General features: G+C 29.1%; 4 protein-coding genes and 1 pseudogene across 11 annotated transcripts; 2 read left to right on the forward strand and 3 right to left on the reverse strand.

Moving 5' to 3' along the window:
• Window positions 1-2,514: 2,514 nt before the first annotated feature.
• Window positions 2,515-6,097, reverse strand: LOC127241943 (formin-like protein 6). Its single transcript, XM_051261239.1, has 4 exons — window positions 4,666-6,097; window positions 4,384-4,583; window positions 4,077-4,318; window positions 2,515-3,489 (listed from the first exon to the last, which is right to left on the reverse strand). Exons 1-4 carry the CDS (start codon window positions 5,979-5,981, stop codon window positions 2,674-2,676), a joined length of 2,574 nt encoding a protein of 857 aa, XP_051117196.1. The 5' UTR covers window positions 5,982-6,097; the 3' UTR covers window positions 2,515-2,673.
• Window positions 6,098-21,122: 15,025 nt separating this feature from the next.
• LOC127242046 (chitinase 1-like) lies at window positions 21,123-21,984 on the forward strand (annotated as a pseudogene).
• A 9,373-nt stretch (window positions 21,985-31,357) lies between these two features.
• Window positions 31,358-35,519, forward strand: LOC127242001 (BTB/POZ domain-containing protein NPY5-like). 5 transcript variants are annotated; one of them, XM_051261327.1, is made up of 5 exons: window positions 31,358-31,779; window positions 32,498-32,657; window positions 33,224-33,293; window positions 33,367-34,512; window positions 34,595-35,519. In XM_051261327.1, the coding sequence occupies exons 2-5, from the start codon at window positions 32,596-32,598 to the stop codon at window positions 35,147-35,149; spliced, it is 1,833 nt and encodes a 610-aa protein (XP_051117284.1). In that variant the 5' UTR covers window positions 31,358-31,779; window positions 32,498-32,595; the 3' UTR covers window positions 35,150-35,519. The 5 variants fall into 5 exon arrangements, with proteins under 5 accessions (XP_051117284.1, XP_051117287.1, XP_051117283.1 ...); XM_051261330.1 differs by having other exon boundaries at window positions 31,358-31,764; window positions 32,493-32,657; XM_051261326.1 differs by having other exon boundaries at window positions 31,359-31,779; window positions 32,493-32,657.
• An 805-nt stretch (window positions 35,520-36,324) lies between these two features.
• Window positions 36,325-41,794, reverse strand: LOC127242002 (casein kinase II subunit alpha-2-like). The gene is made up of 10 exons (XM_051261331.1): window positions 41,355-41,794; window positions 41,134-41,263; window positions 40,096-40,290; window positions 39,406-39,563; window positions 38,301-38,391; window positions 37,421-37,486; window positions 37,157-37,239; window positions 37,009-37,072; window positions 36,855-36,923; window positions 36,325-36,666 (listed from the first exon to the last, which is right to left on the reverse strand). Exons 1-10 carry the CDS (start codon window positions 41,696-41,698, stop codon window positions 36,610-36,612), a joined length of 1,257 nt encoding a protein of 418 aa, XP_051117288.1. The 5' UTR covers window positions 41,699-41,794; the 3' UTR covers window positions 36,325-36,609.
• Window positions 41,795-52,891: 11,097 nt separating this feature from the next.
• LOC127241951 (BTB/POZ domain-containing protein SR1IP1-like) lies at window positions 52,892-55,543 on the reverse strand. 4 transcript variants are annotated; one of them, XM_051261251.1, is made up of 7 exons: window positions 55,388-55,543; window positions 55,196-55,273; window positions 55,032-55,119; window positions 54,862-54,931; window positions 54,170-54,745; window positions 53,580-54,107; window positions 52,892-53,511 (listed from the first exon to the last, which is right to left on the reverse strand). In XM_051261251.1, the coding sequence occupies exons 3-7, from the start codon at window positions 55,082-55,084 to the stop codon at window positions 53,101-53,103; spliced, it is 1,638 nt and encodes a 545-aa protein (XP_051117208.1). In that variant the 5' UTR covers window positions 55,085-55,119; window positions 55,196-55,273; window positions 55,388-55,543; the 3' UTR covers window positions 52,892-53,100. The 4 variants fall into 4 exon arrangements, with proteins under 4 accessions (XP_051117208.1, XP_051117206.1, XP_051117207.1 ...); XM_051261249.1 differs by having other exon boundaries at window positions 55,032-55,273; XM_051261250.1 differs by having other exon boundaries at window positions 55,032-55,268; window positions 55,388-55,537.
• Window positions 55,544-63,407: the final 7,864 nt, after the last annotated feature.

The raw sequence follows: 63,407 nt of genomic DNA on the forward strand, positions 1-63,407 counted from the left end.
AATAATTAATATCCAAAAATTAACATGCAAAAAGTAAACAGATAGATTGCTGGTGGACGGAGGTAGTATTATATTGGTATGTAGTACAAATCAATGAAAATATACCCCTATTAATATTGTGTAATATAAAAATAATATGATTTGTGTACTAAATTGTAAATTTAATAATATTTATTATATTAAATAAATAGTACAATTACGAAAATGACGTTCTTGTTTTTTGATGAGCATAAATAAAAAAATAGCACACTTTTTTTTTTTGGACGAAGATAGTATTATATATTTTTTTTAATATTTATTAAAAATCGTGATACTTAAAAAAAAAAATTGGATGAATAAACATATTTTAACATATTTTAAAAAAATAAAATTGGCGCTATTAATTAGTAATAGTATTACTTTTTTAAAAAAAAGTTCACATATAATATATATTATATATAAATTACATATTAAAAAGATATATTTTACAATATATCACATTTAATATCTGTCTATGTTAAATAATTTTTTTTTTATAATTGTTCATATTTTTTTATTTCTAAAACATTCCGGATGTGATTGTGATTTGAATGAATAATTATTTTATATAATGTAAATATATATCGGTGTAATTTTCTAAATATAAAATTATTTTTTGTATAATATAAAAATAAATATTTGATTTAATATTTTAAAATATAATTTATAAAATAGTGAAAATCCTAAAAGAAAAACACCTTAACCTTGTTTTCTATGATTTTTAATGTGCTTTTACTGTGCAAACTCCAATATGAAAAACCAACTATACTATTAAGATTTGTTAGAGAAAAAACAATTATAGTTTTCTATTTTGGCATATAAAATGAAATAAGTTGTAGCTGTTATCGGAGTTTGGCATCAAATCAAAATAAAAATTCTACACAAATAGTGAGAAAAAAAAGTGTATTCTTTTTTTATTCGAGTTCTTCCATCTCTTTCCATCTTGGAGAAGACATTGGAGTTTCCATGAAATTGTGAAACTGATCAAAAGAAAGAGGAACAAAATAGCCAATCCGATATAGTGATCAACTCGTAAGCAAATTTACTCTCAACTAAATAATTTGTCTGCTAGAATTATTACCGCGGTATAACGTCTAATTTTATATGTTTGGCTAAATAGGAAAAGTAAGAGGAGAGACTAGTTTCTTGCATAAATTATTTGGTGTCTTGAGTTATTGTAAATCGGGTGATAGAAACGTCTTTATGTCGTAGGAATCTAATTAAACAGTTAACTTTCTTATTCAATTGTTGTACTTTTTTTTTTTTTTTTTTTTTTTATGTAATAGGAACATGCTGCTACAACTTTCGAATATGTATTGGATAAACTTTCGAGCCAAGCATAATATCAAGCAAACCATTTTAAGTGAGTAAGCCACATTTAAAAATAATAATAATAATAATAATAATAATAATGTAGTAACTCGCAAGGCTACTTTTCGAATACTCTAATTGAACTTAATAGCCTGAAAACTACACTATCAAAATAAGTTATACTAATCGAACTATGTGTGACAGACAAAATTTAGAGACGTTAAAAGTTTAAACACATAATTTTACGATTATTAAGTTCACTCCACACCACTAGATTATTTTTATCTAACGAATGTCATACTCCATCCGTCTCATAACAAAGTTTCAATTTTTTTATTTTACTCCGTTCCATAACAAAGTATCTATTATTTTTTTAGTAAATGTACTATCTACTTAACATTACAAATACCCTTACAACTTACAATATATTACACAAATGTCACTACCTTTATATCACACGTACTAATAAGATTATTTTAGTTATTTCTACTTTATTCCTATTACATCCCAATAAATACTAATAATTTTAAAACTACGTGCAAAGTAAATAAATATCAAAGTTATGGGACATAGAAAGTATATCTTTTTTTTTTTTTAATTGAAAAACAAGTCGATGGATTTTTTTTATGACTTGCGAATCGCAACCGCTACTAAAATTAGTTGTGGGGGTCGGTTAGGTTTGTGTAAATGATCATAAGTTATTGATGAGAGATGAAATGAGATGAGTTGTATTTATGTTTTATTTCTTTTTCATTTATGTTATGATTTGCAAGTATGGATAATTAATTGAGTTTACATATTATGGTTACGCTTGCACATAATTTGATAATTATATTATCCTTATTCATGCAAATAAAGTTCGATTTTCTTTCTAATATGCACTAGTTGTACGGAAATAATTGTTGTATTGTGAAGCTCAAGTTAAAGCTTACTGTAAATTCTATTTTTCGAGCACAGTGCCGCTAATAATTTTATTCTATCAAAAGAAAACTTATTATAATTTAATAATTGTGTTATCATTAAAAATTATAGTGTTCCATTCGAAATTTAAAATTGCATCATTATTTCAAATTTTAGATGGATTATTTAAAATTTAAAATTTAAAATTTCACCAATACTCAAATAATAATTATTCAACCCAATTAAGGAAATGAGGGTGTAGTTTAAGGGCCCTTGACCTTTTGATCATAAAATAAAATAAGTATATATACACACATAAGAATTGTAAGGTAAATTTCGGATATTATTTTGAAAAATAATAATAATGATAATAATAATGATAATAATAAGAAAACAGCATTAAAAATTTATTCAAAATCTTGCAATTCCCTCTTCCCTCCCTAACTACGCACTATCATCGTCCTCATCATCATCACCGTCGTCGTCGTCGGAGCTCCGATCATTCCTCAGACTGTACCTACTGAGCACCGGCAGCGGCGCATTCGCCGATATCCTGAACGACCTCCCCGCCCCCACCGCCGCCCTGTCCTGCTCCATCTTCCCCACGTCCTTACACACCCCGTCCAGCACCCCCAGAAAATCCCTCACGATCACAAATATCCTCAGCGGCTGCGCCTCCTGCCGCGCCGCCGCCGCCGCCGCCGTGTCGCCGTGAAAGTAATGCGTCACTTCCTTCACCAACGACGCCGCCTTCCTCTCCTCCGCCTTCACCTTACAAATCTCATCCGCCGCCTCCTCCATAAACTCCCTCATCTCCCCAAAAAACCTCCCGCCGCCGCCGGCGACGGCGACGGCGCCGCCGTCGTGCTCCAGCACGCGCCGCACCTTCTGCAGCCCCGATTCGAGCTTCGACACGTATCCACTCAGCACGTCGGCGTCCATTCCGGCAGCCTTTTTAACGTTTCCGAGCTCGTTGCTCAGCCCCGCCACCACTTGCAGCCCCTGTTTCTTGAAATCGTCTTCGTCGATTCCGATTCCGATTTCGATTCCTTCCGACCGCACAATCTCCCGGACGACAAAATGGAGCAACGTCGTCTTCCCGTCGGTTCCTTTGATCTCCACGAGCTTAAGCAATGTATCCAATTTGAAAGCCTTGGCGTCGCCGCGATACGTTCCGTTGTTCATCCGATTGCCCGTCGTTAGCACCGCTTCGAGGAGTTTGAGGAAAAGTCGACTACTCTTCAATTCTTCGCTCGCCTCCTACGTCGATTTCGCATTTCGAATCGTTAAAAATAATCATTTTACCTAAAAACTTAAGTCAGTAGACAATGTATTTAAGGATTATATTACCTGAAAACGCCGTGGATCCTCTGTCCCAAAAATAAATCCTATCCCCTATCCCCACACACATAATATGTATACACAGTGTGTGTATGTATGTATACACATATGTGTATGAAGATAGAGGGATAGAGTATGTTAATGGGATAGAAAAATGCATCATTGATTACATATTATATAGTCTGCTGACAATGTTTGAAATAATCATTTTACTTAAAAACTTAAGTCAATAGACAATGTGTTTAATGACTATATTACCTGAAAACTTAAGTTAAAAAAAAAAAAAAAACATAATTAGTTACATATTATATAGTATGCTGCCGACGTTAAAAATAATCATTTCACCTAAAATGTTAAGTCGGTGAAGAATGTATTTTTAATGATTATAATATCTGAAAACTTAAGTTAGTAAAAACAAAATGCATCATTAATTACATATTATACAGTCTGCTGACAATGGTTGAGTAATAAGTCGAAGATTCGATGTTGTGGTAACTAAGAAGTACCTCTAATGTTTGAAAAGACTTCCTTAGGTATTTAACTTCCGCGTCGAAATTTGCTCGGTAAAGCATCGCTTCGACTCTTTGGAACGCGAAGGGGATGTCGAGTATGGCCTTGAGGAACCTCTCGGCCGGCCCTAATTTCGAGCCTTCATCGTTGTATTGCTTGAGTTTGTTCTCTTCCTCTTTCGTTGGTGCCATTTTCACTAGTGTCTCGAGCAACTCGGGGCCTAATCCGTCGGGATTTCCTGCAAATCATGTCGTTTATTACATTTGTGCTCGTAATAAGTTGTATTCGATTCCACATTGTTACCGTCTAAAAGCGCTTCGCAGACTTCCTCTCTTGTCACGTTGAGCGCGCGTAATAGTATCGCGATGTTTTGCGATTTCTTTGGATCGAGCACTCTGTTCTCGGCGTTGTAAGAAGGGAGGATGAACTTCCGGGATGGTTTCTTCGGCGCCGAATTCTCGGAATTGCATCCGAATAGAGACTCCATCGCATCCTCGTTCAATCTACGATGAAATTTATTCGAGGTTAGAACATGTTCTGGAGATCGATAGCGATTTCTCGGCCATGGAATCGATTAGTTATTACCGGAACGAGCTCGACTTGAATTGGTCCCATACCGTTCCCGTCTCCGACGGGGTTCGGACTTTGTCCCAATGTAGAGCCCGTAGTTTTGGCCTCGATTCGTCGATGGATTCCTCAACGTTATCGTTAAGTGATATCTTTTTCAACGCTACCGGAATCGGTGTTTTTCCTTTAGGTATCGAGATTTGTGGAGGCGGCGGCGGTGGCGGCGGCGGTGGTAGTGGAGGCAGAGGAAGTGGCGGCAGCGGTGGTGGATTATCATCGTTGCTTATCGATCGGAGCTTCTCCCGATCGAGCGGCGGTGGCGGCGACGAAAATTGGGGCGGTTTCGGAGTGTACATTAGTGTGTTGCCGGACTGCAACGACCTCCGGGACGGTTGCGGCGGCGACGGCGAGGGCAGCCATGGCTGCTTAACCGGTGGCATTACCGTCACCGACTTCGTTACGTCCGGCGACGACAGCAGCGATGACGAGGATGATGAAAAACGAGACCTCGGTGAAGTTCTCTTTGAATGAGGCACGGAATGAATCATCCGATTTTCCGACTTCGGAGGATCGATCTTTTCTCCGGCGGCATTGTCGCTCAAGTAGCTGCGCCGCGGGCTCGGCGACATATTCTGCTTTGGGTTGTACCCCGACGCGTCGTCATGGTTCTCGTCGTCAGACGAGGACATTGGTGGCGGCGGCGGCGGAAGCTTTGGGAACGGCGGCAGCGTCGGGAGGTGATTGACATTCGATTTGTTGTCCGAGGTAGTTGCAGCTGTGTCGTTGGATGGTATTACCGTTTCGACGCAGAGTAAACTCGAGGGCGGCATTCTCGATTCCTCGTTGATTTGCGAACTTCCGGCGATGTGTTTCCGGGAGTCGTCGATATGTTTCTTCCGATTCTTGTACAAGTAGAAGATCAGTATCGATAGCATTGCCAGTGTGAGCCCGGCCGATGCAACGGCGACTAGTACTTCCTTTCGGGATTTCGATTTCGGCGCAGTCGCCGGATTCTTCGCCGCCTCCGCCGCAGCGGCGGCGGTTTCCGGTAGCGGCGGTGGCTGAGGAGGGCTCTGCTCCGGCTGCGGGAACTCATGTGAGAATGGCTGATCTTGGTACGGAATATCGGAAAAATCCGGCGGAGGCGCCGAGTAGATTTCGAAATCCGGCGGCGGCGGCGGAGTCGTCGAAGTTACCGGAAACAATGGCTGATGTAGAACTCTTCGTTTTCTCTCCTCCGCGGCGGCGGATTCCGGCGAGAGGAACACCGCTAATACAACGACGGAGATGACAAGGCCATCGGCGAGGCGGCGGCGGCGCGCCGGAGCTCTCATTTTAATGAGAATGTTGATTCATAGAGGTTTTGGAGGTGGTCCTAAAATGGTGTGTGGTCCGGTCCGGTTCTTACGGGGAAGGAGACAAGCTCAGTTACACTTACAGTTAGAACAATATGGTGCTTTACATTTTTATCAAGTGATTAGATGAGGACAGCATATATGCTTTCATTTCTTACCTTTTCCTAAAGCTGATGGAAATAGGCTCAGCACATTTATTTATTTATTTAAATTTTCTGTTACTGGGTTGTTATTTATTTTATTTTATTTATATTTATATATTGGGTACGATAAGACGATAGTTTTTCACGTTAGGCATCGGAAGATTGCTTGGTGTTGATGGATTGGGACACATTCTTCAAATCTTCTTTAACTTAAGGGCCAAAATCAAATTGTGCCTTTCGTGTTGTTGGTATAAATTGAAAAGTTAAAGGCATGGGACAAGACAACTTAGGAAAGTACATTTTATTTTATTTTTTATTTTTTAATTAATTAAATTTTAACTTTGAATGGTATATAGTATTTCCCCTGCCCTATGAAAAAATACATTAAAATTTTTATAATAAATAAAAAAAATAATAGTATTTCATTAGTTAGTAAAAGTAAGATAATTTTGATATTTTTGTTTTGTACTATATATATATGTTAAAATTAAAATATATTTTGGTATTAAGCATGTTATTATTTTTTAATAGAACAAACAAAAATTATAAAAATAATAATTTTAATTAAAACGAATGAATATTATTTTAAATTAGTATGTACATATATATATATATGTTTATGATGCGAGAACTTTTAATTGTCACGCACTGTATAAATTTATTTAGTAGATTTTTGGTTACAAGTTAGCATTAAAATGTAAAATTAATGAATTGTGTGTAGCTTGTGTAAGTTTATAGGTTATGTTTGTTTGTATGTTTTTACCTTGTTTCTTATTGTTTATTTAAAAAATTATTTAGAAAACCTTAAATTAAATATATATTTTTATTTTTTTATATTTATTAAAAATTATATTATATGCAAAAATATCATATACTACATATTTATATCACATTAAAAAATTATTTTAATTAAAAATTTTACTATTTAATCCCATAAACAAACATAATCATCGTAATTTTATTTAAAATATAAATAAAAAATTCAACACACTCAAAGATGGCAATTTTTCACATTATAAAAATAATTCAATATAATAATTAAATATCTTCTATTAACTAGCTACTTGAGTTTAGATTTAAATTACAAATTTCTTTATAATTTTTTTTTTTAAAAAAAATATATATATATATCAATAAATGGAGCTTAAATAAGTTTTTAATTTATTCCATCCTAATTAACAACGAAAACTGTTTTTAAATCTTGTAACTTATTGATCAACATTTTAGTCATATAACTGACTTAGTTCCACAACTAAAGCTTGTATAAAAATTATTCTCTAAGTTACTTTTTTGTCACAATTGTTCCTTGAGCGCCGAGATGCGCACATAGTACCCACTGACATGCCGGGCACACTTGAACATTGGATAGACGTCATCCGACAGACAAGTGAATTTTTTTTTTTTTTTACTCCTATAACTGACCCTCGTTAGTAGTTTAGCTCCATAAGTGACTTTTGTTTTGCATCTATCTGGCATACGCGTGTCCTTCGATGTGCCAGACGAATGCCACGTGCACATCTCGGGCGGAATGACCAAGTGTGCCAAAATACACTTACAAGGTGATTTATAAATAAATTATTATATCTCTTTTTTTTTTTTTTGATAATATTGCAATTGAAAGAATATTATCATAATTATATATATAAATTCATCATTAATGGTAATAATTTTTATAATTAATTAAATAAATTAAAAAATTATGAATATGTCTCTTAAATATAATTTATTATTATTATTAATTAATAATATTAAAAAAATCTTATTATATTTTCTTTTTTTTTTTTTTTGGATAATATTGCAAATGAATGAACATTATCATAATTATATATTTAAATTCATCATTAATGGTAATAATATTTATAATTACTTAAATGAATTAAAAGTTCATAATGAATTATATTTCATAATTCTAATCTCTTATAAATTTACATACACATTTTTATCATTACTTACTCCATTGCACATTCCACTCAAATTCAAGTATTTTAGTATTTCACGACGTCATCATTCTCTCTTGCACATCCCACTTAAATTCAAGTATTTTAGTATTTTACGACGTCATCATTCTCTCTTGCACATCCTGTAAGAATCAAAGTATTTTAATATTGCACGGCGTAAACGACGAATTACACTAAAACAGGTTATGAATATTTGATTATATTTTTTAATATGTATTTTTTTCTAAATATATTAACGTGTTGTGTAAGATACCTTCACGATTTATACATATATATTTTTTATTACAACAAACTGATTATTACTTTTGAATCGATGTTCTATATCTAATCTAATATTCACTTTTTATATATATATATAGATGGATACCGAAAGAGCTATAAAAAAATTAGCTCGGTTAAGATGAATAAAATCAATTTGTCTTAAACAAAATACGCGACATCCAATTTTAAATTTGGATCAATTACTACAAAATATTGATAGACAATGTGAGGGAATATATCAATTTTGAATATGTCATATAACTAACATATTTCCTTTATTCATCTTAACTGAGCTAATTTTTTCATAGCTCTTTTGGTATCCATCTATGTGTATAATGGATATTAGATTAGATATAGAACATTGATTCAAAAGCAATAATAAATTTGCTAGAAGAAAAAATAATTATATCGTGAAGGTATCTTGCACAACACGTTAATATATTTAGGAAAAATACATATATTAGAAAATAGAAAAAAAAATCATAACCTGTTTTAGTGTAATTCATCGTTTATCACCGTACAATGTTCAAATACTTTGATTCTTACAGGATGGGCAAAGAGAGGATGATGACACCGTGAAATAATAAAATACTTGAATTCTAGTCGGAAAATACTTGAATTCTAGTTTGATGTGCAATGGAGTAAGTATGATAAAAATGTGTACATAAATTTATAAGAGATTAGAATTATAAAATATAATTTATTATGAACTTTAAATTTATTTAATTAATTATAAACATTATTGCCATTGATGAATTTAAATATATAATTATGATAATGTTCATTCATTTTCAATATTATCCAAAAAAAAAAAGGAAATATAATAATATACTTTTAATATTATTAATTAAAAATATAATAATAATAATAATAACAACAACAATAATAATAATAATAATAATAAAAGTTATATTTAAGAAACTTATTGATATGTTTTAATTTATTTAATTAATTATAAAAATTATTACCATTAATGATGAATTTAAATATATATAATTATGATAATGTTCATTCATTTGCAATATTATCTAAAAAAATATTAGGAAATGTAATAATATACTTTTAATATTATTAATTAATTAATTAATTAATTAATAATAATAATAATAATAATAATAATAAAAGTTATATTTAAGAAACTTATTGATATGTTTTAATTTATTTAATTAATTATAAAAATTATTACCATTAATGATGAATTTAAATATATAATTATGATAATGTTCATTTAGTTGCAATATTATCCAAAAAAATTAAGGAAATATAAAAAATTATTTTTAATATTATTAATTACAAATGTAATAATAATAAAAAATTATATTTAAGACACCTATTGATATGTTAAACTATATTTCAAAATTATTAAATTTTTGTTACCATTAATTATAATTTTATTAATTATGATATAAACTACTTAATAACATCTACTATATATTTATTTTATTAAAAAAATAAAAAAACTGATAAAAAAAAATATATGATCAAGTGGACCCACTAATATCTTTTTTTTATATATATATATACAGACTAGTGTAATAAAAATTCGATCTCAACAAACTTACCAAGTGTGTTTGTTTTGGGTCTGGATTTTGAGTTGAGATTTGAATAGTAAAAATTTTGAATTTGAATAGTTGTATGATGTGATATAAATAGATGTTGATGTGATATTTTGAATGTAAAATTGAATTTTAGTATAATATAAAAAGTGAAAAATAGGTATTTGATTTGATGTTTTTGGGCGGAAAAAATATGATAGAATAGTGTATTTAAAATCTAATCCCCAAACAAACACACCCGATTATTCCATGGTAAGCACAAATAATTTTTAAATTTATGCCTCTAAACTCCAAACAATACTATTAGTTATATTTTTACTAAATACTTAAACCAGCACATAAACTTAATATGATACAAGAACCAAAGAACATAAGGGTTCCAGTTTCTGATTAGATATTGAATCCGATAAAATTGATCTCATATATATCATTACCTCAAACATAACATAAATACTCACTCCGTCCCGGTGCAAGGTTGCCGTTTAGTTTTTGCACGTAGATTTTTTAATATTAATATTATAATGGGTTGTAGTGAAAGACGAAAATACCTCTATTAGTATCGTGTAATATAAAAGTAATGTCATTTATGTAATATAGTGTAAGTTGAAGGATATTTATTATGTTAGGTATGTAGTACATTTACTAAATTAGGAAATAGTAACCTTGTTTTGAAATTGACGAAAATGAAAAATGATACTGTTTCAATTAAACGGGTGTACAAGAATTAATCAATGCACCCAAACACAATAGTTATGAATAAACAACACCCAAATTTAGCAACAAAGCTGTAGATAAATTCCTTGAGATCACTACTTTAAATATAAACCATTAAAATGATTTCAAGTGATTATTATCAAATAATAGAAAACCTTTAAGATTACATGGGAACAAATTAGTATAATGATTTATAAGATAAACTCATTGTATATTTAAAATCTGACTAAAGATTAATATCACCGGTCTATTAATCCATTGATCTTACATTAACATTTCTACCAAAATAAATTGTCCACGTTCTCTATATCCACACCTGAATTTGGTAAAAAATTTACCGGGAATAAATAGCAAGCCAACAATATTAGCATTTAATCTCAATTCTCAAAGACTCGAAAGACAACAAATTGTAAATTGTAATAAGTTTTGAGCCTATGAACATTGAATAGTTTTAGAATTCACATACAAATTACTTTGATTAGAAACACAAATATTGTCGTTACACCTTACAAGAAACCGCAACCATGAACTGAACAACCAAAAAAATAAACACAAAAAATATATAGCCGAGACATTATAGAAATTGTAAAATTTAGGTATTCACATGCATATTACCCATACTAGCTCTATGTTTGCATTTCTTTATCCCTTCATGACACCTATTGTATTCTCCAACTTACCTTAAACTTAATCTTTGTTGGTCAATTAGTTGATCAAGATCTCACCGTGATATTTTCTCTTATGTTGTGCAGGTTTAAGATACACATACCAGTAGGATCCTCAGGAAGCTTATTTGAGTTTGAGTACTTCAACTACCTCGCTCCTCCATATTTGCCGCCACCACATCTACACCATCCTGTCATTAATGACATTTCTGTCTCAGACATGTGTTATTCAATAAACTCAAGTCTTTGATTAATAATGGTCTTTTAGGTTCTGTTAGTTTTTAGTCTTCTAATTGTATGGATTGTTTGTTGGGGAAATAACATGTTTTGTCGTGTCCTAATAGTTCTTCCATTGCAGATAAATCGTTTTTATTAATTCACTCTGATATTGAGGGACCTTCATATGTTGTCTCTATGAATAGTTTTCATTACTTTGTCATTTATATTGATGACTATTCACACTTTACATGGACTTTTTTATGCGACAATATTCCAAACTCTCCTCTATTTATATGGAATTTGCTCAAATGATATATAGACTCATTTTTCCTCCACCATCAAAACTCTTCGCACAAGGAACGCTCTTGAGTATACAAATTCGTTCTTTTTGTTTTCCTCTTTGCTCATGGTACCGTTGTCCAACGATCCTTTCTATACACTTCTCAAAAAAATGATCATGCTAAACATAAACATCGCCATATCCTAGATACAGTCCGCACTATTCTCTTATTTACCTCTTGTCGTGATCATTTTGGGGGAGGGAACCGCACTTACTGTTGTCTACACTATAAATCGTTTCGCTTCCTCTTTCATGGATAATGTCAGTCTTTTGAGAAATTAGTTAATCAACCTCTTGATTATAGTCTTTTTCTTCCTTTCGGTTGTGTCAGCTTTGTCCTTCTCCATCCTCATGAACACACCAAGTTAGAATCCGCACACGTCTGTGTTGTTTCTTGGGTTATGGGGTAGAGTCTAAGGGTTATCGTTATTGGGAACCTATTTCCAATAGGTTACATATTTTTTTTTATCATGTTACATTTTGGGAACATACTAAATTTGTTCCCTATCTCAAATTTGAGTTTCCTTTGTTGTACGTCTTTTCTTCACTTTGTCCTCACCCTCTCTATTTTCTTTTGATGACGTGGCTCCACTTCCCGCTCCATCATATTGCTTGCAACAACGTTTCTTTGTCCCCAATTTCTTCTGCTGATCAGACTGTCGATGGTTTTATCAAACCCCATCTTCCAAGTCATTTCCAATCGTTCTTGAACAAATACAAGCTAGTTTCCATAGTTTCACTTTGAGTTTGAGGATGAATGTTCATATATTATATTCGTGGATATAGGTTGGCCCATGATCCAACATGTATATATATGAAGATGTAACTCTAATTATTCTTCGAGAAATTCAGTTTATTTCGATTACTCTAACATTTAGTTTCTATGTTGAAAATTTTTAAGCAACAAAAGTTCGAAAGAAAGCGAATATTTTCAGGATATTGATCAAGGTGAGAATTTTTCAGATTCTGGAAGGGATAAATTTTAGATTGCTAGCGCGATCATTAGTTTCAAGTTTGTTGAGACGAATGATCCAAGGCTATAATTTAAGATTTTTTTTACGTGAATTATCCGACGTGATGATTTTAGATTATTTGTCTCTATTTCTTGAGCACGATGTTTTTTATAATTCCATCTTGATGCCATAAAATTTCAAGAGTTTTGATGCGACTCCTTCAATTATAGGTTTTTCATAATAATAATAATAATAATAAAGAATAATAAATAAATAAATAATACTCCTTTCGTTCCAAACAAGGTGCTACATTTAAGTTGGGCACAGGATTTTAGGTGAAAAGTATTGAGTAAGATAATTGAATAATTAGGTGATGTTTGGAGAAAGAAGTATATATTTTATTTTTTTTATTAGGGTGATGCGATGAGATAAAATGTTGAGATATAAATTAAATAATTAATTATTTCCTATTTTAAAAATATTGCAGAATATTTGAAACATATTAAAAAATATATTATAAAGTGTTTAGAACAAAGAGAGTACTATTCTTCCAAAACCGAAAGAGTAATAAAATGCATTAAAAAAAAATAAAAATCATACCTTAGCCTGGTTCTGAGAAAAGAACTTGAGACATTCTCCATGCCCAAGAGACCATCGTCAGACATGCGAGAGCCAATCTTATACAAGCTATTATGTACTATTTTTTGAATGTTTGTGTCAGAAATTGAATCACAAATTGAGACATGTTTTGCCATTACCTGTTCCTTGATAACTTATTCGATTAACTGATTTGACTAATTAAATTTATTACTTACTTTATATTAAAATATTTAATAAAATAGATATTTGATATTAATTGTTTATATATAAAATTATAATTAAAAATATTTTATTTTTAAAATATTTAATTGCATCGTTTTGGTTAGTTTTTTCGTCTTTATTTTACTATGATTTAAAATTTTACAAATAAAATAATTTACCTATGAAAAATAATAGGTCTGTTTACCCAATTTATTTTTTTTTTGATAACAAATTTTCTATAAATATTACAAAATATAATATTCCTTCCGTCCCATTAAAAGGTTGTCATTTTTCATTTTCGTATGTCATATTTCATAATTTAGTAATTGTACTATATATCTAACATAATAAATACTCTTCCAATTTACACTATATTACACAAATGTCATTACTTTTATATTACACAATACTAATAGGGGCATTTTCGTCTTTTTTCACTGCAACCCATTATAATACTAATATTAAAAAATCTACGTGCAAAAAGTAAACGACAATCTTACACCGGGACACAAAATATATATATTAACACAATATATAATATATATTATATTTATTCACAAAAACTCAATAATTCAATCCAAAATATTATTTTTTATATTACCGACGTAATTTCACATACCTAATATAAAAAAATGAACAACCCCAATAATTTCAATTACTTTAATCTTATAAAAGTAAATTTATAAGTTATTAGAAACAAATATTAAAATAATAAACAAATACCACAATAAAAAAATATATTAATACATGTCAAATGAATGTTTAATTTTTAAGGATAAAATAAAAATACAAAATTAAAGTAAAAAAAATTATTCTAAAATGTTGAAATATACTAATGTTTCAAAAATTAATTTTTTAGGACCAATAAATTATTTCAAAAATCTAGATTTTGAAATATTTAGATTAATATTTTGATTGATCAAACAACTCTAATCTATTTAAAAATATTAAAAGTTCTTAAAATAGTTTGTGCTTTATATTTTGGTGGAATAAATTATAGGATCCAAAATAAAAAATAAAAAAACCAACATCAAGCACATATTCTAAACAACCTCTAAAACCATTTTATATGCTCTCAAGTGGGTATTGGAACTATTCACATTCATTTATTTATATTTCTTTAAAAATATATTATGTTCAACATAATATTTAAATTTCATTCCGATTTTTTTTTTTTTTTTTTTTTTTTATCAAGGGTGTATTTCTTTTGATGAGTTTGGAAAAAAATTAGTCTGAATTTGGTATGAAAATAATATTTGATGAAATATTTTGTGAGATGAAAATATGTATTTTTTTCGAAAAATGCAGAGTTCAAATAGTAAAATCGGAGAAACTCGGCTAAAGAAATATACCCCAAATTTATTTTAGCTTTAAAGGAAAACATCAAAAATAAAATAAAATAAGTAAAAATAACCCATTGGGCTGTTGGGCTTTGAATTAAGACATATTGGATAAGTTATAAATGACACAATATATCAAATTGGGCTAATTTTTCAAAACTTACAACAATTTGATAAGATATAGTTTAGTGTTTTAAATTTTTACAACAAGAATGAGATTAAATGTATTTGATAATATAAAAATATTAATATTTTATGTTAATTGTTATTTTTTTGAAAATATAAGATATATTATATAAATTGGAAATTATATCAATAAAAAATTATTTAAATGAACAAAATCATTGAGATATACGGACAATTCACCATGAAAAGTAATAATTCATATATATTATGATACATTTTTAATATTTTATGTCTATTATATATATATATATATATGTACACATTAAAAAATAATAATAATAAAAATAAATCAAAAAAATTGTATATTTAACTTTTGAAATTGGAGCTAATCTGAATGGTTATGTGCTTATTGTTATTATTTATAATCGAAATTCAAAATATTTAAGACAAACTCAAATAAATAAATAGATAAACACGTATAGAAAATATTTATAATGGAGATGAATAAGAGCTTGTCAAATTATTCAATAATATATATATATATATAAATTATTGTGGAAATATATTCTAATGAATTGAATGATGAATTTATTAAAAACATACGCTACACGAAATTATTAATTATGTAACGAGATTTTTTTCGTTCCTAAATTCATTTTTTCTGTTACTAATGATATTAGAGACGGAATTAGAGATAGAATTATGGTAGTTACGTGAATTTTAGGAACGAAATTCCGTTGCAAATATACTATTTTATTTTATTTTTTTTTGTAGTGATATCAATTGTCGTTGTTAGTCAAATACGACTTTAAGCATTTCTTTTTTTTTTTTTTTTCGTTATTGCGTGAAATATCAAAACATGATTTTGATTTGATGGTCATATCATTTTCACTTTTATTGTCTTTCTAATTGGTCAAGAAAGGCAAGGAAATATATCATAGTCTATATAACAAATTGGTTGCTTGTTTTTGACCATTTTAAATTAAGATAAACTTGCCAATAATTCCACCGGATTTCGAAATTTAGCGTAAATCCTCATTTACTTTAAATATTGTATGAAGCTCTTTCATATTTTAAAAAATTTTGCATGAAACCCCCGTAGTTTCGAAACTTAGTGTAAATTTTTATTTTTCTTAAAAAAATTGCATAATGTCTTCTTATACTTTAAAAAATATTGTATGAAACCCTCCGTCATGAAAAAAAATATTGGTAGAAAATCACCTCCCCATCACACAACGGAGGTTTAATGGGAGTGGAGTTTCTTGCAACGTTTTTTAAAGTATAAGGGAGTGTCATGTCCCGTAGTTTCGAAACTTAGTGTAAACTTTTACTTTTTTAAAAAAAATTGCATAACGTCTTCTTATACTTTCAAAAATATTGTATGAAACCCTCCGCCATGAAAAAAATATTGGTAGAAAATCACCTCCCCATCACACAACGGAGGTTTAATGAGGGTGAAGTTTCTTGCACGTTTTTTTAAGTATAAGGAAGTGTCATGCAATTTTTAAATATAAAAAAATTTTACGCAAAATTTCTAAACCACATGAAGTTTTGAGCAATTTTACCTTAAATTAATAATAATTGGAATTAGCGTAGTAGTAGTAATAATAATAATAATAATAATAATATATTTGCATTCAACTAAATACGTCAAACTTTGGTATAAGCAATCATTTCTAATGAATATGTAAGTTTACATTACTTTAAATTAATGATAGCCTCTGTTCTTTTTTTCTTTTTATTTTTATTTTTTTATATTTTTTTAAAGTCTAATTTTAGTGTTTTTATTATATAATTAACCCGACTTTATATAAAAATATATTATTATTTTATTATGTCAAATGTATTAATTCAATAAAACATTAAAATTTCTAAAAGAGCATAGATCTACTCAGTTTGTTCATTTAGTATTTTTAAGTGAAACCATTTCATAAATATTATTTATCAATATACTACTTTCATTTGACTCTAAGGGTCTTATTTATTTTTTGCGTGTTGATATTTGAATATTAATTATTATATCAAAACGTAGTACAAATTAAGAAAAAAATTACAAAAATATCTCTATTAGTGTTTTATAATGCTAATAGAAGAACACTTATACAAAAAATTATACAAATATAAGAATATTTTTAATGTTAAGTGCAATAACGCAAAAATATAAATGTGACCCTTAGAATCGAACGGAAGGAGTATAATATATAAACATTAACATAATATATATTTTGTTTATTCATACAAAACAAATAATTCAACACAAAATACTCCCTCTCCCCCTCTCCCCCAAAAGTAAATTATCATTTGTTTTTTGTACGTAGTTTTAGAAATATTAGTATTATATTGGAATATAGTAGGGATAAAGTAGAAATGACTAAAATAATCTTATTAGTATGTGTGATATAAAGATAATGACATTTGTGTAATATATTGTAAGTTGTAAGAGTATTTGTAATGTTAGGTAGATATTACTAAAAAAAAAGAAATTGATACTTTGTTATGAGACGGACTAAAATAAAAAAATAAATATTTTATTATGGGACAAAGAGAGTATTATTTTTTATATTATCAATACAATTAATCATATTTAATATATAAAAAAAAATTATCTACGTTGTTTTGATTATTTATTTGTATAATTTAAAAATAAAAAATGAGTTGGAATAATCCATTGATGATACTATTATTCCACAAGAGATATTCATATCCTCTTGACAATAACCGCTGTCAATTTATGCATTAATTTTTTGTAATGTTAATGTTATTTGTTATCTGATTTTTATAAAAATTATAAAAATAAATGATTAATTAATTAATTATTTATTTATTTATTAAAAAAATTATTCAAGATATTTTTCAATTTTTATTTGTACAAAATTTTCCTAATTTAGGTCTTTATTTAGAACCTAACATTAGTTTTAGACAAAGAGAATGTTTTGTGCAAATTTTACATTAACACAACGAAGTTTCACGAAATAAATAAAAAATAGGGTGTTTTGTGCAATTTTTTTTTTTTTTGATCGGAATGTTTTGTGCATTTTTATTAAAACAATGGAGTGTTATATAATTTCTAATCGGTACTTAAGATTATATGTTTAAATCTCTTCAATGTCACTTTTGTCTGGATATTGAATTATTCACACAACACAAAAAAATAAAATAAAATAAAATAATAATAATAATAATAATAATAATAATTGAGTAATCATAAAATTAATAGTGAAGTTGAAATTTCAATACTCAATCTCCTCACCCCTTATATTTCCAAATATTATTCAATTTCGTTCTATAATGTCACATAATATATATCGTTGAATTTCAAATTCCAATAACCAGAAAAATAAATTCTTTTTATATTTAAATACTATACACTTGGAATAAATAAAAAGTAAATCATTGGTAAAAATAAATGAAAAGGTAATTAAATAATTAAATATAACCTTTGCATAAGTATCACAATGTCAGAAGACAAATCCTCCCCAACTATTATTTTTATTATTATTATTATTATTATTATTATTATTATTATATCTCCACTCAACACTTTTTATTTAAAATTCTTTGAGTTGTTTTATAAATCTGGTAAAAATAAATGAAAAGGTAACTTTACAATTGCAAAGAGTTTGGTTTAATACTTTAAGGGCACGTGAATTGGTATATTTGTTATTATTATTATTATTATTTTTTGGCTATTTGAGTGTGAGTGGGTTTGTTTAATATATATAGTTTTAAGTATTTTTATCGTAAATATAAATAAACCTGTGTGTTTTTGTTGACTTTGTATATATATATATATATATATATTTATATTTTTGGATTTTTATTATTATTGTTATATACTTCACTTGTCTGTGTTTAATGATCACATTTATCTTTTGTGTTATTGTAATTAATATTAAAAATATTTTTATAATTTTCTTTTTTACAAATTTCCTTCTATTAGTATTACATGACAAACACTAATGAAAATATTTTTAAATTTTTTTCTTAATTTGTACTACGTTTTGATATAATAATTTATATTCAAATATCAGCACAAAATAAATGAAAGTCTTAAAACCGGACATAGCTAGTATATTATATTTTTTCGGTAATATATTGGAGAATTCTTATACAATAAGTGAACACACTATTCTTTTTAAATTTATTATTTTTATTTGTTAGTATGCAATTTTAGTATTTCTAATAAGATAATATTCAATCTAAAAAAATTAAAAGATCATTTATACTTTGAGATTATTTTTTTTTAATTTATTATAAAACTTAATATAAATAATATTTTAAATAAAAGTAATTGATTGAAAAATAAAATAATAATAATAATAATAACGCTCTAATTTTGATGTGAATTAGTGGACTAATTAATAAGTATTATGCTAATAACCTTTTGCGTGCAAAGCCTGACAAAATGGTCCTTTTACTTTTGAGTTTGCTCCTTTTCATTCTCATAATTTATGGGTATCCCAACACTAATACTATATTATTGTAATCCCAACTTTAACTAATATTTTTGTATTTTAGTGGTTCGTGACACTTTATTTATTTTAATGTAAAATGAATTTAATAATTTTGATATAAATAGGCGAGATTCATACCTACTAGAAATAAAATTGAGTAATTTTGATTGGATTGGTTTTAGTTTGAATTTAAGATTTTTGTCTTTAACTTTTGTTTAAATCATAGAATGAATATACAACCGATTAACTTGATTTAAACAAGAAAATAACAATGAAAAATCAAAGAACTCTTAAGAAAAATCAAGTAGAACAAACCAAGCAAATGTTTATCTTATCACAAACATTTTGAGTTAACAAAGTTCAAACCCATAAATCAAATAAATCCAAATAACCCAAACGGCTCCTATCCCCTCACAAACGTCAATGTATAACTCATTTTCAAAGTAAACTTCAAGTTTAGTCGATTTACAATTGACGATATTATACACATCACTCACAAAATCGCTTACGGAAGGAAAAATACAACCACCGACGATGAAAAATACAATATAGTTTACACGGGCAATCGACAGGAAGTTCTCGAGCCTCACAAGATTGGGGGCCAAGAACCAACAAACCTAAACTATAGAGAGGAATCACAGAAGATAAGAAATGAGAAGAAAATGCTTATGAAAGAAAATAATAGAGATAAAAATAAAATTGATGAAACATATATCTACGCAAGAAAAAATCAATTTTGTAACAAAACCTTTTTGTCTTTAAATCTACTTTTTCCGTTACTAATAACATTAGAGACGGAATTAGGAATAGAATTACGTTAGCTACGTGAACTTTAGGGACGGAATTCCGTTACAAATATATTATTTTTTTGTAGTGGAATGGCTAAGATGAAATCCCTCGATTGCACGGTCACAAATCAACATCGCAATAGATCAGGTCTAGGTGAATTGGACCATAAAAATTAGATTAAATATTGGATATTGAACTTTAGATTTTCTTTAGGCCCCAATTTAAGTCATAGGTGAATAAAAAAATAAATAAATATAACAACTACCCACCTAATTTTGGTTACAGTTATATTAAAAACTCATGCATGGTAGAAATCATTGGCAGATCTACAGCAGTGCAAGGGTTGCAGGCCCCTCGCCCCCACCCCACCCTTTATTTAGTATTATATGGAGTATTTTTTTAAAAATATATGTATATATAATATAAAAATAATGAAATTAGAATTTGTTTGATTTTAATTAATAGATCAAACTTATTACAATATTATTTAAGTGAAAAAATAAAAAATAGTCTCATTGAAACAAAATAATCAATTTTAGTCTTAATATAAAAATTAATCAATTTTAGTTTATTTATAAATATTTTTACTCAATTTTAGTCTCACCGTTAAGAACTTACGAAAAATGCTAACATGTACATAACAGAACATGATGTGGCGGTGATTTAGACGTAACACAACCATGTCTACTAAAGCATGGTCGTGTATACATAATCAGAATGGTCTCACCATACACACGACCGTGTTTAATAAAGAACACGGCCATGTATCCTACGGGAATATGACGTTCGAAGTTTTCGTCGATGTCATCCCAATCCCGAACAGAAGGTGACAAAGGCAATGTTTATTACGTACTCCTGGCGGCCGTTGTTCTCCTCATAGGCGCCGGGGAGGCAGCCGCTGAGGGTGTCAAGGCTGCCCTAAGCCTACTTCACCGTCGAACCTCCTACGCCACTGCTGGCTCCTGCAACTTTAGCGCTTGCCTATGGCGCTGCTTGTCTCCGACGTCGACGTTTTCTCCCCCTTCTCTCTTGGTGACCATCGTCGCCTTCCCTGTAGATCCGGAAATCGACTTCCACTTCCTCCTAAGCTTCGCCATCGACGTCAACCTTTCCGGAAACCCTTAGAAATGCATCTTCTTGCCGTACTGGTCGGATACCCTGACTCCGGCCGCTGTCAATCCCTCCACCCCAACATATAGTCTTGGCCAGTCTCTCTGGCTGGAGTCTCGCCGGAAAAATCCTCTTTTGGGACCCAACCGTCGTCCACCTCTGGATCTCCAACGCCTTTTCTTCCCTGAAATCGTTTGTCCGGAGATACCACCTTGACGGCATCACAGTCAACTACGAAAGATTCCTCCGGAACCACCACAATGCCACTGCCACCTTTGCGTGCTGCGTCGGGGAGCTGATAACAATTCTGAAGAAGCATACCGTAATGGTGACGATCGCGCCGTTCTACTTGACAATGACGATGATGTAATAGACTACATAAATTACAAATTTTATACGGACAAGGTGAGGCGGGCGGAGACGGGAACGGAAAGCTTCTGGCAACGAACGAGGTGAATGGGCGAGGAATACAAGGAGACAAGTTCTCCGTGACGCTCTGAGGATGTTATAGGACAATGAGTTTGTCATTGATGGGGCAATGATATCTCCGTAAACGTTTCCATATCTTACGGCTTTTAACAAAGTTTATTGAAAAAAAAATCAAAAATCAAAAAATTATAAATCAAAATAGAAAAAAAAATACGGCCATATTTTATACGGCTGTGTTTTGTCCATATCACCTGCCACATTGCCCCGTTAAGTCCATGTTAGCAATTTTCGTTAAAAATTTAACGGTTATTGATAAGAATTATTTATAATGGGACTAAAATTGATGATTTTTTTTTTTTATATTGAGACCAAAATTAATACATTTTAATTATATTGAGACTAGTATTGATTTATTCCCTAATACTCCTTACTAGAACTTCAAGTGATACAATTTGAATTTGCTCTCACGAAGTAACACAAGGCAAATTTAGTACTTAAAAGGGCGACTTATGATCTACTATTAGAACTTCGAGTATTTTCTAGGTAATATGACAAACACTTATCTTTTAAAATATTTTAACTCATAAAATAGTAATTCAAACTGTAGAACACTGTTTCAACTTTCAACATTATATAAATTAGGATGACATCAAACACAATGTCATTTATGTATTCTTATTTAGAAGATTCTCTTTCATTGTAGGAACTCAACTAAAGTAAAAGATATATATATTTTTTACGAATAATAAATGTATATACACTCTTAAATCTAGCGTTAATATCTGAGTACTTTATTCACATAACTACATGTATTATATTTATATCTTGTTTTATTTTTTTACATAAATATATACGAATTTTAAATACTCTAAATATGTATACTTATGTCCGTGTAACCTCAACTCGGGAAACCGATTGTTTTAGGAACTATATAATTAATTGTGATACTTTTATTAGGATAATATTTTCACCCATTCATGGAGAGTATCCAAATGTGAAATGTACACATTTGCAAGAATTTAGCAGAGAACGCCTTCACACATACATATTAAGTGTCCATTCTCACTTGTGGATAGTAAACTAAATGACAATGAGTTGGTTAAAATACTAACCATTATTAGTCTACCTGAGTGTTGCTATGAAATTTGATATGTTAATACAACATAAAATCCTCTACACAAAAAAACACAACGCGAATGTACTTCTTACTTGAAATGGCGAATTGTAATCTATTATTGGGACTTAGAGTGTATTCAACATATTAGGTCAATTATTCATCTTCAAAATAATTGAGACAATAAAACATAAAATGAAGACACTCGCAGACTCAAGTAAAATATGTTCGATAGTATTTTATAAAATGATAACTAGGTTGAAAAATCAAGTACTCTATCACGTCTCCGATGTACTTTTTTTTTTTTTAATTTCAGTGTATTATTTTTCCCGACATGTGTACTTGGACTCCATTTTCATATGTTTACAAAATTTAACCTTAGGACATATGAGGGTAATCGTGCACCTATCATTCATCTTAATGCTCGTGATCACTAGAGTATTATCCATAGTTTTTTTATGAGAATAAATATTCATTTTAACACTACCTTATTGTCATTTAGAAAAATTAAACAAAAGTATATTACAATTTTTAGGTGGGTAATACGTTGTAAGCCCACGTGCTCTGTGACTTCAATTATATACTCCCACAAATCCAATATTTACAATGACAGACATTTTGTATATACCTTTATTAGCATTCAAGCAACTTTGTAATCAACAATTCATTTATAAATGACTATCGTCATATACCCGTACTTTTTATTCGTGTACTATGGTACAAAAAATTCACAAACAAGTTTTAATACACTTTCGGTCTTATTATTGTATATTTACCTATAATATTAGGTAATATCCAACACGCCAAAAGTAATTATAAGGAAACTATATTGACAACAAATGATTGATGTACATCCTATCAAAATAAAAATTACTACGTTAAATGTTCTATGATACCCATTCGTTGCAACTTTGTCGGTTGCATGTGAAACAGATACACTAACCGTATTTCCATAATTGTTTTACCTGCTAGAATTTATAAATATTTAGGATATATAAATCTAATCCTATTATACAAAAGAATCATAGAAGCACAACATCACCCAACACTAATTTTTCCAAAAACGAACATATGGTCCAGGAACGTTTTAAGGGGTATCAATAATAAATTGACAACAAAAAAAGTAAACATGCCATCATTCTCGTCTACTGCTATAGTACTTAATAAACATTCTTTGTATTTATTTTTTATATGCGTTCTATCAAGTTTATAAGGTTCTGCAACTCCTCAAAACTCAAGTCTTTTGCAATAACACTCAACTTACAAGTGTGTTGCATATTGCAAGTAAAGAAGCCAGAGGTATAATCAAGAACCTGATAGAATGCATAAATACATCAAGCACAACTCTTGTCGATGCACACTGCAATAGATTCAATTGCATCATTCTTTTGGTATTTGAAAACTTTTTGAGTTGCATTAATAATTCTTCAGCAACTTTCTATGTGTGTCAACATATACATCTCTCGATTAAGCCATAAAAATAAACATGTTTATATATACATGAAAATATGATAGCAACAACCATTAATTTTAAAAAGATTCAAATATTTTTCCTTGCAAACTGATAGGAGTAATTAGAACACGTCGTTACAAAATTACAAATCACATGCCATAATGTAATGTAAACAAGGTTGTCTACAACTTACAACCAACCAAATAAGCAAAATGGTGAATATTGCTAATCCACCTCCCATTTAACTTCAAAAAATATGAAATTATACTCCTTTTAAATACAGACCAAATAAATTGTTGAATAATCATTTTAAAAATATATTTATATGACATGTGTGTTCATTACTCATGTCTTCGTATCCAATGTTTTCTTCATTTGTCAACATATGTGTTACAAAAATTTTGGTGAGACATTGTTCACAGTATAACATTTTTAGTTATAATACATTGTGCAATTAGATATGATTGAATTTATTAAAGTATGTGTATATGATGATCATTACTACTTAAATAAAAAAATATATAATTTATGAAGTGACTAACTAAACTAATTTATACAAGAGCAATTTGTTAAGAATTTTGCTTCTAAAAGCATATAATTATCTCATAGCTGTGATAAGATCATCATTTGGTCTCATTTGAATTTTGTTATAGGGTATCGTGCTTTGACTAACAATTTCAATTGTCAAAAGAGAAATTCATAAAATTCATAAAAAAAAAAGAAAAGAATTCATCAATCATGAAACCTAAGTAATGTATGATAATCATGTAAATGTCAATAAAAGAAATTAGAAAAAAAAAGGTAAAAAAAAGTAGAAATCAAATTATATCAATGATATCTTTAAACTCTTCATCTTCTATTGAAACATAACAATCGTACGCATAAATTAATAATTTTTCGTCATTATCTTCAATAATTTTACCAAACCAACAATCTTACTACATAAAATAGTAAACTCATATATGTATTTATAGAATTTTATTAATACAGTAAATCTTGCACAATGACGGATAGCAACACACTTTCAATGGTTCATATTCTTCTTTCATTCTTACAATTGATAAAAAAAATTTCCTAAATAAAATACATTGCTTCACGTTAAAACAAATTCATCACATTGAAAACAAGAAAAAGGCTTCGAACAACGTTTACACAAAATAACTATTTCATGTGTAACCCAAAATTTATCCATTCGAAACAGAGTTACTAACATTGCAAAAATTTCGACGTCAATACTTGTCAGAGATGGAGGGCAAAATCGTACGATGGCGGAACTTACAGGGGGAGAAATTAATTTTTGAGAGCGTTGCAAATTGTTCCACCGAACGACGGTGTCAATTTTCGGATGGCAGACTTCTTCTTCGCCAGATTTTAGCTCTCATTTCGGCGCAATTTTTAACAAACGCTTTTTTTTTTTTTTTTTTTTTTTATGGAGGAGATAAAAGATCAAGATAGGTAGAGAGTAGAGATGAAGTAAAATGAAAATTGAGGGAATGCAATATGACTTATTAGTAATTTTGACAAATGTCAACTTAATCATATAAAAGGGGAATTATATATACCCGACGCATATAGAAAAAGGTAATTTGATTTACAATTATATTTGAAATTTAAAGAAATATGTTCAATTACATATGGTATTAAATGGGTTATGCCAATATCTCATAGAAAAGGAATTACACATCGAATTATAACTATTGAACTCTTTAATAGAATGGATACTTAAAATATATATATATATATATCCTTGTCCATAATTAACAAAAGTTAATTCTGTGATAATTCAACAATACACTAAAAAATTATATTGAATATTGAGTCTAAAATTATAATTGAATATCATAAAGTCTAAATCAAAATTATATTTTTTCTTAGTTATTTTGGAAATAAAATAAGGAATCATTACATAAAATAGAATGATAGCTTGTGTGGTTAAAAATCTATTTTTGAATGGAATTTTCATTCAAAATATGGTTTTGTGAGTCTATTAATTTGCCGTTATATATATTAATTGAGTTAGATCAGCACTATATTAATTTGACTAAATTAGTACGAAATCAACAAGATAGAGAACACATATTTGACAACACATAATACTATAATATATATTATATATTTTCACAGCATATAATAAAATTTCGTAACAGGATATATTATTGGTTTTGAATTCATAAGCATATATATAGGTGGATGTAAGTGGGGGCAAGACTCCTTCCCCCAACCCCCCCTTTTGATTTTTTATTTTTATTTTATAATATATATTATAAAAAAAATAATAATAATAAGTTAAAAAATTGCTAAAAATTTATGAATATTTATTTAAGAAACTTAAAATTTAATTTTAAATTTTGAAAAATAAAAAATTTAAATCATAGTAATTAAAAAAAAAAAAACCTTCAAAAAAATTCCAATCATATGCATAAGAGATGATTTTTTTAAAGAGCAATTTTTTAATAATTTATTTTACTATTTATCAATTTTATATAATACAAAAATTAATCTTGTAATATGTAATTGTTGTTGTAGGTAGATATTTTGCAAGATTTTCAAAATATGATAGTTTCATTGATAAAATTATTGAATAACAAATAGATTATATTCTTTTCGAAGTTTGAAAAAAATTAACCCCCTCATCCCGATCTGGCTCCGCCTTTGTATATTTACAATGCAATAAAATATATAAAATGCAAAACAAACGTTTTTATATGACAATGTTATGTTATGCTATATATGTATACCGCCATTAATTTGACATAGCCTTAATTTACACAAATATTTTAAAAACTTTTGGTATTATTCATCTACAATAAATTTTATCTTTTAAAAAAAAAATTAAATCAAATATATGTTTTATGTCACAAATTATTAACTTTTTTTTTTCTTTTTATTTTTAATTTATTTTTTTTAAAACTTCCAAAATTTCTGTCTAAATGTAACCTTATCCCCCAACCAAACACTTAAATTTAGTGTGTTTGTATTTTATAGGTTTTGTTTTCGTTATTTTTTAAATGACATAATAATTGAATATGACTGTTGTGGTGCAAATTCAAGTCCTAGATTGGAAGAAGAAAATTACACTTTATAAGTCCCAAATGAACGCCTTTAGGAGAATATTCAAAAATAAATCCTATAAATTCGTGCGAATTCAGCCTAAAGCGGACAATATCGTACTAGTGTTCAGTTGACCTAGTCCCAACAATGACATTATATATATATAAATACAATTGATATAAAATTAAAATTGCTAAAAGAATAGTGTAGATCATGTATATTATTCTGAGATCAGAGAATTGAATCCTTTCCAAACAGCATTCAAACAAATTCTTTAAAGATATATATTATTTTTATTGTCTACTCAAAAACAACCCGACAAATTATGATAGACAGAATCTTGGTGAAGGTCGTGATGCAAATTCATGTCTTTTTTTTTTTTTAATTAATTAACTAATTATTTATATTCACCATTTATCATCTTGATCGAAGCACTGCATGCTCTTTAAATTAAATGACAAACTGTCACAAATTTAGAGGAAAAATAAAAAAAAAATAAAAACTTAAATTAATAAAGTAGACCAGAAATCATAGTGCAAGATTTCGACATTATTGAAAATAAATAAATTAAACACAGCATGTGATGGAGAAAGAATAAGAGAAAAGGAATGTGGCCACAATTTGTCCACTAGGGTTAAAGGGGACTTTCCCTCCAATTGTCTCTTTGTTTATTTTTTTTTATTTTTTTTATTTATATAAATTAATGTTTTTGGTCTAACCAAAATGATAAGATAAAAAAATGGCACACGTGTTGTCGCTTCCGGGACAATATATGTGTCGTTGATTGATAGAGAGCTATACAATTTAGCTCTACTATCTAATTTAATAATAATAATAATAATAATAATAATAATAATAATAATAATAATACTAATAATAATAGATGTTGATCTAATATATGTGTCTATATGTGTCGTTGGTCTAATTCAAATTAAAATTTATCAATTTTTAGTTTTATATTAGCTGACAGCCGAGTTGGAAAACTAAAAAAACAACCTACAACATGGTCATATTCAAAACACGGCTGTGAACATGACCATATTAAGAAATAAGAATATAGTTGTAAACATGGATAATAACATGGTTATATTTCGAGTACGAACAGAAACACGATCGTGTTCAGAATATGATTGTGAACAAATGTATAACATGATTATTCATGGGTTGAGAAATGTAAATTTTGAAACCTATTTGCAGTTTGAGCGCGTGTAGATAAAAAATAGTAAAATAAAGATGATTGAGGGGGTTGAGACGCAAAGTTTATGAAATCACAAGAGAGTTTGACGCAATTTTAAAAATATGAAGAATTTACTGCAATTTTTTCGTAAAACCGTAAGTGAATTTTGTGAAATTTTGCATTTTATTTAAGTAAAACTTTTGCTCCATTTGTACATTCTCAATGTATTCGTTTTTTATTTTTAATTGTATTTTTTTAGTTGAGTAGACAATCATTCTATATTTTATACAATATTATATACAAAAAATGCTATTAAAAAGTAAATGAGTACAAGAGTAAAATATATTTTTATCATACTATTGTGCTATTACTGATAAAAGTATACATACTTTAAAATTTACATGCAAAAAATAAACGATTATATTTACTACTGACTGAGGTAAAATTATAAATTGATTTTATTCTATTCAGTGGATTGACATGTCTTCAAGCGAAAATTATGCAATATTCATGTTGTCAAAATATAAAATATATGGTCTTATTTTTCTTAAAATAATATCATAGTAACTAATATACAAACGAAAAATACAAATATAAATCATACTCACTTAATAATATTACTATTTGATAAAAAAAAAAAAAAAAATCACTGCTGTTGTTTTTAATTATTCATTTTATCTGTAATAAATTCATAATATATATGTATATATAAATATCTTATGAAATCCAGATTTTAAAATAAAATAAAATATTTTATTATAAATATCTTTTTTTTTTTTCACTTAATTATATATCCTTTTGTTTCTTTTAACTACAAACTTTTCAAATTTTCTTGTGGAATTTCTACTATAGTTTTACTATTCAATTTTGCTTTTTTCCCCCAAAAGATTAAAAATCAAATATTTAAATTATTTATTATATTATATTAAAATTTATTTTACGTTCAAAATATTGTATCAATAGATATTTATAACACGACCAAATAACTATTTTAATTCAAATTTTACTATTTAAAATTAAAACCTAAAACCAAAATCCCACACATAAACACAAATCAAGATAATATATAAGTATTTTTTTATTATTAATTAAATATTTTCAAAATAAAATTTTGTATTGAATATAAATTAAATTATTTTTTTAGTAAGATTACATGATAAAAGAGTTTATATAAAAAATAATAAAGAGATAGTCACGAGGAATTTGGGTTAAAGATATTTAAAATGACTTTATTAAATTCATTTGTTTCGTTTGGGAATATAATTGATTTTAAATCTACAACCTCAATGTTGTTTTTTTGGCATGTCTTGTTATAAATGTTAAAAATAAAATAAAATACAATATATATATACTTTATTTATAAAGAAAATTAATAATTTAATATAAAATATTATTTATTATATTATTCGCACGATTTTCATATCTAACGTGAAAAATACTTTTATAAAAAAATATATATAAAGTGAATAAACCCAAAAAATTAATTATGAGTTTTATCAATCTAATTTAATATTTTAAAGGTCATTTCAAGGTATTTGGTGCCATTAAATTGTACTTTTTTGCCACGGTGTCTCATTTATGATATAAAAATTTAAGAGGAGTATAATATAAAAATATATTAGTGAATTATTGTATAATAAAAATAATTTTATATTAATATAACTAATTAGTTTGATTAAAATTAAAAATTTTAAAATAAGATTAAAACGTATAATTTTTTATCAGAAAAATAACAGAACATAAACCTACGAAAACAGAAACATAGACACAGTAAATGAGACTGACCAAGTATACTTATTATAACTACAATATCATTCAAATTCGATTATAACAATTATAATTTAAATTCATTCATTTACAATCTATTGTAAAATCCAACTATCCAAACATACGACACCAACAATTTAGACTTTATTAAATTATTTTCTAGAACAATTTAATGTATTTTTAGATTATTTCGAAAAAAATAAAAATAAAAATATAATTAAAATTTCAAATACATTAAATAAAAATAAAATAAAATAACTAACGCAAATATATGAATCATTATTGTATAGTAAAAGTGTCAATTGTGATCTTCATAAAACAAACTATATTTTATATATATATATATATAAAATTAGTCATTATCTTAGCCCTACACAGATTTTTATCAAAAAGCAATCATAATTACACCAATGAATCAAAATCTGTATGTATATATTTGTGAGAGTGTGTGTGTGATTGAGTCCTAACATACATGAAAGTAAGCATCGGTGGTCACTCACTCATGACCACCCATGTGACCCCATATGATTCCTCAATATTGTATTCCTTTCCTTGCTGCCATTTCCACTTTTTATTCACCTCCAGAAAAGAATTCACAATCTTTACTTTACCCAATGAATTATTATGATCAAATTTCTCGGAATTTAAAATTTTCGGATACCGTTGGATGCCATTATTATCGAAGTACGAGAGTGATTAAAAAAGGGTTGGATCAGTCGTTTTCTCTGGTTAGAAAAAAAGGAAGGCGAGGAAATTGCATATGTACTGTTCGACGAAATGTCCAGCAGAAAAAAAAAAAAGATTATATATGTGTGTGTGGAGATAAAAAGTGTGGAACAGTGTCAGCTTGGCGTGCCAAACAGTATACTGATTGAAAAGATAGAGGAGGGAGAGGTGGGGTGGGGTGGGGTTGGGGGGTCCTGCTTGGCTAGAAGCGAAAGGAAGGAACAACCCCCACGGAAGAGAATTAGGGTTATACAAAAAGTGGGTCAGCCAAGTTCAATTTTTTTTTCTTTTTTTTTTTTTTGCAGTTTTAATTTGTGTGTGTGTAAAGCTGCTGCGTGTTGGGAGTATTTTAATTTGATAATTATAATATATATATATTTTGTATGGGAAATTGGTTTGATTCATGGTATAGAAAGGAAAGGGAGGAGGGAGAGAGCGAGAAAAGGGGGCAGGGCAATGCATAGGTGGTGGGGCGGTGGTGCAGATTCTAAAGGGATAGATTAGATGAGACTGAGAACATTCTGAGCTCTGCCTTTTTGTGAAAACATGGTGTTGCAATGGTGGCTGGCAAAGATCAGGGACAACTCATCTTTCTCATATCTGGATTGATCGATGTGTATGTATTTTGCAGGTGGATCCCTCTTTCTTAGATTTTTCTTGCTTGGATGTTTTTTTTTTTGTTCCTCAAAGGGATAGTACAGTGTGTGTGTGTATTTAGTGGTCTTCTTTTTCCACTGTTTGTGCAGTGTCCAAATTGAGCATTGATTCCCCGTGTAGGGTGGGGGGGTGGGTTTGGGTGTGGGTGTGGGTGTGAAGAAGCTTTGGCTGATTCCCATTGACTTGATGTTCTTGGAAGTTTTTGTGCCTTCCAATCTTTGGTGAGTGTTTTTGGAGTATTTTTGTGTGTTTTTTTTTTCAAAAGTTTCTTTTCCTTCTTCTGCTTCTGCTTCACTGATGTTTCATTTTTGTCCATTTATGCCTTTGGAATTGCTTGCTGGTTCTTGGCTACTGAATATGTGCTGTTAGCCATTTTGTGCATTAGGGTTTATCTTCAATTTTTGGGAATTTTTCTTTGTTTGATTCCTCCTGACTTGGGGTCGAGGTTATTTATAGTTAGATTAGCCTTTAATTTTTTATCACTTCTTGGTTTGTGCACTTCTTGATGTGTATAGTTTTGGGGAATTCGTGATTTGCTTTGGACAGGTTTGATCAATTTCAATTTCTGTAAGAAATTTGTTTAAGCTTTTTGAGTAATGGTGGACACCTGTTGTTCTTGATTTCTGAAACACTTTTGTTTTTTTGTTTTTTTTTTTTTTTTTTTTTTTTTTTTTTTTTATGGTGTAGGAAAGCCAAGAAGAATTCGTGTTTTGAAAAGCATATTTGATCTTCGAACTTCGGTTGTTTTGTTGCCATTGAAGATTGGAAAAATAACAATTTGTGTCTGGAAATGAAGTTTATGAAATTAGGATCGAAGCCCGATCAGTTTCAGACTGAAGGGGATAATATCAGGTCAGCTACACTCTATGATTTGCCTTGTGATGCTTTATTGTATTGAATTCGACGCATTTGTTGCCTGTTTTTGTTAAATCTTCGTTACTTTAATTAATCTAGAATGTAGTTTTTTTTAGTTGTGTAGTTCTTTCGATACATCGAAAGATTTAGGACATTAACTATGCTTATAATGTCCAAATTTGAGATTGAATTATGGCTGCTGATATATATATGTGTGTGTGTGTGTTCTTGCGTTGTTTTATGTTATTGAATTCGGCGTATTTGATGCCTTTTTGTCTTTAAATCTTCGATACTTCGATTAATCTAGAATGTAGTTTTTCTTGTTTTGTGTATACATCGATAGATTTAGGACACAAACTATGCTTCGAATGTCCAAATTTGAGATAGAATTATGGCCGCGGATCACATACATATAGATTGTGTTCTTATGTTGTTTAATGTTATTGAATTCGACATATTTGATGCCTTTTTCTTTAAATCTTCGAATGTAGAATGTCCGAATTTGAGCATATTGCGCGCATTTATTTTTCACTCGAAGTTTTAGATGAACGCATTTTTTGTAGGTATGTAGCGACAGATTTGGCGACCGACATGATCATCACCGTCGGGGACGTCAAATTTTATCTTCACAAGGTATCGCGATTACGACTTATTCAAAACGACGAAATCTTTTAGTACTTTTGTATTGACATGAATCATTTTACAGTTTCCTCTTCTCTCCAAGAGCCCACATCTCCAGAAGCTAGTTGCCAATTCGAGCGACGACGCTGACAGCGACGTCACCGTAAACGATATCCCGGGTGGACCCGCTGCATTCGAGATATGCGCCAAATTCTGTTACGGTATGGTCGTGACTCTCAACGCTTACAACGTCGTGGCGGCACGATGCGCAGCGGAATACCTGGAAATGTACGAGACCGTCGAGAAAGGGAACCTGATATACAAAATCGACGTCTTTCTGACGTCGAGCGTTTTCCGGAGCTGGAAAGACTCCATAATCGTGCTCCAGACGACGAAATCGTTTCTCCCTTGGTCCGAGGAACTGAAGATCGTCGGCCACTGTATTGATTCGATCGCTTCCCGAGCTTGCACCGACCCGTCGAAAGTCGACTGGTCTTATACTTACAATCGGAAGAAGCTCCCGTCCGAGAACGGGGAAGATTCGCATTGGAACGGCGTTAAGAAACAACTTACCGTACCGACCGACTGGTGGGTCGAAGACCTCTGCGAACTTCCGATCGATATGTATAAGAGGATTATTACGACGATACGGTCGAAAGGAAAGGTATCCGCCGAAGTCGTCGGCGAATCGTTACGGGCGTATGCGTTGAAGAGGCTTCCGGGCTTCGGCGACGGCGGGATACAAGGTAACGATGCTGCGAGATTCCGTTACTTGGTCGAGACGATCATGTATTTGCTTCCGCGAGAAAAAAGTTCGGTCCCGTGTAGTTTCTTGCTGAAGCTATTACAAGCGTCGACGATTTTGGAATGCGGCGAGACAGGGAGGCACGAGCTTGTCCGAAAAATCTCCCGGCAGCTCGACGAGGCGACCATCGGCGACTTTCTGATTTGGTTGCCGACTGGCGAGGCGACACCGTACGATATAGACGTCGTGCACGATATGGTCGAGGGGTTCGTAACGCAGGAAAGTTTCGATGGCGACGGCGGTGGCGGCGATCGTCCCGAAGCGTCGAAAATTAAGGTGGCGAGATTGGTCGATGGGTACCTAGCCGAAGCCGCTCGGGATGCATCTTTGCCGTTGTCGAAATTTGTCGCTCTAGCTGAAATGGTTTCGTCTTTTCCAAGACCGAGTCACGACGGAATCTACCGTGCGATCGACATGTTTCTAAAGGTTCATTTTTTTTCGATTCGATTCCAAGCTATTTCTCAATTCCTTTTCTTACGTTCGTTGTTGACGAGATTGCTTATTACAGGAACATCCGGAGCTGACAAAGAGCGAGAAAAAGAGAATATGTCGATTAATGGATTCGCGGAAGCTCTCGCCAGATGCGTGCGCGCACGCCGTGCAGAACGAGAGGCTACCGTTACGCGTCGTCGTGCAGGTTCTTTTCTTCGAGCAAGCTCGAGCGGCGGCATCGTCGGGGAATAATACGCCGAATGTGCCCCCCCGGTTGCTCCCGGGGGGGTCGTGCGGGAGCTCGAGGTCGGCGACGACGAATTCGGACGAGGATTGGGACGGGGACCTGACGTCGGGCGAGCTGAAGGATTCGAAAGGCGAGATGGCGGCGCGGAACAAAGGTCGGGGAAACGACGGCGGCAATCGATTGAGCTCGGAGAAGGATACGCCGACGAAGGTGAAGAAAATGCTGTCGAAACTCTGGTCGGGAAAAGATCGTGGGGAGAACAACAGCGGCTCCGACACGTCGGAGAGCCCGGCGTCGACCAGTGCTGACGAAACGGCGGCGGCGGTGGCCGGCAAGAACATGCCGGTGGGGAGAGGTCAGAAGAAGCTGATGCAGAACAAGTGAGGGAGGAGAGGCCTTGTTTATCGGGTCGGGCCGGGTAATTGGAGCGGGCAGGTTTAGGTTGCATGCAGTGGGGAAGGCTGGAATCAAAGCCAAAGTTTTGGGTTGGGTCGGGTCGGGTTATATTGATGGCTGTCTGCCTGCTGCTGCTGTTCTTCTCCGAAATTGGAAAATTTGTTAGGAATTAATTATTAGAAAGTTTGCTTTGAGGTTTGTATGTTAATTGATTACTAGTTCATCTTTTTGTCATTTTTTTCTTTTTTTTTTGCTTTTATTATTATTATTATTTACAATTCTATGTTGTAATAGTCGTTAGCTGACTACATTTTAAGCCCAATTAGTGAAACTTTACAATATTAAATTTTGATATTTACTAACTTGTATCGATATTTATAATATTAATAAGATAGTACAATTATAAAAAAATAAAAATAAAAATGGACTGATCAAATGAATAAATGGTCGAAGGAGAGAGGGATTATATATATATATATATATATCAAAATAGGATATTATTATTGCTATTATTAATAATGAAATAAAAGAGCTTTTTGTAAATAGACAATACAAAACTGAATAGATTCGAATAGTAATAATCTAATATAATATAAAATACTAAAAAATTTGTTTTAACCTATAAATTCAAATAATGCTAACCTGATTTAAGATAATAAAATTGTTAGCACATTTTCAGGACTATTTGCTATCTCATACTTTCAAGGGTTCTGAGAAATGCAAAAACATATTTGTGTTTTATTGCTTCTTTTAAAGCTGTCCTTTCATTATCTTTAAAAATAGATGAAAATGTATTATATGTGTATACATTGTTAATGAAAATATCTAATAAATTCTAATATATTCCTGACAATACATATCAAAATTCCTCACATTATAAATCACAGCTCTAGTATATATATATATATATATGTGTGTGTGTATATGAAACACACTACAATCAAATCCAAATAACAATATATATATACACATTTCCAATAGTGAACCTAAATTGCACTTTAGGAAAATCCAACAACAAACTTATCTTCTAGGCAAAAAGAAAATCCCATAAATTCTGCCAACAATAGACAAATATCAAGCAAAATCAAACAAGTGTGCTACACACTTTGAGATAGATACATACATACATACATACATATATATATATATTTATGTTGCTAAAATTTGAAAATATATGATTCTCTACTTCATTAGTTCACTGGCAAACCAAGATCTTCATTTGCAGAAAAGTAAAGCAAACATTTATGATCTCTTACACAGGTAAAAAGGACAACAAGACCATTGAATCGCCGACAAGAAGGTATAAAGTTTCATTCAGAAATTTAAACATGTAGGGGGATCACATTTCGGCACAACTCAATGGGTAACATAATAGCCAGTAAGTGCATATTACCGGGGATGAAAAATGAATAGGGATCGATGATATCGAAGGAATGTAATAAGTCTCATTACCCACGGTTTCTGCGGACTTCTGCATTCCTTACTGGGTGGAAATAAGGATGGGCCTGCATACACACACACCATCAATAAACTGAATCAAATGCATATTAAAAATGTGATTAAACATTTGAAATCAATTTAAAATGATGAATTGAGTCTAGAGGATTAGTGTTACAGCAAATATGGACAGTCTTGGATTTCGTGAAAAACTTTGCACAAATTTATGGAAGTGAGAGTAAGGTTGAAGTTTTACCATTGCTTCCTTTGCAGTAGGTCTTTCTTGATGATCATATCGCAGCAATTTGTCAACAAAGTCAATTGCCTGTAAAAGATTAAAAAACAAATAGATATTAATCTGTACTCTTTCGACAAATTCTGCATTTGAGCTGTTTGCAAGTAGCATATACCTCTGGAACAGCCCGGTGTTGATTTTCGGCATTAATAAACTTTGTCCATGGTTTTCTGCTGTGTCTGGATTGGCATGCCAGGAAGGAAAATGAAAACTAGCAATAAAACAAAAAATAGTGAAGGAAAAAGACTCCTAGAATTTGATACCTTCCGACAAGAGCAGCAAGATGCGGATCCAATTCCAAACGGTACTTGTTCAAATAAGCATTCAATTCTTCTGTACCCAATACCTGCCCGTAAATATATGATTACCACACTTTAGATTTATATGATGTTCGACGTAGTCACGTGGAATAAAGATAATTAACATGAAAAAAGTTAGATGCATATATTAAGATGTAACTGACAGACATAGATATACCAGCTGTGTAGTGGTACTATTGAATCATTATAAGTAGTGTTTCATAATACCTTTGCAATCTTGACGAGTTGATCATAATTATCATGTCCATAGAAGAAAGGTTCCTTGCGAAATATCTGTAGAGGACAAGCCCACCGAATAAACATCATTGTGGTAGTACTACTTGGTCATATCTTGGAGAGCATCAAAATTATAAACTATCTTTTAACTGCACATAGTTGACACTATGCTCTTAATTTTTATTTTTTTCTTTCTAAATATTACATCATATAGGATCTACTCAAAATCTTGTATTTCTGTATTTCTCTAAATTTGATATAAAATTAATTTAAATTAATCATAAATAAATATTTAGATCTTTATATATTTCTATTATATAAAATTTTAATATAACTACAAAATGATATCTATATTATATATTTTATTAAAATATAATTTTAAAAATATTTAAACACATTTTAATTTTTTTAATCATATATATTACATCATAAATCAAATATTGATTAAATAAATCAGTCCAACTTAAAACCCAACAAGCAACAAAACACACACTCACCTACAATTTCACAAAGACTTTATATGCATCGCATTAAACCCAACTCCTAACCAAACACACATAAACCTACAATCTCACAAAGAATTTATATACATTACATATATCTGGTGGTCAATAATCACTGTAGAAAATATTCCACATAATAGCAATTAGCAAGATAAATTTTTTTCCCAATTTTCTTTAATTATGTTTCAGGGTGACTATACCTGCTATTAATAAAATGAAGACACACCAACCGCTCAATTCATGTTTTATAAACACAAAAAGTACATGAAGCACTTCGAAGGAGCAAATTCATCATTGTCACTATGCTGAGGAAAGCTTATATAGAACATAAACACATGGCTTCAAGGACAGTAAAAGTAAACACGCACCATTCCAGCAAACATACAGCCCAGGCTCCACATGTCCAAGGAGTAATCATAGTCTTGCAGATCAACAAGCAGCTCAGGGCCCTTAAAATATCTGCACAAGGGAAATTAATCTACGAATAGCGCACATTAAGCAATAGAATCAACTCAACTTATAGCATCAACTTGCCATTCAATCGACGTCTTCTGCTGGAAAAATGACTATTAGGCTGTTTACTTGGATGAATTAATTAATCCTTGTGTATAAACATATCACCAAGGAATTAAATTAGTGGATGGAGCCTTAGTCTTACACTCTAATCTGGAAATAATACAGAGGGTATTCTTAAGATCAACTTGTTATATTAGATTCCAAATTACAATCCCTTGTATTTTTTACACATAAGTCAAAAGAATGCATGAGCTATTGAGCCACGGACAACATCATCGTTCAAGGTTTTAAGGAATAGTTTTGATGTGGTTGCACCCCAAAGGGGGGAACCTCTGGTTCCTTTTGCATGCCTTATTAGAAAAACAAAAGCCTAACCGTAAGAAAAGATTGATTTTCTTAGAAACAAAATAAAAGATTAATCTATTTTAGAGTGATATTCCATGGTAAAAATGAAAATGTAATCAGTTATATTAAAATTCGAACCTAACAATACAAAAAGTTCAAATAAGAAATATATCACACTCTGACACACATATATCATACACAGAGAGATAAGTGACTCCTCATATATGGAAAATAGTATTTAATTATTGTTTCCAATACCAATGAAAATAAGGATGCGAAGTACAAGCCTGAGTCTTCAACATAAAAAATAACAAAACAAAAGAAAAATATTTCTTTAACCTTGGTGTGAAACAAGACAAAAATAAAAGAAGAAATGCTCAACCATAATAATAACTTCCTGAGACGACTTCATTTCAGCTTAAAAAATGAACAGGTATTATCCTAACGGCATAGTCAACTAAAATTGCATGAAGTTCAGATCACTACACATGGAGAAGCCTTAAAAATACTACCATATTAATTACAAACCTCAAATCTAGTATGAGGATAGTTATTTGTAGAAACAAAGTAGAAGCAACAATTGAAAGCTAATGTTAAGGATAGATGACAAACCTAGAAGCAACACGAACATTATACTCTTTCCCAGGATGGTAGAACTCAGCAAGTCCCCAGTCTATCAGGCGAAGTTTACGTTGTTCATGATCTATCATTACATTGTGAGGCTTAACATCACGATGCATGATACCTTGAGAATGGCAATAATCTAAAGCCTACATATGAAAGTGAAGAACACAGCATTCAATATCAGACAAACAAAATGATATCGCCTCAAATGTGACTTCCAAGACACCTAATAGGTTTAATAGTGATTTACACTAAACAAGGAAGAGCAAAATCTTGGTTCCTTTGAAGCAACAATAACAAAATAATCACACTAGATCATTTTATCACTAAAAGGAATAGCACTTGTGGAAATTCCTAATCCAAGTTTTTCCTCGTTCATTTATTTTGTCCGGAAATCATCTGAGCCGGATGTAAATTTGAAATTTCGGACTTCAGGCTGTTAGCAAATGCATGGAATAGAATTGATCAAGCTGAACAATTTGTCCGGGTAGAATCTATGACCTCTATGTTCACTTCCTAATTATTAGGACACCAATGCCTCATCACCAGGTCACACACAGAAAAATATAAAAATAAAAATAAAAATTCATGATGTAAACTTATACTTTGTATTCTGAAACAGATATGAAAAACTACAAAAGTCCTACAAGGTAAAGGAAACTGGTGGAAAAGACTTGCCTTCAATAGTTCATAGATGTAGTATCTGATATCAAAATCCGAAAGTGTGGGGTACAACACTTTGAAGTCGGTGTTGTTTACATGCTCAAATATAAGACTAGGAGTCTTTGATTGTTGATCTCTTACAATGTCAAGCAACTTCACAATATTTGGTCCACCACATAGATTCTGTAAAATCTTAATCTCTCTCTTGATCTGCAAGAGGAATGGCCTTACACTATCAGTCATCAACTATAAAATCATCGAATATAAAGAAATACAATTGAAATTACTTGGAAAATAGAAATAAAAAAAGAATTGTCATTCACAGCATCAATAAAGTTGTTGGTCTGTTTTCTGCACATATTCCGATTTTTAAGGCACCCACATGAAGGTCTCTTTTGAGGTATAGATGAAGAAACACTAAAGAGACTGAGATATCTAAACATAACCACCTCAAAGCATATTTAATCTTGATACAGACTTATAGCATAAAACGGCTTTGTAGACATCTGCCTTACAAAAATGACATACCTTGGAGCCTTAATACAAAACCCCATAGACTGAAACTCTGAATCTCATAAAAAGGGATGCCACGATATACATAAACTGGTTGAACAAATAAAAGGTCACAAATTCAAGAGCTCCTTGCTTACTTCAGCACTTAACAACACTCTTAACATGCCAAACAACATCAAAACATCATATGAACTTTTTATCCCCCCAAATCCTGTACTGGTTGCCCCAATTTCTACGAAAGCTAGCCTCTTGAAGGCAAAATGCAAGGAGATGAATTATCGCCACAATTAGAGATTTATCAGAAGGGACAATATAGCATATGGAAAAGTATAATTTCATCGAAAAGTTCAGTTATACAACGTGAATACCTACTATTCTGCATCTGTATCTTCTATCAAAATTTAACTCAACCAAACTCCCCAACATGAATTGGTCACATACATTTCGTTCCAGAAATGTACAATAATAACATACAGATAGAAGGTAAATAACCATGTCTCAACAAACCATAAAACTAATAGAAAATTGAAAAATGAAGACCTTTTTCTTCTTGACAGGTTTAAGGATTTTGATAACGCATTTCTCGTTGTTGGTGGTATGAATTCCCTCGAAAACCTCGCTGTACTTCCCCCGACCCACCTTCCTGACCACCTCATAATCATCCTGCTCACTGCAGCAACCAATCAAAACTGAAAAACAAACAAACAGAAGCACAAACCCTAAAAAGCACAAGCAATCAACAAAACGCCCTAATTAAGTACCCCCATTGAACAGTGAGGGACTCATAGTCCCAATACTCCCTGGGGCGAAGAACATTGACGTCGGAGTAGACGCGCGCCTTGGACGGCGCCCCCGGCCGCCTAATTGCCTTCCCGATCTTCTGCGCCATCGTTTCCGGCACCGTCGAAGATGGACGGTGGCTAATTGAAGAAAACTGCTGCTGCGGCTGCAGAGGGCGACGATGCTGCTGCGGCGGCGGCAGTGGCGGGTCGTTCTGGAGTAGGTTCTGCTGCCGGGGAAGGGAGGCGACGCGGCGGAGTTGGGAAATCGGAGAGCTGCGGTGGTGGCGGAAAGAAACGATGAATTGGAGAGGCCTTACGGCCATCAAATGGAAAAGACAAAGGCTTAATATAAAGTGCGTGTATTGTATTGTATCGTATTGTAATTCTTCTTCGCTTGCGGGAGTCCCCCAAATCGACAGCCCTCTTTTCTTTTTCACACTTTGTCTCTCTCAAACGACGTCGTTTGGATACCTGTATAGCACACCCCCCCCCCTCCTTTTTATTATTTTTTATTTTTTTTAATAGTGATAAAATAATAAAAGAAATTCTAACATTAACGAGTGGGGTTCTTACAAAGTTATCCTGAACTCTTTCTTCTTCTTTCTTTTTTTTTTTTTTTCAAATATTAAGTTAAAATCAAATATTTTAAATTATAATTTTGGTTGGGATTTCATTTCAGCAAGTTTTTATTTAAAAATTGCTAATTTTATTTTAATTTTTCCTTTTAATTTCAACGTGGATCAACTTAACTACAATAAATGTATTTGGTTTCTACTTGAAACCAACCACAATCACCACTATTAATTTTATATTGTTATTAATAAAAATATATTCTTATCCCAAATCTATTTTCGTTCATTTTATATCATTTTTTATTTTCCTTTTCTTTAAAAAAAATATATATATAATTATATATTTTAATTATATTTTAAATTTTTTTAATTTATGATTTTTTTATTATAATTAAACTATTTAGTTATATTAATCTTAATCTATAATTATTTTTATTAAATCATAATTATATAATTATTTTTATTAAATCATAATTATATTTACTAATAATTTTTTAATTACTTACTAATTATGTAAAATTGTGTAAATAATATAATAGTGTGTGTAATATATTAATATTTTTGAAAAAATATATTAAATAATTTAGTTGGAAGAAGAAATATTTAAATATTTCAACTTGCTATCGTAGCCATCGCCCAGATCTATCACATATAAGCAAATACATTAAATTTTTTCACCACCAAAAATTAAAATATCTTAATAGGCTTAATACATAAAACCTACAAGACTTGCAAAATTATTAGATATAAGAATTTTCCTTAGCCGGGATCAGAGTTAGAGAAGAATTTTGAATATCTTTTGTATCTATAAAAGAGACATAAAATTTATTAATACATTGTACAAGTATAAATAATTTTAAATTAAAATTACTTAAACATAATAGTAATAGTAATTAATTCTCTTACTTAGTTCGATTTTTTCAATTTCTATGTAAAAATTTTAGATCATTATCAGTTAGATCCTTATAGAAGCTCATCTAATCGGTTTTCAATCAATCACTATTGCACACTAATACTTCTACAATTTAAAACTTAAATTACTTTGAAAAGGATCTACAACTCGTTTACCCAAATTAAAAGTTGACTCACTAGTCACGATTGAATTTGAAATTGCAAAAATATCTTTAGCAATAGTTGAAAAAATAAAGTATTTAGTTTCATTTTCATTCTACCATTTCAATAGATTGAAACACGGATTAAATTGTTTCTCAATATCATCGGTTAGATATTTAACAACTTCATTAGAGATCTCTTCAAGATGATTTTTTTTTTTTTTATTTTGTGCATTCACACATTCAATTCATCACAAAGACCACAACAATTATCGTCGTCGGTAAAAATCATCTCCACTATTGCACTCTATCTCCAAATTATGTCTCCCACAGTTGAAGTTTTATTCATTCCTCTATACTCTTGTTCACAAAAATTATAAAAAAAAAATTTAACCGTATTAACAACTTCTCGGATATTTTGAGAAGATCCTATTAATATTTTAATGTTCTCTTTAACCATCTGAAGTTTGTTTATTGGATCCACAATATTTGCAATAAAAATTAAGTTTGTTCGTTTGTGGATTTTAGTTTTTTATTTTGGATTTTTGAATAGTAAAAAGTTAGATTTTGAATAGTTTGTTTGATATGATATAAATAGAGTTTAATTGATGTTTTGAATGTAAAATAAATTTATAGTATAATATATAAAAAGAAAAATAATTGTTTGATGTGATATTTTTGGAGAAAAAAAAAAGAATCTGAATAGTAAAAACATAGGGTAAAATTACAAAAGAACACAACCTTCAGAATTAATGTTATTTCAACTCCCCCAATACTTATTAAATTTCAGTTTTATTGAACTTTGTAGTTTTGTAAGTGTTGAATTGAAATATCATTGGAAATTTTTCAATTTCAATCTATAATACAACCAATGATTGATAAATCAATTGTAAAATAGAAGTTTTTAATGCACTCAGTTCTAAAATGACATCGTAGAACTTCTTTAAAAAAATATATAAAAGCTTTTGCATTGTTGCAATCTTCGTTGTTCATTCATCTTAATCTTTCTTATAGTATACATATATATATATTTTATTTTTTTCATAAAAATATTTCATAAAAGGTGCTCATTCTTCCACCATGATATCAAACATCCTTTATACTTCAATGAAATATCAAATATTTTACTTAGTTTTGATATCGAAAAGTATTGTTGATGTGCTATAAAAATTAGTTAGAACCGATAATTCCCTAAATTTATTTAATCTTGAATGTGAAGAATGCATAAAATCAACTCCATATTGATGAATTTAATCGATGCATTAAGCTTTATCAAATCATCCTTAACAATTAAGTTAAGAATATGAGATAGAACGCCTCAAATGCAAGCATTTTCATTCAAACATCAACATATTTTTTATTTTCAATTTTCTTTTCACATAATCAATACTAGTATCACTATGAGAGGCATTACCAACTACTATTGATAAAACTTTTTCTATACCATACTCTCTCAAATAAATTTCAACCATTTTTTCAATTTCTTTCCTAAAATGACAAATAATTTTTTTAAATCTAATGATTCTCTTATGCAATTTTCATTACTATTTATAAAGTAAGCAGTGATTGCCATATAATTTATAAAGTAAGCAGTGATTGTCATATAATTTATGTTTTGAATGAATGCTCAGTATCAATTGTGATGCTCACTATTTATAATTAATTGTAAGTTTTAGTTTATATTTTTTCTTTTAAGAATAAATAGTAAACCATGAACACAACATTTCATCGATTGGAAAGCCTAAATATTAATTGTAACTAATGCATAATATTTATGAATTTCTTCTCTTCGGCTTGAAATGATACTTCATCACAAATCACATACTCCACAAGCTTCGATGCACTTCTTTTTTGAAACAATTAAATATATATATTATATATTACTATTTACAATAAATAAATTAAATAATATAAAATATGTTACTATTGACAATAAGAAAAAAAAAGTTTAATACACATATTTTTTTTATTAAATGAATGTGAAACTAACGAACTTTCTTGTTCTATCCCTAGAGAATCATTCGTCAAAACACATTATTTTTCTTCATTTTCATATCCTTCACATAATACATTTTCATCAAATAGTTTTTTCAACCGATTTGGAGTTTCATAAGTAAAGAAAACCTCAACTTTACAATATTTATATATCCCGATTGATTGCTAACTTCCATCGTTTAATGTTCAAATTCTTTTTTTTCACAAAGCAATTAATATTGACTCCTTTGTTTAGGAGCAATAAGGGTTTTGTTAAATCACCTCTTCTCTCTTACGGTTTAAGTACTCATAAGGTATCTCAATATTTGTAATTGGTAAAGAACCTAAAAAAAAATCATATTTCATTCTAAAAAAAAGATTAATAAATAATGCAACTAAAAAAATATATGAATTATTAGTAAACAAAAGATTAATCACAAAGCAAACAAAAATAATAGCAAGTTCTGACATTTTTCTAATAATGTTTCTTTCAAGCTTACAATGTCAAACTTGAAGCAAATAAAAACAAATATAACAATGATCTAACATATAAATAACAAATTAACAATGATACTATCATATTACATTTTCATTATATAATGTTAGACTACCAATCTACTAGTTATAAATTGAATACATTTATTTATGTAACTACACTTGTATATAGATACAATGTATTAATACGTATCATGGTTCATGAATGATTTCAAAAATTAAAAAATGTGCAATATTATTCTTATTTTTCAATGACATAAATTAAACACAAGCCTCATCCCTTTCTAATTTTTTATTTTGCATAATGCGCTATTTTTATTATTTTCTATTTACTAATCCCTCACTCATATTGTAATAAAAAGAAATATAAATGAAACGGTTTATGAACTAAGGATTCAAAAACAAAAAATGAGAAAGAAAGAAATATAAACCAAAAAATATATGAACAGATTGCGTATGACTGTGAGGCAGGAGAAGGTGCCAAACGACTTGTGGCAATTGGAGTGTGGGTGGGGGAGGGTGACCGGTGACAATCTCAGATAAAGCGATTTCGGATGGGGATGAAATGGTATGCGATTTGAAATTTTAACTTTGAATGTTAAGTGTTGTGCAGAAGATACAATAACAGATCGATATTATAATTAATTTCTTCATCCCTATACTTACCTAGCTAGTGTGTGTAGATATTCATATATTTTAACATATAAACTATGATACTATTGAGATTATATTCCAAATAGACTATAATTTAGATTTATTGTTTAATTTATGTGGTTGAAGTTAATATTTGGATTTAAAGTTAATATTGAAAATATATTTGTATGAAACTAAAAATATTTTGTCTTCATTCGATGATGTTAAAAATTCAAAATAAGTCTATGAATGCAAGAAAGATATATTAATTTTAAAGTTGAATTTTCTGATATGTGAAGCATGTGAATTAAATGAGAAAATTTAAAATGTAAGACAATAGATAATCTAAGTTGGATGAATTGCTTTCTCTTGTTGCTGATCTTTTAGAAAATGAAATATTAAAACTAAAACTATTTCGAGATGAAATTATTCATACTGAAAAAGTATTTTAAAATGAATAAATTTTTAATATATTAATTCAATTTTAATATAGTTATTTATTTTTTAGATTAATAAGATTTTATTTATAAGTTTTCTATGAAGCTGCAATTAATAAATCCTACTTATATGGACAATTTTTCAATATACAACGAGGTTTTGTTATCTGTTTATTTGTAGTATTAGTTATATTTATATTATTATTAGTTATAGTTTGTTATGTAGAATAATAAGTTCGTCGATTGAAAATGAAGTTTTCTTATTTAGCATTTGATAAGATTTGTTGTTTATTTTAATTTAGTGGTTACTATTTTTAGTTTTTATTGTTTATGTCGCTTATAGTTTACTGTATTGTCTAAATTTCATTATTTATGACTTTTAATTTAATATAAGAGGTTTGATATTTTTTAAAATATCAATCCTATATTCCTTGTGAAGATTTGTGTTGTTAAATTGGTTGACATGTGTTGTTAAATTGGTTGACATTGAGATTCTTGTGAAAATATACTCTACGGATCAGATGGTGCTCAATAGTTCAAAACTAATTATCTATATTTATATTAATTGTATTATTTAATTATATTAATTAAAAATGATTAATTATAAATTATTAAGCAAGTTGCTGAATTAAAATTTATCAACACTTGATCTATGCTGGTGAAAAATACAATAAATGAGCAAATACAGTTTTATGTTGTGTTTTATAAACAGAATTTGTTGATATGATATATTTTTTAATTTCTAAAATTTTCTTAGATTTTTTAATGGATTGAGTCAATGGTCTAATGTTAAAAAAATTATTGATTCAGGAGCTAAAATAAGAAAAGTAATGCAATTATATAGTTTAAATATTTTATATTATATTTTATAATATTTCATAGCAGATTTTTTGAGACATGGTGTATGCTAAGAACAACTTATAATTAAATTTAAAAATTAAGACTTAGACAATAACATGGTAATCAATTTTTTGTCCTTATCTTTAATCGTTTTTCTTTAATTTTGTAAAATTTGTTTGTAAAATTTATTACTAACCAACATAGTTTTTAAATTTTCTTTCTATTAATACTAATATTTCTTTAATTTTGTAAAATTTGTCTGTAAAATTTATTACTAACCAACATAGTTTTTAAATTTTCTTTCTATTAGTACTAATATTTCAATAAACACCATAATGGTCACAATTATTGACCGAGAAAGAAGTGTCAACATTTGACTGTCATAGCTTTAATCTTTTTCTTCAATTTTTATGCTCGATCGATTCTTGTGATGGGCAGCGAAGATGGTGGCGGTGGTTCATCTTTTTTGCTTCTTTGTTTTTCTTTATTTTTTTTTATGTCTAATATCCATTCAAATTCGTATTTTTTTTTCTTCTCTATATTTCTATAGATTTTGATGTGTTCTCCGTTTTGATGTTTTAATTTTTTCCTGTGGATCATCACGAATTGACGTGTTGATTCAATTTCACCCCATTTTTCCTGCGGATTTGAGTGTAGAGTGGAGATTGAGATAAAGACAGCTGGTCAGGAGCTAGTGCCGGTAGCTATTGTAGCGGGGATGGTCGGAGTGCTGCCGTTGACATTTTTGTTCCGAAATTTAGGTTCCACTCACGGATGAGGGATTTGTGAGGTACTATTTGAGAAAAAAAAGCCCGTGGGAAGTTTTTTAGGTTTCAAGCGGTTATTAGATGGATGTCTACAAATCTTGAGCTTTGAAATTTGTTGGTAACCACACCACGTCAACGACTTTTTTCTTTTTAACTTTTCTTAGGTTTAATTTTTATTTTTGTCTTGTGATTTTACTGCTTTTGTTGATAATTGTTATCTCTGAATGTACATCATTTCTTTGTAGATTATCCTTGATTTCAAAGGGTTTTACATAATTTTATTGAAAGTTTTTGTCGGTTTTGAACTTTGTTTCAATTTTCTTGCTTGTTTATCTATGTTTAAGTCTAATTTTTTTTTTTTTTTTTTGTCATGTGTTGGTTTGTGATTTCTACCGTGGAAATTTGGAAATTGGACCTCCATGAATAACTATGAATTGTGGATTGAAGTTAAAGAAATTTGTGTATTTTTTATTTCTTTGGCATTATGATTTAAAAAAAATAAAATGATGCAAAGTTGATATTTTGATTTTTTTGTTTTTGAATCATCATGTGTTTGGTTTGATATATACATCTTATTAATTAATGTCACCGTATCTATCTCTCTATAGTTTTCATATTATTATTATAAATATTATTGCATTAGGTTGGCAGAATGCATACATTACGTACGAGTTGGTCAATCTCTGACGGAGGCTAAGTGGTGGATAGACTACGATTAATTAATTAAGTCGTCTAACATAATATTTAAATATATATTGCCCAGAACTATTGTTGAAAATTGCTCTCATGTATGTATGTATATATTTATAAGTATAATATGTGTAGGTATGTCGAATTGTAGTATTTATTAGGAAGGCATAGCAGGTAAGCAAATAAGTGCAGTCGATTTGCCATTTGACAGCATGTTCATCAGATCGTTCAGTCCACTGAGAAAAATAAATAAAGGGGAGGGAAGTCTGGCTTCCAAGTCTTGCAATTCTTGCTAGCAATCCTCCATCTCCCTCTCTCTCTCTCAATTAGACAATCATCCGCACAATTTATATTTCCCTTATTTTTTTTATCGCCTCGCCCATGTTCGGTGATCCGATTACGTGTTTTTTTTTTTTGTTATTTTTTCTTCCTATTTTTCACATCTTTACAATGGTTTTGTTAGGAAAACATATGTGATTTTGTTCTTTTCTCATCTGATTTGAGTCGATACAAGATAATTTATACTGTAATTTGAAGTTTTTGTGCTTTTGAATTTGGGTTATTGAATCTCGATTGTGTTGCTGCAACTGTAATATTGACGGTGCTAAGTCTTTTAAAAAGTACTTTGTATTTGTTAAAACAAATAGTTGTAAAATTGTTGTTGACATTGGGAAAAAATACTTTATATTTGTTCAAACAAGTAGTTGTAAAATTGTTGTTGGCTTTAGGACGAATTATTCACCTATCATTCATTTTTTTTAGTTCCAAAAATTAATGTCTCAAAAGAGTGACGATGATTCTGACTAATATTCTCCATCTCTATTTTATTTTCCAAAAATTTGGAGCGACAAAAGAGTTATGTTAGTCAATAACATACTATTAAATTTTAGTGAAGTTTCTCGATTACTTTTATTAGAAACTAAATACTTTAGTTTTTTTATAATGAGTGAATGAATAGTCAGTAAAAAATTGTATGGATAAATAAATGAATGAATAGAGTATTCAAATAAATAACACAAACTTCATATATATATATATAACGGATAGTCAAAACATCAAAATAAAACAAGCAAACCTCACATTGGAGATATTGTTTCAAAACACTAAGAAAATTGCAATAAAAACAATCATTATTCATAAAGTAAGAAAATTATTTGAAGAAAATCTTAAACATTAATTTCATCCGTATATTATAATTCAAATGGTAGAAAGAAAAACTGCAATGATAATTTTTATATTTTGAACATTAGCTATTATAACTCATAATATCAACATATATTAAAAATTGAAAAACAAATAATCCTTAGTATCATCATTGTTCATAAATTAAAATTCGATAATCGTCTGCAAAAATTCAGAAAAAAAAAAATGATTATTCAAAACTAAATAATTATATGGAATAGAAGTATCCATCTAATTATTTTTGTAATATTTTATAATTTGAAATTTAAAATTAAATAATTCTGTAACAGTAATAATTTCTTACGTGTCAATTTCATTAATTTATGAATAGTTTAAAGATAAGTTATAAGTTTGGAATATATAAAGATTCAAATTTATAAAAAAATCATCTTAACAATTATATATAATTCTTTCATATGTATTACCTCCTAATTATCTATGTAACTATATACACGTTGCATCCATAAAGAAAAATGAATAAAGACAAAAAAAAAATAATAAACATCAAATATAATTTTATTTAATAGCTCAAATTCAGTCTTTACTATGTGGAAACAACTTCAATTCTTCTGTTCAACTTGTCATTCAGTTTCCTCATTTTAGTTTTACTTTAGTTTAGTTTTTTCAGTTTTTTCTTGTCTTGAGTTTTTTTTTTTTTTTTTTTTTTTTATCAAAATAGCAAAAAATTCTCCCTGTGTTTCTTGAATTTGCTGAAAACCCTTCAAACTGTGGTTGCATTTCACGCGCTCAAACTGCAATTTTTTGGACATAAATTGATATACCAGTGCTTAAAATTACAAAAATATCATCAAATATTAATAAACTCATTCTATCTCTGCTTCACCATTTTCATCATTTTCTTCCTATTTTTTCTTATTTCTTCTTCGTTCGATTATTTTAATCTGTTATCTTAAAAACAATAAGGGGAAATGGAGCTCCGGCGGTTGTGTAATTGAGAGTCTTTTGGTAGCGCGTTTATTTAATTCTTTAATTTTGGGGAAAGAATTCAGTAATTTTTCCTAGACGAAGGTTTCTCCAGCGCCGAGGAATAGCAACATCACTGTGCAATACGACGTCACTTTAGTGGTGGCTCAGGCGAACATCTGCCGGCAAAAGAAGCTGAAACGACCGTCGTGAGGTCTTTTGTGGTTGTGGAGGATATTTAAAGATTTGGATCGAGATCCGTAGTTTGGTTTGTTTCTACTGTAACTTACATTAGATAAAAAATAGATTTGTTCTTGTACAGTAATTGCGAATTCCTTTCGCCCTTGACATGTTTCGCTTTCATCCTTAATTTCTGAAATAAATAGCAAAATTCATCTTTGTTATGGTGATTAATATATTAAATTTTACTATGTAAAGAAAACAACAACAACAACAACAACAACAATAATAATAATAATAATAATAATAAATAACAAAAAAAAAAACAACAAACTACCCATTGCTCTTGGAATTTCACGGGTCTTCTCAGATTTATTGGAATTCTATTTCCAACTTTAATTCACCTTTTTTTTCGATAAATTATTTTCTAAATCTCTACTGTTACAAATATATTTTTTTGTTTTTTATATTTAGCCTAAAAAGAGTAAATATACTAAAAAATTAGTTATTTTTCTCAGATTTTAAGAGTTTATTTTTACTATTTTTTAGGTTAAATATAAGAAAAATATATATTTGTAATTTTAGTGATTCATCAATTGAGATTCTAAAATTTATTCGAAGTTTGGGCGCATTTAGGTCAAATACCGTAAAATAAGGACCACCGAGGGAATTAGACGCAGAGTTTAAGAAACCACGAGAGAGTTTGATGCAGTTTTAGAAGTATGGAGGATTTGGCACAATTACGTGAAACTACGGATGGATTTTGTGCAATTTAGCCTAATTAATATTAAAAAATCAAACAAAGAAAGTAAATGAGACCCTTAGAGCCGGATTGATATAGTATTTTTGTTCTCAACTAATTTTACACACATATATATATATATATATATATAGTCTTGTGTTGTATTTCAATTAAATTTTCCACAATGGAATAGAATATTTCATTGTTGCCTATCTTAACTCCAATCCGACCTGAATGATATTACTATATTTATTATGTAAGTATGTATATATTGTATTTGTAAATAATAGTACTCTCTTCGTCCCACATATTATATCACATTTTTATTTTTGTTCGTCTCGAAACAAGATATTATTTTATAATTTAATAATTGTACTACATACTTAACATAATTAATATCCTTACAATTTCCAATATATTACTAAAATATCATTATTTTTATATCACAGAATCTAATAAAAATATTTTTGTCTTTTTTATTATAAACCAATATAATATTAATATTAAAAAACCTACGTGCATAAATCAAAATGGTGTTGATTTCATGGCACGGAGGTAGTATTTTATTTTTTAATTAAATGTTAAATAAATTTATCTTATATTTATTTTATTTAATTGTACGTAAAATCTTATAACTTTTTTCTTTTTAATATATAATATATTCTTTCGGTCTCAAATCAAATAAGTCTTTTGAGGTTTTATAGTATATTAAAAAATAATATTATTTTATTAATTAATAAAAATATGTAACAATTTTTTATATTTTTATCATTCGACTTTATGTATAAAGTAATTGTACGTATAATGGTATATTTGTAATTTAAGTAAAAATTAAAAGATATTTTGGTATTACTGTACCATCACCTTTTTCCTTTTTAGTAGGAAAAAAATATTTTAAAATGGGATAAAAAAAAATTGATAAAAAAAGTAAAAGGATAGAAAGGATTATAAGTTTAAATTCCAACGGCTTCAGGTCTACACTTATATCGATATACATAAATGAACATAACAATAATTATGATCTAACTTTAAAAAACGTAGGATATGTTTCTTTAGATGGATTTGAAAAAAATTTGATAAACATTGGATATGTTTCTTTAGATGAATTTGAAAAAAAATTGATTTGAGTTTAATATTAAAATAATGTATGTTATGAAAGAAAAAATTATATTTTTTTTCAAAAAAACGCATAGACCAAATAATAAAAATTTGAAATTTTGGCCAAAAGAAACATACCCTACGGCTCATTGCCATTTCCATTTCCATTCCCCCGAACAACAAATTTGCTAAACCTTCTCGAAATCGAACTTACAAATGACTTCCAATGCACAACACCAACTTCATTACACGACTTCTCCTTCTCCATCTCCTTCAACCTTCTCTTCATCTCCACAACCTCCATTCTCAGCTCCCGGTTTTCCAGTCGCAACGCCTCGTCCGTCGCAAGACGAGGACCGGGGGAACCAAGAACCTCATCATCCAACCATTCCCGAGAATGTCGTCGCTCATGACAAATCAATCGAACGATCGTTTCGACGGGAAGCCGGTCGTTGGTCTCCGCATGAGCTCGAGGTTCGGGCGAAAGCTTTTCGAAATCGACTGCATTGCACACCTTCTTCCTTTCCGTATCGCTCAATGCCGGGTGAGCCTGTAAGATCAAGAACACGTCGTAAAATTTATATCGAATAAAAACTCGACAAGAAAAAATCGAACAACCTTAAAGTAGGCGTCGATGGCTCCATAGATCCCGTCTTGTCTCCACCGGTGCTGGCGAGGGATAACCTCGGCGAGACTGACGAACTCTAAAACCGATAAATTGGGATCGGAAGCAACGTGGGTAAGGTAATTCTCCATTAGCCGGGTTGCTTGTTCGATCGCGCTTGGCGAAGGCGGAAAATGAAAGCCCTTTTCATTCGGTTTTACATAGAATTCCAAAAAATCGAGCATTATTCGCTTCGCTGTCTCGATATCGAACAATGTGTCATCGGTAATCGAATTCGCAGGAAATAGTAAGTCTTCGAGCGAAGCGTTGTCGAGCTGCGTTGCGATTCTTTTCTCCAAGTCGAGCCGGCAAGCGACGGTTGTTTCTACGAACATTGCAGCTCTAAGCAGCGTCGAAAGGAACGTGACAGGAACCGTGTTCCGATCCCTCGGAAGAAGGCTTACTATAGTTTCCAAAACAACCCTTTTCTCATGCGAGTATTTACGATCGTTCTCGTTGTTTTTAGCCTCGCCGGACACTTCCTGCAACGGTAAGAATCAGAGAAAATAGACGATTCATTCCATTTTTAATCGACAATACTCACCAAGTCTCGTAGAGATTCCCGAGCATAGAGCATTAGCACAAGAATGAGCGCGCGCTCGTTTAACCCCCTCGCGATCATCGCGACGACAATCCTCCGGAAGAAATCGATTCGTAAAACAATCAAACATTTGGCCCACGACTTTGCGCCGGATGAAGCCATGTCTTCCATGCCGACAAATTGGCTGACTTGGCATGCCAAGAACGCGACCGTGTCCACGCACCGGCTCACGAGATTTACCCTCTCCGCCATCGGAATAAACCTTTCAGAAGAATGCAAAACCGACACCGCCCCTGTTAGACTCTTCAAAACTTCGTCGTTTACAAATTCCTCAGTTCGAACAATCAAATTCCCCGGTCCGTATTCCTCCGTCATCTCGAGAAATTCAGCCACACATCTAACCATTGCAGCGTTATCTACGGCGATCGAAAAGCTTATCCCGTAGCAAAATTTGGCGGCAAATTCGAACCCGGCAGCCCCGCCGGGGACGTCGGGGATATCAAGAACAGAACAATCAACAACACCGGAGGATTGCGTGACTAGCTTCCTTATATATCCACATTTCGAAACTAAAGGAAACTGATCAAATTCGTGTACAGAGTCATCAATCAATCAACACTTGAAGTTATTAACTATGGATTGCTAGAAAACAAAATTTGAAAGATATGCCATGGAAGCAGTTATTTGAGTTCTACCTTGTGCAGAGCAAATGAAGTTCCCCCGACGTTGACGGTGATGTCGCTAGGGATTTCGAGAGAAAGAATCCTGACAGAAAACATCGAGAGGATATTCAATTTGAAAATTTCGTGAAATTAGGTATTTCGCAGAAAGCAATTTTGTGAAAAATTTAAAGGAAAAAGCAAACCATTCGCTAGTCCTCTTCATGGCGTCGGAGAGCAGTTCCTTTCTGCAGGACATTTCCAAAGCACTCCGATTCCGATCAGAGTCGATCTCTGCCATTTCAATAATTGGAGCTCACTCTCAGCTCATTAATGGACACTATAACGTGAATTGAGGAGGCGAAAGTACAATAATAAATATTCCTGTATCGAATTCCACTTTCATGGCCACGCTCTAGAAAACAACCGGTTCTGACCGCGTTCTTCTCTATCAAATCAAAGGACAGGTATGAACAGTTTGCAGATGACGACAACGACAGTTCCTCCATCCAACAAAATTAGGGCAAAAAATTCGAATCCAATGAAATCAAATATTACGTACCTTGGAAATTGTTTGGACATTAGATTAATCACGCTGGCTGTTCATCGTCGGAGAGGAGATGATTCAATTGGTGTTGGTGGAGATTCGATCGAAGAGAGCAATTTCCATTATTGGGAGGAACTGTGATTAATGGATTTGTTGTGACGCTCATAACTGTTTGCTTTGCTCCACGTACTAATTCAATTTGGGAATAAAATTTCAACTATAAATATGCAGTTGCTACATTAATTTTATTTCAATCATAATTTAATTTTTTACTATTATTCTTCAAATATTCGATTTTTTCTATTATTTTAAACCATTTCTTTTTAATTTAGAAAAATAAAAAATAATTTTAAAAATTTTTTAAAAAAATTATAAAAAAAAAAAAAGAAGCAACGCCAATTTTTTGGCGTTGCACAGCACACGATTTGGCATCGGTTGTCTCCATTGTTAAGGTGTGTATGTTTTGATGGGTTTTGAAAAATTTTAGTTTGAATTAAGTATGGTGTGTTTGTTTGGGATTAGATTTTAAATACACTATTTATTTCTTTTTTTTTCTAAAAAACTTCAAATTAAATACCTATTTTTTATTTTTTTATATTATACTATAAATTAATTTTACATTCAAAATATCACATCAATATCTATTTATATCACATCATACAACTATTCAAATTCAAAATTTTTACTATTCAAATCCCAACTCAAATCCAAACCTCCGAAACAAACACACCCTATATATAAAAATATTTTATAAAAAAAAAATATATACTTTTTTTTAAAAAATACATAGTTCAAATAATATAAAATTTAATTTGGAATGGACAGAAATACACCGTAACATTACTTTTTTTCTTTCCAAAAAGAAAATATAAATTTCATAAATTTTTCAATATTAATATTATATATATATATGATACAAATACATATAAAATAATAAAAATATTTGGCTTGCATAAATTAATAACGGACCTATTGTGGTGTTAACGAGGCCAATAAGGGTTTGTTTGTTTGGGGATTGGATTGGATTTACACCATTCATCCAATTTTTTTTTTCTAAAAAATATCAAATCAAATATCTATTTTTTATTTTTTATATTATACTAAAAATCAATTTTATATTCAAAATATCACATCAACACCTATTTATATCACATCATACAACTATTCAAATTCCAATAAAAAAATCCAAACCCCCAAACAAACACGAGTAAATAAGAGCTAGTGGTATTTTTTACTTAAAAAAAAATAAAAATAAATTTACATGACAATTAAAAAAAAAAATGCAAATAAATTTGAATTTGAGAGAAAATATATAGTTAGTGCATTAACATGTCAAATATGCTTATATAACATAAACTATGAAGATTACTATAATGGAGTATTAACAAGTTGCATTATAATATATATATATATTTTTTATAGTCGCTACCTGAAAGTAGGCATTAGATAAATCTCTGACTGGACCTAATACCCTGCAAATTAGGTCTTACAAACAAGTTACACTGGGCAAATCATATGTGGCAGGTGACCTGAAGGCATCGGAGCTTATAATACTCTGCATTATAATATATTTTACTAATATAAATTGTGTATGATCGGTCTATAATGTACCAATGTGTAATATGTGCTTAGGTTAATATTGATATATTATGTGAACTATTTATCTTTGAATTCAGCTTATATATTAAATTTATATTATATAATATAAATTATATACTCTCTCCATCCCAAACACTGCGCAATATTTGGAGGGAGAAATAATTATTTATTTTTTTTATTTGAGTAATGTGATATGATAAAGTGAAGTGTATATTAATATATGTATAAAAATATTATTAATTATTTTTAAATTTGAAAATGTTGCAGTGAGTTTGGGACAAATAAAAAAAAATATTGTAGAATGTTTGAGACGAAGAGAGTATTATTTAAATATTATCTGATAATATTTAAAACTTACCTCAATGCTACTAACGACAAAGCCATCAATCTTTTACATATAGATTTTATTATTAAAATTTTAAATTGAAATAATATGATATAAATAAATGTTTAAGTTAATATTTTAAATTATTATTTTTAATAATTAAATGTATATATATGGTTTTATATGGTTTTATGAAAAACAAACAAACAAATTAATAGGGTAAGACCAAAATCAAACGTTAATAAGATAAAGCATCATATTTTCAGCTTTTTAACTTAATGATAAAATGTACTCTATTCGCTATGCAAACGTGTGCTTATTTGATCGAACACGAGTTTTTAATAAAAATGAATAATAATGATTATTTTTTTCTTTTATAGTAAAAAATAAAAAAATATATTATTTTTTTACTTAAAAAAAACGAGAATATTTTTTAATAATAAAAAAAAAACAAAAAAAAACATATATTTGAATGATGAAAGGTAATATTTATAAAAAAAAATAAGTAATAATTGGAGTTTGATAGAGACTATTCTCAATATCGCATATCATATGGATTAGATTTTATTTTATTTCAGTGGACTACCTAACACTGAATGAATTAATTACCAGGGAACACAATTAATGGATGTTCAAGTCTTGTCACATTTGGGGCATGTTTTTGTTTTTGTTTTTGTTTTTGTTTTTTTTTTTTTTTTCCTTTTTCAAATATATGCATATATCTTTAATAAGAGTGTATGTACAAAATAATAAATAAGACCTTTTGATAATTCTTTCTTTTTTTTTTTGGCATGAAATGTAATTATAAATAGTACTACTTCTGTGTCCTGCTCTTCGGGTCTCATTTATTTTTTCGTATTTATTTTTGAATATTAATTATTATATGAAAACATAGTAAAATTAAAAAAAAAATGACAAAAATACTTCTATCGGTGTCTTATAATACTATTAGAATGATATTTGTGAAAAATTACAAACATATAAGGATATTTTTAATGTTAACTACAATGACACAAAAAGATAAATGAGACCCCTAGAGCCGGAGGGGGAGAGTAGTATTTTTTCGGTGAATTTAATTCAGACCAAATCGCATTTTTCTATTTTGACCAATATTTTTTTTTTCCGACGTTCATAAACTGATCTAAGTTCAAAATTTTCGTCATTTTTCATTAGATTAAATGCTACATTATATACAAAGATATTATCTATAATTTTATATAAATATTTTTAGATGAAAATAATTATTTGATTAAATATTTTATATGAATCACTACTAGGAAAATTGTTGATAATTGCGGAAATTTGTTGCAAATTTTAATCCGTGACAATTAAAAGTCACGTAAAATAATTTCGTGACAAATTTATGTTACAACTTTTTTGCTTTGACTATTCCGTAAGTAATATTTGCAGAAAAAACTACAAACAAGTTTCCGTGACTATTTAAAATAACGGTTTATGTAACGAAAATGTCCAAGATATTTCTATTCCGTGTCTTTTGACTATTTCGTCATAAAAGTTGACACTAAATTGTTTCTTAACTATTTCAAGTTGCGAAAAAAATAACCAAAATATTTGCAACATTTTAAATTATTACAGATATTGTCGTAGTATAATTTTCGTGATTTAGAATCAAATGTCACAACATAAGTAACGAAAACAACTATAAATTTTTCTTATTATCGTTCGTAAATATTCAAAATAATAACAAAATAATAAAATCATCTTCAATATCTTTATTCAATATCGTTCGTAGCTATTCAATTTTTTGTTAAAAATTCATGATGATATATTAAATAAATATGTATTTATTGTTAAAAGATAAATTTATAATCAATAATATTTATATAGTTAAAATATAATAACAAACAAAAATTAATACTTAGATAGCTAAATTGGCATGACACGTCATGTAAGTATTTAATAACTATACAAGGTCACTAGTTCGAAACCCTTCGACTTGCAGATTAAATTAAAAAATAACTATAAGGTCCTTGGTTCAAAAATATTGTAGTACGAAGTAATTCCAAAAAAAAATAATCGTGTATGGTTGCATTGAACAAAAATTATAATATAATTATATTTTTTAAAAAAAATATAAAGTCACGGAATTGTTACAACTTTCGTTAATATAAAGTCACAGAGGTGTAATAGTATTATTTTGTAACTTATTGTCACGAAAATGTCACTATTATAAAATATTTACGAAATTTTGTTGCAGCTTCTGTTGCTATATAAAGTCACGGATATGTTATGATATTATTCTATAACTTATAGTCACAGAAATGTCACCACTTAAGAAAAAGTCACCAGCAAAATTCTACGGAAATGGTTCCATATATTTTTTCGTGACTTTTGTAAAAAGTCACCAATTTGTATTAAAATCGTGATTGTTTTTTTTACCGCACTATAGCCTAATTTTCTGGTGTAATGATGAATGAATTTTTTAAAATTATTACAATTAAATAACAAATTTTATTTCAAATAGAATGAATTTTAAAGGAGAAAATATATAAACTATATCTATATATAAAAGATATCGATAAGTCCCGCGATTCCAAAACTTTTATTTTATTATTATTTTTATTTTTTATTAATTTTAAAATTAATCTTTTAAATTTGTATTTAATGGTGATATAATAGTAATTAATGAAATTGAAAATGAGTTGTAATATTTTCAATTTTCATTCTTTTTAATAATTTAAAAATTAATTTAACATTTTTTTAATTATTTAATTTCATAATTAATAGTAAGTATATTAGCAATTAATAAAATTTAAAATAGGTTCTTATATTTTCTAATTTTTTTTAAAAAAATATTAATAATTTTAAAATTTATACCGTACATAGACCTTTGATGCATATGGGTTAAAAAAAAAAATCAATGTATAAATTCTAGTCCTATTCTCATTCTGCTATTCTTTTTAATAGCGGGTTTTTTCGAATTAGATCCGAATAATTCTCAACGAGTCCATAAGAAGTTATCCTATTTTTTTAACCGAGTCCGAAGAGAGACCAAAGATCTTGAGCGACCGAACCGGCAGAACAACTCAAAAGATAAAGAAATATCGTTAATTTTTTCATATTCGTTTCAAGTTCGAAGTACCATTCGTAGAAATAAGAATCTCCTTCGTAAATTGAGATACTGATGCAAGTTTTCCGTTCTGAATCAGATAGATTCATATGTGAAAGAGGTTGACAATAAGTTCTTTTAAAATTGACTATTTATCTCTTTCTCATATGATCAAGATTTCCTAAGAACTTAACGAGTTTGATTCCAATGACTTCAGAGTTTTTGTCTTTACTGACACATTCAACGAGTTCCATGTCAGAGTCTTTGCCGAATTTATTCTAATTCAATAAGCATTCTCAATATTACGTCTTGGAAAGGACTCGAACTTTGACGCTCTATAGCACTAGATTTTGAGTCTTGCGTGTCTACCATATATTAATTTTTTTTATTTTTTATTGATTTTAATTTAAAATAAAATTATATTTAAATTTATTTATTGTATTTTATGAGTTTTGTAAATTTTGAGTTTAAATTTTTTTATGACTATGTAAAAAGATATTCGATATACTAAATAAAATTTAATTATCATATAATAATAAAATTAAATTTTATATAACTAGCTTATAATATATGCTATTCGCAAATATTTTAATGTGATATAACATATTATTTGTTTTTGACAAAAATATACATTTAAATTGAAAACTTTTAGATAAAAAATTTAAAAATATATTTAATTACAAATTTTATAATAATATTTATATATTAAATAATAATATTTATATATTAAATAAAAAAATTTAATTTAAAATAATCTATAATAACATTAAAATAAGTATAAATATTATACGTAATAAATCATTATTATACTTTAAAAAAAAATACTCTGAATATTTAACTATAATTTTTAATAACAGTTATTTAATTTTTATTTAAAATAAAAGTAGCAAAAATAAAGTAACTATAAAATATTTTTAATTAGAAAATTAATTAATAAATTAAATTATTCATTATATTTATACTCAAATCTAATTTAATATTTTTATATTGTTTTATTTCTACTTCAATTATTGCAAAAATCAATATCATTAGTTATGAAAAATATCATTAATTAATATAAAAGTTAATAAAATTATATTGATAGAAAATAATATCAAAATATATAAAAAAAATAAAGAAATAAAGTTACTGAAATAAAAACAAAATAAAAGTAGAAAGTATTTTTCTTAAAACTCACTCTAAATTTGTATATAAATTCTCTAAAATATTCTATAGTATGAGAAGAATTTATAAAGTTAAAAATCACAATAAAAGAATGATCTACAAAGTTAAAAAAAAAAAAAAATGTATTACAAAAAAAGTAAAATATTTTAGTTAATATGTGGAGATTATCGGATAAATCGATGAACAAAATGAATTACTTAATATAAGTACTTTCAAATTTTTTTTTTATAGAACATACTTAAATATTTATACTACTAGTTCTTTCTTCACGAGCAAAAAAATAATAATAATAATAATAAATAAATCGTAATATATAAATTTTTAGATATTAGTTTTTTGAGTAACTGTGATCTCCACAATTTAATACAAATATTCATATATATATATATATATTTATCTATTTATCATTATTATATTATTACTTTTATATTTTAAAAAGTAAATATAAAACTATTATTCTTATTTATTTTATATTAGATAATTAAATTTTTTAAATATAATTAATAAAATTTAAAAATAAATTATTAAAAATTAATAAAAAATCATAATTATATTAATATGACATATTTTTTAATATTTTTTTCTTTTTACAATTTATAAGAACTTTTAATTTATTTACATTCAAACAAAATTTGTCCGCAGTCAGTATAACAATTGCTCCAGATTTAAGTTTGTTCACAAACATCATCATTCCAATTGGTTGCACATTTTGTGGAGATCGAAATCATGGATTTTGCAATTAGGATTCTTCATTAATGATCACCAGGTTGGATTATTCCGATAACTTTTTGGAGTTTACTCTTGGGTAGAATTCGTCATCCTCATACATAGTTTAATCCAATTCGTTAATCGTAGGGCGACGCACATTCCATTGCTTTGATCCATTATTCTGATATCGACGCCGTTGAGATCTTCGTGTTTTGTGGCCAGAGACGGAGTTACATGGAAACTTGGGGTCCACCCATGCCTTTGAGTCTCCACGATGGCAGGATTGGCCGCAGCTGGATAAAGAAAAGAAAGGGAGAATCAAGTGGAAAAAGCTACAGAAATGGAAGATGAAGAAGTAGGCGAAGAAGATGATAATGCAGTGATAAGTAAAGTATACTAAAAGCGAAATGGAAGAATTAAGATTAAAAAAAAGAAATGAAGAAGAAGGAAGAGAAAAAAAAAAAAACAAACGTGGATATGAAATAGATATCACAGTACAATGAGGGGAATGATTTTCAAAATTTAATCATATTCGTATAATATAATTAAAATTATTTTATATTATTAATTTTTATATAAGAACAATAATAGTAGATATAATTTTTAATGTTATAAAATGAATAAAAATGTAATATTATTACTTTTATATTTTTATTATACAATTTTTTTTTATATAATTATATCTTATTTAAATTATATTATTATAAAAAAATAGGATGTTTAAAATATATAATTAACTTAATAAGATTTAATATATTTGTTCAATATACTGAGTGTGTGTTTACTTAGTTTTAATTTTTAGTTTAATATATTTTCTTACATGAAATATTGTAAATTGTGTCAATAATATAAAAAATAATTTAAATTAAATTATTAATTTTTTTTAAAAGAATAACATAAATTATACATATTGAGAATTGTATCTATAAAAAATTTATCAAATAAACATATTCATTAACCCTTTCTACTTTTAGCCACCAAGTCGAGCACTCTAGCTCCGTCATTGGTTGTGGCTTTCTCCGTCCATTAACTTTAGTAATAGCCGATGTTAAAGTTTGGTAACAGCCTATTATAAATTATGAAATTTAATTCCGCCATAAATATTTATTTGAATTTTTTTTTTTTATTTTGCATGCAAAATTTATACATGCATATGTCATATATATATA

The sequence above is a fragment of the Andrographis paniculata genome, unplaced genomic scaffold, assembly GCF_009805555.1.
Source record: "Andrographis paniculata isolate CXL003 unplaced genomic scaffold, ASM980555v1 Contig86END, whole genome shotgun sequence".
Lineage (NCBI taxonomy): Eukaryota > Viridiplantae > Streptophyta > Magnoliopsida > Lamiales > Acanthaceae > Andrographis > Andrographis paniculata.

What these genes read in the sequence shown, in the direction of transcription:
- LOC127241943 (XM_051261239.1), bottom strand. Translation starts at nt 5,981, where the DNA reads ATGAGAGCTCCGGCGCGCCGCCGCCGCCTCGCCGATGGCCTTGTCATC. An exon ending in CTGCGAAGCGCTTTTAGACG is followed by an intron (nt 4,319 to 4,383) that starts GTAACAATGTGG and finishes CATGATTTGCAG; the next exon opens with GAAATCCCGACGGATTAGGC. An exon ending in AGTCTTTTCAAACATTAGAG is followed by an intron (nt 3,490 to 4,076) that starts GTACTTCTTAGT and finishes AAATCGACGTAG; the next exon opens with GAGGCGAGCGAAGAATTGAA.
- LOC127242001 (XM_051261327.1), top strand. Translation starts at nt 32,596, where the DNA reads ATGAAGTTTATGAAATTAGGATCGAAGCCCGATCAGTTTCAGACTGAA. An exon ending in ACTGAAGGGGATAATATCAG is followed by an intron (nt 32,658 to 33,223) that starts GTCAGCTACACT and finishes CATTTTTTGTAG; the next exon opens with GTATGTAGCGACAGATTTGG. An exon ending in CGATCGACATGTTTCTAAAG is followed by an intron (nt 34,513 to 34,594) that starts GTTCATTTTTTT and finishes TGCTTATTACAG; the next exon opens with GAACATCCGGAGCTGACAAA.
- LOC127242002 (XM_051261331.1), bottom strand. Translation starts at nt 41,698, where the DNA reads ATGGCCGTAAGGCCTCTCCAATTCATCGTTTCTTTCCGCCACCACCGC. An exon ending in AACCTGTCAAGAAGAAAAAG is followed by an intron (nt 40,291 to 41,133) that starts GTCTTCATTTTT and finishes TTCCTCTTGCAG; the next exon opens with ATCAAGAGAGAGATTAAGAT. An exon ending in ACATCTATGAACTATTGAAG is followed by an intron (nt 39,564 to 40,095) that starts GCAAGTCTTTTC and finishes TTTCATATGTAG; the next exon opens with GCTTTAGATTATTGCCATTC.
- LOC127241951 (XM_051261249.1), bottom strand. Translation starts at nt 55,126, where the DNA reads ATGGCAGAGATCGACTCTGATCGGAATCGGAGTGCTTTGGAAATGTCC. An exon ending in CTTCATTTGCTCTGCACAAG is followed by an intron (nt 54,746 to 54,861) that starts GTAGAACTCAAA and finishes GAATTTGATCAG; the next exon opens with TTTCCTTTAGTTTCGAAATG. An exon ending in GGGAATCTCTACGAGACTTG is followed by an intron (nt 54,108 to 54,169) that starts GTGAGTATTGTC and finishes TTACCGTTGCAG; the next exon opens with GAAGTGTCCGGCGAGGCTAA.